The sequence below is a fragment of the Chelon labrosus genome, assembly GCF_963514085.1.
Source record: "Chelon labrosus genome assembly, chromosome: 20".
In the NCBI taxonomy this organism is placed as follows: Eukaryota; Metazoa; Chordata; class Actinopteri; order Mugiliformes; family Mugilidae; genus Chelon; species Chelon labrosus.
Window position 1 is genome coordinate 24,372,416 of NC_140353.1, and position 60,948 is coordinate 24,433,363.

Here is a 60,948-nt window from a genome sequence, read left to right on the forward strand (position 1 = left end):
TACAACATTGTAAACTATACTTAAAATACTGAAAGGACATATTTTATTATAGTATATTAAATTATTAATTTTAACGTTGCAGCTGTTTTAACTACTTGCATCACTGAACAAGTTAGTAGATACATGTCTAATGACTTGGATTTCTAAAATCTGTTGGGTTTCTCCTATTTTGATCAAGTACATACGGAGCAACTGGGAATTTACTCACAAACAACTATGGACCAAAATCCCTGTGAGCATTTCTGTGTGCATTTCTGCAACTCATGAGGAATCATAAAAATAAGGTAAATTAGTTTGAAGGTGTTAAGCTGCTCCTTCATAAAAAATTCTTGCCCAAAACTGTAACCACTATGATAACACTATTATTAAAAGAACTCAAGTAAATGAGTGAGGATTACTACACATAATCTAGTCTATGATGAATGTTTGTCTTGTTATTAGTACCAAATGACATTCTTACCAGGAATCAATATGTGAAAAATATCCTTTAAGGGTCTAAACTTTTCTAAGACAACTTCATTTTTGATGATCATGTCATATGATTGAAAGCAGGGTTTCTGCAGGTTTGAGCAAGTGAAATTTAAGACTTTTTAAGACTTTTTTAAGACCATTATAGGTTAAATTTAAGACCTACTCGAAGTACAAAAAATAAGAAAAATCAGAGACCCAGAATTACAAAATGGATTGTCATTCAACTATGAACTACCCTCTAGATGTGATTTAACGTGCATTGAGACATGTCCCAACTTCTTCCATCCAATGTGCCATGCATTGTTTTGTAATGTATTTCAATGGAATTAAATGGCTTTGAAACACATTGCTGTAGACCGCTATAGAGCTCCGGGCGTCACGTGACATTTCACACCGCCAAGTTGCCAGGAAAACTGAGGAAACTTTTACAGAGCCAGTGGTGATTTCAGGCCGTCAGAATTTACTGCGCACGTTCAACACATTATATATCACGGATCCTTGTCATGCCCCAGGTGTGCTATTTTCGAGCACTGAAACAGTCGGGGGGGGGGGGGGGGGGGGGGGCGAATGAAGCGGTAAATGGATGTAAGGATTTAAGACTTGACAAAATGTAATTTAAGACCAAAACGCAAAATATGCTCGTATTTAAGACTTTTTAAGGCCTTAAATTGGCATTATCAAATTTAAGACTTTTTAAGACTTTTTATGACTCCGCGGAAACCCTGGAAAGGTACTGAACAGAAATTGTTCTTGCCACTGGTGTTTCTAGGTTCAAAAGTAACCAAAAAACCAAAAAGTAAAGTAGCTTTTTAGACATTTGTACAACAGATTGACATTGTATTTTTAAAAAGGTATTGAAAACTTCAGCTTTGATAGATACAGTCTATTATGACTACAGTGGTCATGCCCCCTGTAATGTCGTACCAGTAAGTGATGAGTAAGGTGTGTCTTACCTTTTTGCTGCGCATGTAGCTGAGTCGCCCTTCATGAGCATCAGGGTAGGTACAGAACAGGTATGTTGTAATGGCATGCTTTAGGAAGGAGTCGCCAAGCATTTCCAGACGCTCCAGGTTGAAGCCATCACTGGCATTTGATAGGGTCAAAGCCTGCAGGATGAGGCCTGGGTTAGGTCCTAGGCTCCTGGGGGAGTCTCCTGCTTGGGATCTTTGCTGGAGGCCAGCAGCGAAATCAGAAGAAGGTGCTGTGGGAGTGTTGGGACCCGTGGCTGCCCGGTTGCAGACTGAGGTAGCTTTATTTGTGTGGTCTGAGGTCCTCCCTGGTGTACATTCATCACTAGGCTGTGGAGGACTGGAACTCGACTTCTTCAAGCTGTGAGTGGGCTGCACAGGAACTGAGGTAGTGGTTTGTATTGATTCAGGGTGTTGGCAATTGTCAGGTTGGTGAAGGTGCTTGTCTTGGTGGCTGTCATCGTCAAAGTCAGTAACAATGACAGTGCCATTAGTTATGTTTCTGGTGCAGGAGACATCTCCAGGATCAAGGGCTGTGAATGGCCCCTGCGTGTGCAAGGAAGAGTGATCATTACTGGGATGTGCTCCCGGACGTAGATCAGGGGTTACAGTCTCTTGGTGCTTACAATGACAATCAACATCCTCGCTGCAGGACTCAGGACAGGAGATGAACGTTTTGCTGTCAATAGATCTCTTCCAGCCAAAGTCCAAGTTTGGATATCTGCCACAAACAGGGAATATATATATATTTATAGATATGAGAATTTAGGGAAACTGTTTTGGGTAAGTTTGCACACATTGTCAGAGACACACAAACTCAGAGACAATTACAAATCCTAGAGAAAGGAAATAACTATTTTTTGTGCCAAGGATGTAGCTAGTCTTGACATGTGTTGTATGCTGTGTTTTGTATGCAGCAGAAACCTGAAATTAGGGGGGAGAATTTGGGTTCCCACTCCAGCTTCACTGGCAGTCTGGGCTCTAAGTTCCTCAGCAGTCAGCAGGCAGTGGAGGCGGTAGAGGATGCTGGGTAGACACACTGCTTTCCTCCACAGGGAGGCCGGTATTGGGTGGATGGCACACAGCTCCGGAACCAGGATCTGATGGAATGGATGGAATCAGAACTAAATGGTACATACATTTTGACCAGAGGTACATTTATGGATGATTAACTGAGTAGCTCTCTCCATGTACTTCACAATGGCTGCACTATATTGCCAAACGTATTCGCTCATCTGCCTTTACACACATATGAACTTAGTAATGTCCCACTCTTAATCCATAGGGTTTGGAGCTATAACACCGTCAACTCTTCTGGAAAGCCTTTCCACAAGGTTTAGAAGTGTGTTTACCATTCTTCCAGAAGCGCATTTGTGAGGTCAGACACTGATGTTGGACCTGGCTCACAGTCTTCGCTCTAATTCATCCCAAAGGTGTTCTATCGGGTTGAGGTCAGGACTCATTATTACTTCAGTCAAGTTCTTCCACACCAAACTCGCTCATCCACGTCTTTATGGACCTTGCTTTGTGCACTGGTGCGCAGTCATGTTGGAACAGGAAAGGGCCATGCAAACTGTTCATGCTTGGAGCATGGAATTGTCAAAAAATCTTTTGGTATGCTGAAGCATTCAGAGTTCCTTTCACTAGAACTAAGGGGCCATGCCCAGCTCCTGAAAACCAACCCCACACCATAATGCCCTCTCCACCAAACTTCAGACATGGCACAATGCAGTCAGACAAGTACCGTTCTCCTGGCAACCGCCAAACCCAGATTCGCCCATCAGATTGCCATGTCTCAACTGCTCTAGACAGTGGCGGCATGCTTTACACCACTGCAATCAACACTTTGCATTGCACTTAGTGATGTATGGCTTGGATGCAGCTGGTCGGCCATGGAAACCAATTCCATGAAGATCTCTACACACTGTGCTTGGGCTAATCTGAAGGCCACATGAAGTTTGGAGGTCTGTAGCGACTGACATTGCAGAAAGTTGCCGACCACTGCGCGCCATCTTCTGACCCCGCTCTATCATTTTACGTGGCCTGCCACATTGTGGCTGAGTTGCTGTCATTCCCAATCACTCCCACTTTGTTATAATACCACTGACAGTTGACTGTGGAATATTTAGGAGCGAGGAAATTTCATGACTGGACTTGCTGCACAGGTGGCATCCTATCACAGTCCCATGCTGGAATTCACTGCGCTCCTGAGAGTGACCCATTCTTTCACAAATGTTTGTAGAAGCAGTCTGCATGCCTAGGTACACATTTTATACACCTGTGGCCATGGAAGTGATTGGAATAGCAATAATTGGGTCCAAAAATATCATCAACATCAACACTGGGCTGACCTCAAAAAATTTGCTCAGGCTTTAAAAAAAAAAAAAAAAAAAAAAAAAAAAAAGAAGTGGTGTAACAGTCTCCACACACAAATCCACACACTGTTCAATTGGCCACAGTGTATTAACATGAGTATTAACAGAAAACAAGGACCAGACATTCGCCAACAATCTGAGATAAGGTATCAGAGTACTTATTCTCATTACCTGTTTGTTCTGAAGACTCTCCCATTTGGCCTTCCGCTTCTCTGCACTGCTGAGTGGCAGGGCTTTGCCCTTCTGGTTCAGGTGTCGAGGGGTTAACAAGTTTAGTCTGAGAGAAGACAAGACAAGAAAACCCCACAACTTTAACAATTCAAAAAGTCATGTAGCCTATAAAGTCTGCAGGATTGGAGCACAACAACCAGGTAATATTGGTCGTCACTAGGGCTGCAACAAACAATTATTTTTTCAGCTGATTAATCTATTATTTTCTGAGGTTAAACACTAAATAATAAAAAGAACTTCCCATGTGAAAATTTTTATTTGTGTAATAAAAAAAAAAAAAAAAAGCAAATTCCTATACAGCTACATATAATTATAGTACTTGAGCAACTGACCTGGAGGAGGTGTGGTCTACATCCAGGAGTGGCTGGTTTAGGTTGGACAGGTCCAGGTTGTACTTGGTTTTGTAGTACTCAGCAAATGTCTCATACTCTGGCGATGGAAATTTGCTGAGTGGTGTCAAGTCTGTGTACACATCAGCAACATAGAAGCGATGAGGCTGGTCGAAATTGCGATACCTAGAGAGGAGCAGGACATTTCCATGTCAGTTTGTTCCTGATACATCAGCATAATTCATACACAATAAAGCTGGTCTTGCAGAGTAATTTTCAGTAAAAATCACTCTAGTAAATCTATTTGGTGCAGTGGTACCTTGGAATGATAACAGCATCCTGGTAGTCCTCCAACTTGAAAATGAAGGGGTTCTGCTTTGTGTACTGAGTGGTAGGAATGCCAGTGCGGGCTTCAGACTTCTCGATGTCCTCCATGAACTTAAAGTCCATATCTAGCGTGTCAGAGTCCCCAACTAAACAAGCCAGTTAAGTAGCAGAGAGAGCATAATAAAAAGAGAATGAAAAAAGAATGTTCCATAAATCTGGAAAATAAAACCATCTCAATGGACCAAGTTTGACTTTACTCACCAACATTAAGAGGTAGAACGCAGTAAGCCGAGTCAGCCAGCGTGGGCTTGAACTCCAGTGCAGGTTTTTCCAGGCGGAGGATGTGGGAGAAGATGTACTGGTGCAGGCGGGTGATGAGGTCGAGCTGTGATGCAGTGAGCGTAAACCCTGACTTCTGCAGTTCAATGGAGATGGTCACTTCACCCGAGCGAGTGTACACAGGGAAATGTGGGATCTGGACAGAAGGAAATTACTTTGGTGAAATGTCAGAATTAATAAAAACTTAGTCATCAAACTTGTGCTAGTGAGGTGAGGTCTATAGCAGGTGTCGGCAATCTTTGGCACTCGTGCCTCGGGTGGCACCCCGTGGCATAAGCACCAGCAAGGTGGCACCTCTCAATGTTATGACGATCGTCGCTTTATGTGTAGCCTGATTTCTTGGGTCTGAGTGACACCTTCCGTCCACATTCTCTGCTGCGCTGTAGCCGCGGTCCCACCCACATTCCCAGAGACTCGCACATAACAGATGTTGTCAACAATGGCAACGCCGGCTGCTAAAAAGGCCAAAACTAGGGCATTCCAGTCCTCGTGGACACAAGAGTTTGGTTTGGTTATTTTGAAAGACCATGCTGTGTGCACTTCATGTAGTGAGAATGTTGTGTGCCGAACGTCAAGTGTTAAACGGCATTTTGAGACAAAGCACAAGAAGATTTTCAAACACCAAGCATACAAAGCAGAGTAAATTAAACATGCTGTGTCCTGGTATGATAAACAAGCCAGCTCCCTCAAAGTTCTTACCATTGCTAAAAATCACAGGACAGAAGCAAGCATTGCCGTTTATGGATGGCAAATTTGTTAAGGAGGCTTTTCTCGGTTGCATTAACTGAACATTTTGAGTAAAAAGGGATTAACATTGGGTAAGTGGAGCTGTCAAACTGATTGAAGAAAAAGTTGGCTACCCCATCATGAAACTCCATGGCATAATACATCAAGAAAATCTGTGTGCAAAAATGTGAAATTCGGATCTCAATGAAGTTATGGCCACGGTGGCAAAGATATCCAGAACTGGACGATGAGAAGTGGATTGTGAAACATGTTTCTCGCGGATATTACGGGACACCTGAACGGGCTCAATCTCAGACTGCAAGGTGCAGGACAAACTGTTTTGGACATGGATGGCTTTTGTCGGGAAACTGGCAGTATTCTCAGATGACACTTCCATCTCCACTTTCTGCTACTTCGGACAGCCGAGAGGGCTGTCGTCCCACTGCAACATCAGAACCACTGAAATGACCACGTACATGCGTGACATGGTTCACAATGCGATTTGTGGATTTTAAAGGGTATGGACCAATGTTCTCTTTCTTGATCAAGCCCGACAGATTTGATGGACATGATTTGGATGCTATTCTGATTGACCGGATGGATACAGACAACATAGAAATGCAGCTGATTGAGCTGAAGAGCTCAACACTGTGGGTGACGAAGTTTGCAGAGCTCAGAAAACAGTTAGAAGCCACACCAGTGCAAGATCGTTGGGCATCTGCACCTGAGAAAGTCAGCTGTGAAACACACAACATAACAGAGCACTCTGAGGCATGTTTGCAACTCAGAGTAACTAACTGCAAGCCCCAGATCACAAAGCTCAGCCAAGCAAAGCAGGGCCAGGGATCACACTGACTATTTGGTAGGCATCTGTTAATTTGATGTTGCCTCAGCGCTATTTTGTTATGATATAACACAGATATAGTACTATTATTGGTGTTTTGTTATGATATAACAGATATGGTACTGTTACTGGTGTTTTGTTATGATATAACAGATATGGTACTGTTATGGCCGCTTTGTAATGATATACGGATATAATACAGTTGCACTGTGGTCTCAGTTTTGGCTATGACTGGATGTGCTCTATATGGATGGAATAAATTTCAAGGTATGTTTTTGTGTTTTGTGTCATAATTTAACTTTGATCGTTATTGTTGATAATGGCAATTTCAAACTGGCACTCCATGTCACAAAGGTTGCCGACCCCTGATCTACATCATCAGATTATGAGGCTGGTGAACCGGCTGATCCACAGGGCCCCTAAAATCTTTTGATATTCATAAAAACTGTACTGAACGGCACTTCTGATATGTAACAATGACACAAATAGGATTTTAGATGAACAGAGAAGTCAGATAAAGAGACAACATACTCGAGGTATGGGTTTGGCAGTCAGGATGCCGAAGCACCTGGTGGTGTCCTCTGGCGGGTAGAGCTTCCGTCTCCGGAAGTTGAGTTCATCAGGGAGAGGAGTGGTGAGGACCATCCCAATCACATACAAGTAGTAGGTCTGCTCCAGTACAGCATAACTACCCCGTAGACATTGTGGTATCTGAAGAGGACAGACGACGGGTATGAAAAACATGCACATCGGAACTGAAGTAATTCTGGTGATACACTAGACTCGTGTTGATTGATTACTGATGCTTCAAGAGATTATTTCTATGCCACATTTAAGGATTCAATAAAAATTAATCAAGCCACTGTAAAAATATTTTAAACACTTGAAAAGGACTTTTTGATAGCTCGATCAGACTGCTGCTGAGAGTACACAGTAAGTGACATTTGGTTGTTTGGTCCATAGCATAGATAAAGTAATGTTTTGGTATTAGTTATATTGTGTTATGGACAGAGCCACACCACAGTTGATTTTTTGCACAGTCAAATTAAATCACATTAATTAAATAATTCAGCTGTCAGTATCTCATGCTTTTGCTTTGGGTTCAACCTTGTAAATCAAGTTAAAGTCACTAAAAACTAGGGCTGAACGATTAATTGCATTTGCGATAATATCGCGATATGATAAAACGCGATTTTCTAACCGCAGCTTGCGCGATTACAAGGTGGTCACGTGACGCGAGTGACGCGGATGATAAGCTTCTGACCTGGACGATGTCTCTGAGCGGCACGCGCACCCGCGACGGTCGGCTTGTTTACCTGTAATTTGCTACTGCTAGTTTTTTGCAACATGGCTGAATATTTGTCTGACTCTGAGGTTGTGGACGAACCATAGCAGTAGCAAATTACAGGTAAACAAGCCGACCGTAGCGGGTGCGCGCGCCGCTCGGAGGTCAGAAGACATCATCCGGGGTTTGTAGGTCAATCTACAGACACCGGATGATGTTAACACGTAACTCCGGACCGGACTCAGCGGGGAATAGCACTAGCGTATCATAACAAAGTATTGGCGGAATGAACGAGTTTCACTGCAGATAATGTGTTATTTAGAGGCTGCGTTTCGATGCCCTGACCACTCCCGCTATATGGGTATACGCTGATCTAATTATCTCCTGAACAAGTGAAAATGAAACAAAAGTGATATTGGTGAGTAAACGATGATATTTTATGCTAGAAATAACCCTAACCCTAACCCTAACCCTTTAAATGCACAGTGGCAAAGCCACAGATGTTTCTGTAATGAGCAGTTAAATAAAAATGTCATTTATTTCAAGTCATACATCTTTTAATTTAATTCTAACAAATAGGCCCAGCCTATGGGAAAGAACATTTTACACTAAATGTATCTAATATTGCGTTGTTCATATTGAAATCATTCATTATGTTTTGTTGGGGGGAAAAAAGAGGATAAAATAAAAAAAATATATATATTGCATATTCAATTGCAATATTGGGGAAAAAAAAATCGCAATTAGATTATTTTCCCAAATCGTTCAGCCCTACTAAAAACATTGTAATGTCAACTACAAAATGGTGGAAAAGTGCTCTAAAAGCATCCCTTGGGTGTCACTGAGTTCTAGTTGGAATAATTACAACAAAGACTTACGGCTTTAGGGTAGCATTGCCTCCTCTTGGTAGAGCCAGGCCGACCTGGGACACTGGTCTCCTCCTCATCGTGAAGGTCCAGTTCCTCCTCATACTTTACTGTCTCCTTACCAACAGGCATCAGGTGATCATCCAGCTCACCTGGAAGGAAAGAAAAAAAAATAAACGAATAAAAATACAGACAGGGAAAAGGTCCACACAAACAGACAGGAAGTATTCCTTATGAATCTGCAAAATTTAAATCCTGATTTTACCCATTTTGTGGAGTTTCTCACAGCATACAAGTGCAACAGCTTTTTCTGCCAGTCTGGCACAGTTCATTACAGGACCCTGTATAGACAGTGACATATCACAATGCATTAGGGTATAATGCTGTAGGGTATAAACATAGCCACATCTCTTAAAATGAGAGATGTTGTTCCTCACCTTAACAGGAACTCGCAGAGGGGAGTTTATGGGTAAGTACAGTGTGGCCTGAAAGCATCCATCCCCCATCTCCAAAGTTTTACATTTGGGTGCTAGGTGTGTGAAAGGGTCACTGGGGAGCCGCGCACAATACCTGAGCACAGGAATGAAAATAACTTTTTTTATATGAAAACAAATATTTGTTTTTGTGTGGTTGGTTGTTGCTTTGTGTCTTTATGAAATAAAAGAATTCAAGACAAATATCTGAGCACAGAAATGATGAAGTAGGAAAATTACCTGTTTATGTGTCCAATAGCTGTATTGATGGTGACCCGGGGACCTCCGTCCTCCGATCGAAGAACATAGGGCGGTAGGATGTTGTCATCGTCCAGTACCTGTTCCACTTCAAACTCACTCACCTCCACTGACTTGGAACACTTATTCCTCAAGATCTGTTTAAAATACAAGAGATCTTAATCAGTACCTCTATATAAGGGTATAACACACTTATTATATATAACATAATAAAAAGGGATACGGGATGTATTAATTAATACAAAAAGTAATCCGTCTTTACAGTAAATTATGAAGCACAAGAAGTGTGTGGCAGGGTATTTTTCTACACCAACCATCATATCCAGATGTATTTTATGTAGGGACCAGGTCACATTGATGTGATACATACAGCAACACAACAAGTGGACAAAATTGTGGCACACTCATTTTTTTAGCATGCTCAAAAACTGTTGCTTTCTCATTCAGTGACTGAGCCCGTCACAGATCAGATCAGACATTTAATAAATGTAATCCATTCAATAAATTAAAAGGAGACAACGTTTAGTTTGTTGCTTGTAGCTTGTAGGAATCTCTTAAACAAATTACACACAAACACAAATGTGGAACTTCAAGTTGTGATCTGAAGCTTGAAGCTGACAGCCTCAGTGAAGAAAATTAGGTACTTACCTTCTCTATGGCCTTGTAGGTGGTGAGATCTTCCTCAAAGGCTTTGGTCCTCTCAGTGTCAGACAGCATGATGTAGTTTGAGACAGGCGCCCTAGCCCTCCCCTTGGACTGGACATAGGACCTGTACTCTGTAGGCAGGTCAAAGCGTACCACCAGGTTACACTTTGGAATATCAACACCTTCCTCAACAATGCTGGTGGCGATCAGTAGGTTGGTCTCATGAGCCCGGAATTTGCGGAGGACCTATGAAGAAGATGAGAACAGTGTTGAGTCTTTGATGCCTGAAATATGATATCTGCTTTGACAAATATAACTGAATATTTAGTACGAGATTCATAGAGTTCCGATATACGTTTATTTTCACAATTTCAGCACTGCTGTTTTCTTTTATGTTTAGTATGACTTCTTTTTTAGATATCTTCTTAATGCTAACAAGTTACTGTGTCTGAACAGGTTACCAATCTCAGCATGTTTGGATGGGGTAGTAAATAAAAATTCCAAGTCAAACACACATTTCACATCAACCTTGTAAATGCTGTAAAGAACACATATCAATGTCTTGCAACAACCTTGCTAAAGCACTATTACAATTAACGGCAACTGACATCATTAGCCATTACATTAAGCATAGTTCTGAGCTGCCCCTTCAACAAGCAGAATTATTCTAAATATTTTCATGGACTTAAAATGACGTTAAAGAAGCATTGGTACATGGTTTAAAAGACTTCACACAGAGTCACACATCATCTAGCATCTTGTGTAGACAGTGTATAATGGTGGCAGAATGACAGGCAGCTGTTCAGGGTCTAACATTTCCACATGATGTGTACCTCCTCTTGTTTTCTGAATTCCACCTCCATCTGTTTGTTCCGTGGCTGGTTCTTGCCAATGCTGTGGCCGGTGATGAAGTTGCTGCTGATGTAAGCGAGCTCTTGGTCAGCCTTCCCTGCCTCCTTGATAAGACTGTGGAAGGAACAGAGATGCTGTGTGTCCATAATAACTTTCAACAGCATGTTAGAGTTTCTCTGAGCTCATTATATTCTTAAAAAATACACTCTAAAAAGTAATTACATCCAACAGTGGAAATTCTTGGCTTTGTCGACATATGTTGCATTCGTTAGCATTTCCCATGGATAAAGTTGTTAAACTTAACAACGCAAGCACATTTAGTTTTCAAAGAAAAGAAAGAAAAAAAAAACAACAATAAATGGTCTTGTTTTAAATAGTGCATTTCTACCTATTGGTATTCAAAGCACTTTACAGTCACAGACACATCTACCCATTCGCTCACGCATTCACACGCCAGTGCTCACAACTGGGGCTTCAGTGTCTTGCTTAAAGACACTTCGGCACGTAGCATTTTGCAGGGATTGAACCGCTAGTGTGGACAACCCATTTTACCCACTGAGCCACAGCCGCCCAATGTGAAATGTTGTTCTGTGGAAAATAAAACTACAACTACATGGACCTTTTAAGCAGAAATTGTGGGTGTCTCATGCAACTGTCCACCAGTGGCTTGGTGAATTTTTGACCATTGTCCCATGCACAAATAACTCTCAATTTCTTTTTTTGGCCCATTCCTTGGTGGATTTGCTAGTGTGCTCAGGTCATTATCCAATTGAAAGGTCAACTTCTAGTTCACCTCAGCACTTACCTTCAAGCACTCTTTGACATGCTGATGAACTCATGTTTGAATTAATGACTGCTAGCTACCCAGTTCCCGAGGCAATGAGGCAAGCCCAAACTATAACATTAAAGTACCATACTTCACAGTTAGTAAAGGGTTCTGCTCATAAAAAGCTGGATTTAGTTTGCACCAGATATGACTATGGTTACTACATCCAACCAACAGATTTAGCTGTCCAGAGAAAATTATAAGGTGCTTCAATCAGTTGGCCACCGATACTTATCGGCCAATATCCCACTTAAATAATTTGATCGCCACCTCTATAACAGCTGATCAGATGAGTCAAGAATTAAAAGATGGAGCTCTTATAGAAAATCGGATTATTTCCAGTATGCATAAATAAAGTACAGCATAGGACAAGCAGATATTAAGACAAGTGCCTACCGATTGAGGACAACAGCTGTGTAACGCCTCTCCACAAAGATGATCCCACACAGAATGTTGGTGAAAGGCGAAGGAAAGTTGGCTTCAGGCCTCTCTTTGGCCTCCATTTCCTCATCCTCATCTTCGTCCTCTGAGTCACTCCAGGACACATAGTTGTCCTGGTTCCGGTTGTTGTACCACTCCACGCTCTCAAACTGCTGGCGTTCAAACGGCTTGTATTCGTGCAAGATCTCCAGCAGTCGGAGAACCTTTGGTGTTACAAACTTGAGGTCCAGGGATGCAGGGGAGAAGTGCTCCTCACAGAGGGCATGCACTTTCCGTAAGAAGGTGTCTGTGAAGAGCAGGAACTTGCGACTGAGCTCCTCCTGCTCGTGTTTGATGTACTTCTGCAGCTCACGCACCATGATGCCCGCTGCCTTATCGGCACACCAAGGCCCCAGCACCTGCAGCACAGCCTGGCAGTCGCTTAGGACCTGTAGAGGACAAGGACAACATTCACAGACTGAATTGTTCTACTGGTGTGAATGCTTTTTCACATTCACCTTCAGGAAGCTTTTTTCCTGCCTTCTACAGTGTTCATTTACACAGTAAGCAGGCACTAGGTACCAGCAGTAATTATAAAGAGTCAGTAAAGATAAAGAAGAAAAAGTGGTCGGACAAAGGAGAGTTGGCAAACAGAGCTTACAACTGGCTAACACATGTGGCCAGTTTTGCCTGTTCATGGGAAACTGGTAAACAGCTGCTCAGTCAGCAGTCACAAAGCAACATTAGTCAAACTACAAAGGTCTAAAGTCTTATTGCTTTTTAGAATTTCAACATTATCCATACAATACCTAATTTGCTATACACCCTTGCAGGTTGGAGCTTCACAGCTTTACTATAAATGGGCATTGGTCAATAATGTTTGGATAGTGTGCAATTAGTAATGTACATTTGCACATAGCTCGTCACATACTGTACAGGCCCATAACTCAAGTTCTACTTCAAATATTTTGTCCTAGTGCACAGACTTCACTTTAAAATTCAGATTTTTGGTATTCAGTTTATTCAAACATCCATCATCTATAACTATGTATCCTTGGAGAGGGGGCCTGGAGCTTACCCCAGCTAACATCGTGGCATGTGACATGTACAGGTCAACACTCTATCACAGGGCTATTGATATATATATGAACACAAAATGGCATAAAGAAAAGGGAAACTTTTACATAATCCAATAATAAATAAAAAAACTAAAATGCAAATAACCTGCTTGGAGATGAATGTGGGATCACGGTCCTCTCTCTGAGCAGATATGTTACAGTCGTTCAGGAATTGGAGAGCTTCATCCAGCTCTGCCTGCAAACGCGAGGAGAGGCCACTCTTATCCAGGTAGGGGCCACATTCCAGCACCACTTCTCTTGGCTGAGAGGCATATCTGAAATATAACACATTGTACAGGTGTGTTATATGGATCATTATTACTGGCTTGCCAGTCATTTATCTTTTAGAAACGTTTTTTTTCCCCATCTCAGTTTTAGAGAAACTGCTCCATGTCTTAAACCAAAAATTGGGTTTTAGTACCTGTCCAGAACCACAAGGTCAGTAGCAGTTTCAGCATTGCTCCTCAGAATTCTCTCTAAATTCTGGATCTTCTGCTCAAGTTCAGATGGGTCACATTTCCCATTCAGAATGGAAGCTGTGAGACCGAGAACACGAGGACCGCTTGAGCTGCCCTCAAACAGCTGTACACATAGAGAGGACGCTGTGGTCATTCACAATTTATTTGCAAGACAAGCAAAACTTTATTTTCGAATAAATCAAAATATAATTATATTTTGAGACCGTAATCTCACCTTCATTATCTCACAGTAGGGGTGGTTTGTGATGGCCAAGTGACAATCATCAAACACCACCAAGTTGATTTTAGATAGCGGTAAGATTTTATTCCTCAGAACATGCAGGAATATGTGGCAAGTCATGACCAGTACCTATATGAAAGAAAGTGTAGAATTACAGAAAGGAAGAAAATATTTTCAACAGTGAGTACATTATTATTTAGCCCCATTTTGAAGTGACAATGTTAAAGAAACAGTCACAGGATTGGACCTTGGACCTAGTTTTAACTTATTAGAGAAAACTATAATAACAAATAGTGAGCAGACCTGATTCTCAATTATCTTTTGACTCCATTGATGGTCAGTCCATGCCAGTGTGTCCTCCAAATTTGTGTACTCTCCCACCTGGAGGTCAGAGTGAGTCCTGACTGCAGCTGCTTGCTGAACTACAGATGACACTGGACAACGTAAATCAGAGACACAGACAAATACTTAACTGAATCATGTTAAAGTATTTCATGTACTATAGACTAGAATAGAAATTTGCAGATGCAATAAAAAAAATGAAAGGAAATAAAAGTATACTGAAGGTACCTGTGTCCACCAGAAATACAGTCCGCTTTGCCTTTTCTTGGTAATTTCCACGGATTTGGTGGGAGAGCTCTTTTGTTAGAAGTACTGCAATAAAGGTCTTCCCTGAGCCAGTATTCAAGCAGACAATAGTATTGTGTTCAAGAGCTGCTTCAAGAAGTTCTACCTATAAAGAAAGTTTGGGATTTTTAGAAAGTGGGCTGGTAATACAAAGCATGAACTAAAAATGTTCACTATGCACACTACACACATAAGATATAATAATTCTGCACACCCCTGTATTAAAAAAAAAAATTGATAAAATAGATAAACCACATTAGACTGCCTGGCCTTATACTGTAAAAGTATGTGTTCGCTTTATTTTTAGCTTTTTGGAAATATGTCCCTTTGGCTTCTTTACACTAAAATTGCAAGATATGATTTATCTTTGTTTCATTTTTTTACATCACAAAAATAACATATAAGGTATAAACACATCCTCCTTGCCTGATATTTCCTAGGTGTATATATGTTGTCATGGATAGCCTCCTGCTGCCATGGCAGACCAAAGAAAGGCCCCATAGGTGAAGTGGCAGGGGTGACAAGCTGTAGGCCTGCCATTCTTCAAAGAAGTGGAGGTGAGGGGGCTGGGTTCCTCCAGTTGTTCACTTTATCTCATTTCATTATTCTCCTTGTCAGACATTCACTGGTAGTGGAGATGAGAATATTGTGTTAATGTACTCATGATGACAAATATATCTATTGAAACTGTTCATTCAGAAAGCAAAAAAGAGACCAGCACTGTCAGCAGTGAAAAGTAACTCCTTAGCCACACACAATCACCTGCCACGCATCCACCACCAACAAGACTTTCTAGAGCAGGTAACTGATTGAATTGATGCATGATAAACATACAATGTTGTTTGACTGATGTCATTTTGAGCTATATAATAGGTTGTTTAGAGTGGAAGAGTCACTTGATTAGATCATAAAATTAGTTAGTCGACGTTTAGAACAGCCCATTTGGAGCGTTTTTTGTGGCCTAGATTATTGAAAATGAATTTTATGTAACTTCAGGTTTAATCCTGGATGTCAGTGTCAAAAAGCTGGTTTGCTTCTTACCATCTGCTTATGTTTAAGATAACCAATCCACACATTATAAAAGGACCGCTACTGCCCAATCAATACTCTTGGAAAATGGCATTACAATTCCTGGAAGATCCTCAGTCCCTATGTGGACAAATGTGCTAAGTTCTCTTAGTAGGCAAGAGAACTTAGCACATTTATATTATTCATTATGTAATAATATAGCTACTCTGGCTGGAATTCCTTGTGACCTCCAGTACTACTGTGAGGAACCTTGGAGTTTTATTTGACCAGTACATGCTTTTAAACCATATGTAAAAGAAGTCAAGAAGGACTGCCTTCTTTCACCTGCACAGTACTGTCAAAATTAGGAACATTCTGTCTTAAAGTGAGGCTGAAAAACTAGTTCATGAATTAGGTCGAGATTGGATTACAGTATTTCATTTTAAAAAAAAATCTTAATTCCAATTCGTACATTCTTTAATATTCGGCCTAAGTAGACTCCTGGGGTCGTATTCCTAAAGATTCTGAGAATCCTCTCAGAGAGCTCCTAATTTAGCCTTGCAAGGAGTCTTAGCTTAGGAATGATTCCAGAACATTCTCAGAGAACTCTAGGAATGGACAGAAACTCTTATCTTAGTGAGGAGGTGTGGCTGACCCCGTTGCTAGGTATGAGTCATCATTTCAAAAGGTGAGATTGGTTGATCCTAAAAGCTAGATAAAAATACACTTTTAATAATAATGGGCATAGAATGGACCGTCAAATAAATAGACTTAATCATAGAAACTAATCTCTATGAAGACCGTGTAATTATAAATAATATTTTACCCAAAAAGAAAATCTCTGTTAAATAAATAGTAAGCTATACTTTTAAAATGATCCTACAAAATGTGTGAAAACTCAGGCCCACTTGCACAGTATTCACATGCTGATAGTTCTATTTATTTGCTCACATTCATTTACCATGCTGGTAATTTTTGCACTTCATCCATTTGGTATTAACATGGGTAAAATGGCTCAGCTTTCATCAGTTTCTGTGATTGCTAACCGGCCTATAGGAAGCAGTGTTGGTTGGCATTCAAATCTTCCACAAACCCAACAGCAATGGAGAAGAAAAGAAGTAGGAAACCCAACTGAAGAGGAACAGCATTTGCTTCTGGCTTAATTAGTCACTGAGCATAAATAAGTGTTATGAGAAGTACATTTGGCCCCAATGTTACACTACAAGCAGAGAAGCAGGCATGGGAAAATATAGCAAAACAGATAAATGCCTCCTTTGCGCCATTTTCTCCTCTGCTTAAGAAACCCCTAAACCTCTTAAAAAGTCCTCCTCCTTGCTCTTAACAGATCTCAGCTTCGGAGCACTATTAAAAGGTAAGATTCTTTAGGAATACCTTTTATCTTTACCAGGTTCTACTTTTTACTTTGAGGAGAACTTCATCATGATTCTAAGAATTTTTTTAGAATTTGGCCACTAGGAGCAACTCTTTGCGCTAAGAATCTTTAGGAATACGGCCCTTGGTCCTTAGTTGGTGTGGTGTGACTTTTTGCAGTGTCGTAGCGTAACAGCGTAACTGCTGTTATAGGTCTAGGCTGCAATTGTACAATAGTATCTTTATGAGTACACCGTATAACAACTAACATTTTCTACCATAGATACTTTGACTGCTGGCTTTACCAATTCTGTTATCCATTTTCAATGTACCATGTTTCGCCTAGTATAGTGTATGTTTGTTTGTATTACATTTATATGCTCTATCTGGATGAAATGTATCTGCTGCTCTCTTCTCCTCCTCCTCTTCTATCTTCTACTGTCTCTACCCAACTGGCCTCAAGCAAGTGGGTCCCCCTATATGAACTCTGTTTCTTCCTGTTAAAAATAAATCTTTCCTTGCCACCATCGTATTAGTGCCAGTTTCAGGGTTTGGGTTCTCTAAAGTGTTGTCAGATAAATTACTTTGGTATTGATGCTATATAAATATAACTGAATTTTACTGCATATTTAAGAGAGAGCGATTCTCGGCATAGAATATTGCTAATATTTGTCAGTATCTCAGATTACCAGGGTCTGATGCTATACTTCCTTAACTCATGGGGCAAATCCAAGCACATCTCCTAAGCACCTAAGAACCCCAGTGTAGGATGGCCCTATAGTGTCTTCTTAATCGAATGTTTTTGCCCTGTTGGCTGCAAGCAATGTAATAACCATTTAATTGGGCTTTTGTATAATGATATGTAACAGTACAGACTAACTGAAGCACTAAAGCCTTGTACTAATGATGGAAGTAAAGATTTACTTACTTATAAATACAATAATTGTTTACTATTACAGTATAGTGTAGAGATTTCTGCGCCTGTAATGGTCCATATGATACCAACCAGCTAAAAATGAAACTTACTTAAGAGTAGGATGGAAAAAATGGAAACAGAATTAGTGTCTTAAGAAATGTACTTACAGGTAACAACTGAGGCTTTCTGGATAAGCATGCAATGCTTAGTCTGGGCTTCATGATAAAATATATCCAAATCAATTCCTGATGCTTCCCAACATTTAGCAAGAAGCAGACCTGAGAAATGACATAAAGAGTATATTATTATGACCATGACTGTCAAACACAATATAGACATTCAAATGGGCTTGGCTGTTACAGAGACTGCTTTTGTTGCTCCTGGTACTACATTATAGCATGGAATCTCATTATAAAACAAAACTTCAGGCACATTTTGCTTGTCATGGCAACATATTTATTTCCACAATATGAAATAATATACGAAAATGATAAAGTGTATATAGCACATTTTGTGACTTGTTGCATTACTTTTATGCTGTTGGATGAGACCATGCTTTTTACTGCTACACGGTTACCTTACCTCTAACAAAACGACATATGGCAGGGAATATGAGTGGATCCTCCAGCTCTGCAAGGCAAGAGCAAAATAAGAATGAAAGATGCTGACAGAATGACACGAAGGTCAGAAGGAAAGGATACATCATTAGATAAATAAAACTTTTGAACACAAAAAGTTATTCAGACCACACTCTGCCCTGAAGGCTGCTCTGCCCCATAGCTACAGTGCAGCTAAAAAGTATTTGCGCCCCTCAGAATTTTCTATATTTCTGCATCAAAATGACTCAAAACATCATAGTCCTGAAAGTAAAAAATATTATACTTGTGCATTTATTCATTAAAGAAAATCAATCATTTGTAGATACCTTTGAGTTGCAAAAGTATGTGAACTTGACTTGTTGGTTCTGTATGAGTACTGCCTCAGTGTGTTAAAAGACCAACCTCTCTAGGCACTTCACCAATACAGGCAGTAAGGCCACTGACCTGGAACTGGCACTATGGCCACTCGAAAGCAGGTACTATGGCTGCGTACCAGGCTGTTGACCCAGGCATGTCGACTTTCAGAATGGCCATTACTTAACTGCAGTTAGAGGATGATTCAATAATGTTTAAACCAACCTGCCCTGTATGGCAGAGAGTTTGAAGGCCTCTCCCACCAGGGTTAAAAGCATGGCAAAGGCTAGAGGCAGCCAAGTTTGTCTAGCTAACCCTAATCCTAACCCTGGCATAGGTTCTGGTGGCAGTTCCGGCCGTCTTAATTTTTAAAGAAAAGAAATGTTCCACCTCTGCTTTGTTTCAAACTGTTACCAAGTGACAATATCAGTGTGACAGCAAGTTACATGAAAAAGTATACTATATGACATTCGGACACAAGTAGTCCCATAGGTCATTGAATTAACTAGGTTCTATTTAAAGTCTTTTCAAGTTTCAAAAGACAGGGTAAGGCCTCCATTATACACCAGAACTCCAGACTGCAAACATTTTTTGAGACAGTGCAAGCATTTCTTAGAACTTGTTGGGCATTTGAGAACTGTATATTTGGATGGATTTTTTTGTCGCATTGAAAAACATATAGAGGAGAGTCCAACAATATAGGCCAAGATGTATGAAAAAGCGAGGGTCCGGGGGTTATCAGCCAACTGTACGGGTCACATCATCTACACCTGTCATCACGCCTAACCTAATGCATCTCACCAGAGCCGGAGAAGGACAAAAGATTGAAAAATACATGACAACAATACTTCAGACAAGGATGTCTGAGGGAGTTTACATAGCCTAGATAATGTATAAAAAAAAACACCAACACCCTGAACTGTGTCTTCTGCTCTCTGCGTGTTCTAAAACAGAAAGGGAAAACCAAGGTAACAAGCACTGCACAATTTAAAAATCACAGTCTAGTTAAGCGCAACAATGCTTGATCTTGTAAGTGCAATAAAAAACTTTGCAAGTAAAAGCCAACAATTTAACAGGCAAGCTAAGATGATCACAACCACAGCACTCTTGCTGGATAATATAAATTATAACAAAAACAATGGCTCTCTGAATGTAGACTAATTGCTACCCTGCGTATCAAAGAAATCTGGCAAATACTTGTGAACACAGAGCAAAAGATATATTTACAACTTGACATGGACACGCGCTCGGGTTGTTAAGTAGCAACAACATTTACAAATAGTTTAAGTATCCTGGATCTTAATAGTATCCCCGAATAACAAAATCTTTCACACCTGTAAACTCAAATTCAATCTGCCACTGCACAACGGTGTCTCAAGCAGCTGTCAAGCAGCCCATATACAAAACCATGTTCAGAAGCACACGAGGCAGAATAACGCATTCATGGCTCAAACGCTAGCTGACATAAACTGTATGACCTCGGGGCAGTATGATAACCCTCTAATAGAATTATCTGTAATCCACAGTATCAATTTAAGGTGCTCTCTTCTGCTCAATTTGGCACAATATTAGAGCTTTCTCTCTTAAAATGTAAGCACGCGGTAATCAGAACCTTTTAGCTGGATGGCTGAAACCTTGACCAATGGGTTTAAGTTACTGGCAGAAACCACGCTGTTAACGTTAGCTAGCTAGTTAGCATCTAAACAGCTTCTATTACAGCCTAGCATTTGAAGACAGCTGGTCGAGTCGATGTTCCTGACCTCGCAGCTAAAGGAATTTGATCAAATATGAGAAGATTACTGCTCTAAATGATCTGCACACGAGCGTTTCACGGTCCTTGGCCTGAAAATGAAAATGCGGGCGCTAATGTTACCATATGACAAAATGGCTCATTTTACGTTTACGTGACACTATGATGATAATAAACATGTATGATAAATTAAGAAATGGTAAATGTAGTAACCTATTATCAACGCATAGTGTTAAAAATTGAGCAAAGAGTTGTATAAATGCAATGTAAACCTTCTTGGAGCGTTCAACAGGGTAACTTAACCTAGCATGTTTAGCAGAGCTTGAATCAAATAGATCGTCTGTAAGTGGCTGTTAGCCTGACCATCTTATTGTATGTTTGAGTGTGCTTCCTTTGCCCTGGCAGTGTGATTTATACAGCGAACCTGAATCATAGCGTCACCCGAAATGTACAGCATATAATACATCACGTCTGCACAGTAACTGCAGCCACCATGCACCATCATCATGTCAGGCACTCGGCTAGCAAGCTAATAGCTAGCAAGGCCGACACAGCCCGAAAAAAATAATTCAGAAACACAAATAAGATAAATCCTGTAACACACTCACTTGATGTATGTTTTCCCTATTGATCGTCTCGCCTCAAAGGACTTGAATTCATTCGCTGGATACCCTCGCTACCATTTACTCTTGTCGTCCCGATTTGGTGGCTACTCGTCCACAGGGGACCATTTCCTTTTACCTGGGCCTCTGCTACGCCAAAACATTTACGTAAATGGCGCAACTACCCCTTGCACACACAGCGGCATCTCAGTTCTACTAAAGTGGACGAGAATTCTGGTCTTCGGATAATCTGCCAGAAGGAGGATCGACTCACCGAACACTGGGAACCATGGACGGACTTCACTTGCAGACCTAGAAGCAAAGCAAAATTCTGCTCTCGTATTTATTGAACTTGCCACCAGCATACTGTATAAAAGTTTATTTTTTTACAGTCTATGGAAATTACACCGTTAACTATTTATTTGGGTTTCTTTACACAAAACAGGCTGGTGGTATTTTATCAATTACCCAACATTGAGATGTCTAATAATATAATATAGCCTACAGTACTAGTGATAATTATCATTTATTTGGACACACCTTCTTATTCAGAGTTTTTCTATTTTTTAGATACTGAAGACAATCACAACTATGATGCAACACACTTAGTAGTAGTAGTAAAATAACTACTATATGGGGGAAAATAAGCTTTATATTTTACATGCTTCAAATTTGCTACCTTTTGCTATGATGGCTGCTTGGCACACTTTTGGAATTCTTTCAGTCAGCTTCATGAAGTAGTCACCTGGAGCCCTTGGCCTGGACACTTCAGCTGCTTTGCTTCCTTTCTGCTGTCCAACTCATCCCAAACATCTCGACTGGGTCCTTGTGGAGTTGACTCAGGTGACTGCCCACTGAGCAGTTTAGGAGCTAGGTTGCTGGGTATAGAGGGGATTCAAAACAGTAACCCTAAAGTCGAGAATTCCTCTTCTCTAACCTCCAGTCCACTGCTCCCACATTTAATGACTACCTGCAATACCTGTAAACACATTTAATTAATATGTGGTGGTTTATATAGCAATTAAACTAGTCTTCCTCTGAGCTGCCTTATGTCCCTTTCATTTGTCTGCTATGTTACGGGACGTCCTTCAGATGGCAGCATTACACACAGAGAAATGCTGTTCATTTGGTATGCCCATACTAATACTAATGTTACATTTTCATTTTTTGATAACTTTAAAACAATTTTCCTCCTAAAACAACTCATGCTAAACATCTCTATAAACTGTCACTCCACCTATCTTGTCCAGCAAAGACTTACTAAAGACTTACCTACATAACTAACTCAGTACTGAGCGATGCATTTAACAGGATCTGGAACCTGATTTAAGAGCCGTTTAACAAGAAAGAATGGACAGCAAGCCAGACTTATTTTCTGATTAAATATACTTTACAGCAATATCAAACATGCTGCGACCGTTTAGACACAGAAACCAGATCTAAAAAAAGTACTGTGTCAGAACAAAATATATAAAACTAATGCTACTAGGCTTCTTTGAGTTCATTCAAAATGTTTTACCAATCATCCAAAAGGTTTATTTAGTTCTCAATCACTGGTGGGAAGTTTGGATTTTTATTTGGAACGTCTGTGAGTGGTGCCCACCTGAAACTCGCATGCCTTGAGACTAATGAACCATTAACGTCCAGAAACACAAGGTGTGGATGGGGTGAACTATCTTGGGGAGAGATGTTAACACTGTTATGTGGCTGATAAGTCCTCCTCCCATATTTAGGGTTTTCCAATTTTACATAGATGTCTTCCTTTACTCTTATCTAAAAACCATCTGCACCCACTGAGCACACGCTGCACAGCAAATGAACAACGAGCAATGGCTAAGGTTGTTGACAAACCCTGGTCATGTGAGGTTCAGGTGCACCCTGACCACAAACTGTAAGTTCCAAATAAAACCCTAAAGTCCCCATTAGTCATCATCAGAACTGGAAATCCACTAAAATGAGTGCTGAAACTTCCATTTGCATTTGTTTTACATACCATGCCCTGGATGGCTGAAAACATTCACAAGTCTTGTGAATCTTCAGAATGAAATACTGACTCTTGATATTTCTGACACCATTCATTTTAGTTATTTTTTCCGCCCAATATATCACAATTCTGCTATATAATATTAAAAATAAAAGCATTGCTCAGTGTTGGGTTTGGCTTGTTTTGCATATGGTCAGTATCCATTTGGAGTTATTTGTCTGTGTCTGCTTGATGACGTTTATCTGCTAACAGTTTGTCACCAACAGGTACCTCTTTCACATATTCAGAACAACTGAATATGCACTGATTCATGCAGATTTAATGAGCACAAATAACAATGTATTTCCTGTTGATACATTTCTTTAAAAAAAACAAACAAAAAAAAAACAACAAAGAGACAAAGCGTTTTAAACATATTTATTGGACTCGACTGGTGATGTTGAAATAACTAAAATGACTCTGGGCTCAGCACAAAAGTTAATATGCTTTAAGTAGGTCAGTCCATTCAGTGGTTTGGTGTGGGAAGGGGTTAGTGACTTTTTTGGTCACCTGGCCATGACGTGTCACTGCGACACATGTGCAGTCATACACTCTACTTATATCCTTGCAAAAACCTAAACTGTCTTCCTATTGTAGTTGTTGTTGGAATAGTTGTTTGGAGCAACTGAGTTGGAGGAGTAACTGAGGTATATTCTATTAATTGCTAACATACTCATGGATACTTATGACATACAACATGTTTAAGGAACATGAGCAGAATGTTTGCATTATGGACAGATCAAAAAATAAACCTCTTACTATATAATTCTTCTGGCCATCCATTCATGCTAATTCTAAACCTGAACTAGCCCTTGGTTGACGTGAGGACTGGCAAAAATTTCTTTTCTAAAACTGTGTCCCATTTCATGCTAACTACTAACAGCATTATGTACAGTCAAATAGGTCAGTCATATAATTCACATAATTATAAATGGTAGCACTTCACTTGGGTATTTTAAGCTTATGCCACAACTGTCGATACTGTGTTAAGCAGGTGAAGGTTTTAGCCAGAATAATCCTTCTAAAAGTCTTTGATCCTTTTTTTTTTTTTGTCATCTATGAAAATAGGGTGAAAGATAAATTGCACATGTACATAAATACATACATTCATCACAATCTAATAGTCATAGCATGTACAGCACCAGTCAAAAGTTTGGAAACACCTTCTCGTTCAATGTTTTCTTTATTTTTATTATTTTCTAAATTATAGATAAATACTTATGACATCTAATCCATGAAGGAATATGGAATTATGTAGTAGTAAACAAAAAATGTTAAACCAGAATATGTTTTACATTTTGGCTTCTTCAAAGTTTTTAACCTTTTGCTTTGTTGATGGCTTTGCATTCTTGGCATTCTCTCAATCACCTTCATGAGGTAGTCACCTGGAATTTATTTTCAATTAGCAAAAAACAATGTCTTGCATGAGCGAATTTGTGGAATTTCCTGCCTTCTTAATGTGTTCGACACCATCAGTTGTGTTGTGCACGGGTGGGGTTGGTACACAGTTCTCTACAGTGAATAGCCCTATTCGACGGTGGCTCTAATCCATATTATGACAAGAATCGCTCAACTCAGTGAAGAGATACGACAGTCCATTAGTACTTTATGGCATGAAGGTGAGTCAATCTGCAAAATTTTCAGAACTGAGAGAATACAATCAAGTATTCTCACATATAGTACTGAAAACCATAAAACGTTATATTGAACCTTGCTCTCATGAGACCAAGAGTTACCGCTGCTGTAGAGGATAAATTCATTAGAGTTACCAGGCTCAGAAGCTAATAATTAACCGCACCTCAGAACAGAGCCCACAAGAATGTGTCAGTGAGTTCAAGTGGCACATACACCAACATCAACTGTTAGAGGAGAGTGGGTGAATCAAGCCTTCGTGGTTGAATTTCTGCAAAGAAACTGAGGAAGAAAAAGAAGAGAACTGCTTGGTCTAAGACACACAAGGAATGAACATTAGACCTCTTGAAATCTGTAATTTGGTCTGATGACATTCTCACAAAGACATCCATCAACCTGGATGTCTTTGTGAGAAACTTTAAAGGAACGGATGTTTTCTACATTTATGTTTTCCACTGTGATGCTTAGAAGAGGACGTGTTATGGCGTTCTGGTGCTCTGCTGGTGATACTGTTGGTCATTTATTTAAATTTCAAGGCACACTTAGAAAGATATGGGGTGCTGCTTCAGATTACTGGTCCTCAATTGAGATGGTTTGGGATGAGTTGGGCCACAGAGTGAAGGCAAAGCAGCCAACAAGCGCTCAACACCTCTGGAAACTCCTTCAAGGCTGCTCGAAAACCATTCTAAGTGACTACTTCATGAAGCTGATTAGGAGTATTCCAAGAGTGGGCAAAGCTTCCATCAAATCAAATGGTGGCCATCTTAAAGAGTGTAAAATATATATACAAAAAAAATCTGGTTTGTTTCACACTTTTTTGTTCCTTCATAGCTTTGACATCATTAATACTAATCTGCAATGAAGAAAATAATAAAAAGGAAAAAAAAAATCTTCCACTGACTACTTTTACAAGTAACCGCTAAAACAGTAGACACAGTGTAGACACTCAGACCATACAGTATGCAGTTAGTAAATAAGGTAGAACTGGGACAAAGTCATAGTTCTCACAAGGCTAAATGTATGAAAATGCAACCACACATACCCTTGTGATGTTATTATGATATACCATGCTATAGAGATGATACAGTTTGTACTGGACTGGAAATATGGCTTCTTTCGTGGCCAAAGGACCTGTATTTATATGTAGAGTAAACATAGACTTCATCCACTGGTTGGCTGGTGGAAGCAGGTTTGTGCTGACGACAACAATGTTCAAATGAAGAAAGCATAGTAGGACATGTTATAGTGCTTCATTACAGGCATTGTTCAAAAGTAACATATAGAAATATATTTCAGTGTGAAGCATTTTTTCCATTGACTGGCTTGGACAAGCTCAAGCATAGCTCAACCACATAAAATATTTCTTTATCATAAAACTTTTTAAAAATCCATTCATACATCTTATGAGCCATAAAATATTACAAATATATTCTGCCTCAAATATTATACCTATAGGGCTGTTGTGATGCTTTAGTACTTGAGCTGTACCAGATATTTTATGTGTTAAAAACAAGCTTCCATTATCTGGCTGTTGGTGAGTTGTGTACTTTCTGTATTTGTACATCCAACACTATCTTTGGCAGTTTGTTTTCTCATTCAAAAGTGCAACTATTAAAAATTCCCCTTCATTCAGACTTGACAAGTTTTCGTTAAAACAGTACATATATACATATCTGTATATATATATATAGTCTTTATTTTCCTGCTTCTGCTCCATTAACTCTTAACTAATAACCATTCTTAGCCTGGTATTCACTGTGCATCCATACACTGTGCCCATAGTACAGTATGATTTACTTTATCTACATATTGGAGCATGCTCTACAGTCATATTATATTCTTACAAGATCAGCTTGGTCAGCTTTACACAGCAATTCTTAACATACTACAACTTAGTAAATTCATAATGTATTGATGCTTAATGACTTGTTTCAAACATTTTTTTTTTAAGTTTTGACTTTTTTTCAAATCAGCATAATCTTTGCCCATATCACAATGTGGGTTTATTTTCAAGACAAGGCTTACTTCAAGCCACATTGAAAGCTAAATGCAAAAACAAGTTCCACTAGTGAAATTGATATATAATTTGAAATGTCTTCACTTAATCTTAAATGCTTTATGTGTAATAAAAAGGAGAAAGGAGTGGCAGTTGAACTCTAGGTATGTGTGTCTGTGTGTATATTTAATTAAAATGTAGATATTTGTAATTGACAACATTCACTTTTTACCTGTAAATATGACTGTGCGCATGTGTGTGTTCAGTGGTCAAGGTTCAGAAGCAGGCTAGGCAGTGTCTTTAAGTCCATCTGTGGCAGCAGCCAGAAACAGTAGAGCAGCAGCCACAGCAGCAGCAGCAGGTACAGTTCCCAATTCTCATTCCATCTACATACATCCATACACACACGCCAGAGAGAAAGGTTAGCAGAGACACAAAAGCTGAAGTTTGTTACTATTTCAAGTGCTATTGTGGTCATCATTCAATAGTCAAAACTTTTATGTATACTTTTATGTCTCATTGTATAGCAAACGCACCGATCAGAAACAACACCATGACCACTGACAAGAGAAGTGAATAACATTGACCATCTTGAGATAATGCATATACTGCTGGAAAACATTTGGACCTGGCATTCCTGTGGATGTTACTTAGACATGTACCACCCACCTAGACCAGACCAGGCACCCCCACCCCATAGCAATGACACTCCTTGATGGTAGCAGCCATCCCCAGCAGGATGCAGCCTGACACTGGCGCACACACAAAAATGGTTTAGGAACTACTAAAAAAATGATCCACAGAGGCCCCTCCCTTCAACCCACAGGACTCAAAGGCCCCCACTAACAACATTCTGTTGCCAGACACCACAGGGCACTCTCACTAGGCCCATGTCCATTCTCTGATGAGTCACAGCTGTTCTGGAGGCACAAGGGAGACCTTCTCAATATAAAGGCAGGTGGTCATAATGTTATGCCTGATCCTTGTATATTCTTGATGCATTTACTTTGACTGACCGTACTTTTAACTTGTAAGCTCTGCTAAAATTATTGTCATCAGATTTACTTTAACAAATACAACATAACTGAAGTTACATTGTTTGTGTTACAGTAATGACAATGCACCATACAAATTATTAAGTAGACATCAATATAAAAATATATCTCATTACATTTTTACACTTCTCATTAATTGAATTCATTCAAAACACCACTCAACACAGTGGCCAGCACTGAACACTTCACAGAAAGGCAGGGTTGGCCTTTCGAGCTTCCATCTTTCAGGTGAGGTGAAAAAGGGACCCGGTCACACGCCGATACCATTAACTACCCATGACACACGTCTTTTTTTTAACTCAAAATAAATTAGGTAAAAACTTGCAGAAGTTGAGCAGGCAGTCCATCAATGTGGTCAGAACGAGTCGTGATAAGGGAACCATATAAAGGTCATATAAATCCCAGACCACCTTCAAATGTGGTCTGAGGATTGCATCTCTTTGGTGTCTTTGGTGCATTCACACCTGTATTTAAAGAGATCCCTCAGGACATAGGCAGACTAATATTTTAACACGAGAAGTCTGTTACTTTTTAAAAACCTTGAAAAAACAAATAACTAAAACAAGGAAGGAAATGTTCTCACCCCAAATCAGAGTCATCATTGTCAGCTTTTCTGAAGGCAGCTCTCTGATTGTCCTGTGAATGGTGGAAATGTCAAATGCTTGTTGTCATTATACAGGAGTAATTAGTATAGTAATATCACCCTAGCGGAGAAAATGTCCAACTCACCATGGATTCAGTGAGGTGAGCCCCCTTTCTGTGACGAAGAACTGGAGGGATCTGGTTTTCATCTTGTCTGCTGTAACTTCTCGTGGCAATACTGAAAAAACAAAATCCTTTAGTTTAGGTCTCAAAAGAAGGCACCAAACCAGAGAAACATATTGGTAAAGCCATTATGAATACTCATATCCAAAAAAGGTTTAAAAAAGGCAACTTGACTTGTACAGTTTTTTTGAGAAGACATTTCACCACTCATCCAAGTAGCTTCTTCAGTTCTAGAGGACTGGTGGGAAGGTTTCAGGTTTAAAAAGGAAACTCCCACTGAAACTTGCTTATTGTGTAAACAACCAGAAACTGGTGCAAACTGGTACAAAAGTCTGTTGGATTGACTTCAGTGCATAAAGAGTGTTTCCTTAAAGTCATGAGTTTTACATATGGTTTTTAATATGGCAAAGCTAGTGTCCTGTTTTACATTCAGCTAGAGTAGCATTCACTTCACAGATTGTGCTCATTTGCTAAGATGGCAATACTGATTCGTACAGCTTTAAAATAAAATTTCTAGGTGATTTGGTGACACCTGTAGTGGCATCAGTAAGCTAGTCTTCAATGCGTGCAATAAGTGAAATGCGCGTGTCTACTGCATAAATGTTGGAGAATAATTTCACTTGCCTATAGATAGTTTGTGTAGTTAATAGTCAATCCATCTGTGTCATAGTGACTTTCTGTTAGATTACTGCTGGGGTCAGTTATCTGCCCTATTTTCTCTTTGAGGAACATGCCAAGGCCATGGTCCCTCTTTGGTGTCTTCAGTCTCACTCTCTGGCTGTCTACAGACACAGCTGTAGAGTTAGATGATAACGCCCTCCGTTCCTGGATGACACTTTGTATTTCCTAGCTGGTGTGAATCCTTATCTTCATGTTTATGTACTATAGCCAATTGGATGTTAACACATCTCCCCTTTGCTGCCTCAGCCCACCTTTCTAGTATAAGAATCTGAGCTTTACTGTTTGACCCTTAGAATTGAGGTGGACTCATGCACTTATGTTGTGATGACGAATCTTCTGTTCTCCTCGTACGAGCCTAAATAAACTCCTTCAGCATAAGACATACAGGACTCTGGTACTTCTTCTACTTCATCGGCATCACCACAAATTCCTCCCTAACAATAAATAATATTCTCTGAATCCCCTGTGCATAAGCGAGCAGACTGCATAGAAAAGAACACTGCCAATACACAGAGGCAATTACAGAATGTAAATAAGTCAGCTAATTCTTATGGTTGAATATGGAAAGAATCATGCTCTGTTGTAATATTTAATTCACACCTATTCATATTTTATTATTCATTATTAATCCTTAATCCCTTTCTTTAAGATGCAGTGTTTCAGTCCTCATAAAGCTTGACTTGATGCCCTTTGACAATCTACTTTCAAGTACTTTTAAGGAAATATCTGAGCAAAGTCAAAGAAGCCAGGCCAGACCAGTACCATCCACTGCCATAACATTGGGTTCCCCCTGGGTAAAGAGTGTTTCTCAGTGTATAAGGGAGCCGACTAAGAATAGAAACCCTACCACAAAGACTCATTCTTTTCTCTTGCAGTGAGTGGGTTCTGCTGCTTTGCCTCACAGAGATCACTGCTGTTTGTTAAAACATCACCACTCAAGAGTCCTCCAGACAACAAGCATCGCTCCTGGGATTCAGATGTGTTGTTAGTCTCTTGGTTGGCCTTACTGATCACCTAAAATGAATGAAACAAGTAGTTTATCAACTTAATAATATACAAGAATAATGAATTCACAGTCCAAAATGTCTTTGCTTTTGTCCCACTTGCAGGGAGTATGGTAATAATGTGCAAGACATCCGTCAAAAAATGACTTAATTGTAATGGCAATTATATCCCACTCTCAGGCAGAACTTTTAGTGTAATACACACCAGAAAATATTGCTAATCCCATTCATGATTCAACGCAATTCCCTTTCAGCCTTAAATATTTGAAATGCACATTTTGTAGGCTTTGTTGGACGTATACTAAAAACAAATTTTAGGAAAATTTATAGACATCTAGCCATAGGCTTTATAACAGCAAAAATCCCCTCCATGTATCAGTCTATTTTCCGAGTCCTCTGCAGAAAACATCTCACAACTGTTTTTCTTATGTTTTGTCATCTTCAGACAAATTGCATCTTGTAGTTTTTTTTAACTGCTCAGATGTCCAAATGATTGATAACACAATATTTTATTTTTTGTTACAACTGATCACAGTGGGATATACTTAATAATAGCAAAATTAGCATGAGCAGACTAAAAAACTAGCAAGTCCTATGGTGTCAAAGAACATCAGTGGAACAGAAAAGTGTGAGTGTGGGTCATCTGGTTGTTAGGTGTGATATTATGGAGCAGTACAATGTCACACTGCTTCATGTTCCTGTTTGAACAGTTGGACCACAACAGTTGGACCACACTAAACACACACTAAAAATCGTCTTTGTATGCACAAGTTGATTATTCATTTATTGTTAAATGATAAATGCAAATAGAAATCATCGTAATGACCTTTCAGCAACACAACTCAAAGGAATACTGAATATGGAGCTCCCAGTATAACTTGTGCGCACAAGATTAAAATTTGAAGACCTTGTTGGAGAGGCTTATTTGAATGTCATTAGTTTGCCATGTATTTGGTCAAAGTACTAACAGAAATTTTGATCAAATAGTGGCACAAATTGCAAGTCAGGGGTATCACCAAATATGTACATTTCATATGGAATATGTCTGACAAAATACTACAATACTACCTTATTGCAAATTTTCACTCAAACCAAATATCAAATTCATTAAAATGCTTGAGAAAATTCATTGACATTTATTATGTCTTAGTTTGCTCAGTAAACTGAATGTGACCAGTCAAAACCTAAATAGAAATGGTCAAAAACTACACAGAACGTTAAGATAATTGAAGAAAAACTCACATTTAACTTATCGTGCTCTTGAAGAAAACCTGCTTCATTGCTGGAGTCATCAGCTGGCATGGTGAGTTGTTGGTCATCTGGCAAAGTCTCTGAGGATGGCGCCGGCTGGAGAGCAGACACACTCAAAACAGAAGGCCAACGCTGCATTTCTGTGTCAGGTGGCTCTGTAAACATGGGCTCCTCTTTGTCAGGGTAGAACAGATCCATGGGTTCAATAAGGTCACCAATGAGATCTTCTGTAGGAGAATGTCGACCAAAGTCTGCATGAAACACATTCATGTTTGTAGACACACTAACTGGTTCATTACCCTGAATCCCGATCTTACCATCTAACTTATAGTCGTCTGGATCCAGCGTGTTGTACTGTGTGTCTGCAGTCTCATTTTTAGAAGAGGCGTCCATTCGTATGTCCTGGTGTCCATCAAATAGATGAGTTGAATCCAAGACCTCCTCAGTTTTCACAAGTTCAGTTTCAGTATTTGAGCAAGGCGACTGCACAATCAAATCCTTTCCTCCCTGAGAATCATCATGACATTTATTATTTATTTCCATGTCACATACTGGGTCTGGCCCACATGTGTTTGTTGATCGGCTGATGTGTTCATCCCAATGCTCATTTTCCAAGTCTCGTATTTGTTCTGCAGTTGTTTCTGTAACATTTTCTGATTCAAGACAGGAAGGAATTTCAACAGAAATGTTGTCATCTTCACTATAGACAGAGCTGGATTCATTTGGAGTTTGAGCCCTGTTGACATCTGTGTTAGCTCGCTCACTTCTAAGCACTCTTTGCTGGTCCGGATCTTCATCCTCAGCAGGACCTTGTTCTTCTGGGCCACATATTCCCTCTTCATCCGGCTCTTCTGGCACACTGGAAATGGAAATCAAGGGAATATTCATGCCAGTGATTGGGTCCAGAGTAATTTTTGATGATCTCTCTTGGTTGGTTGAATGTTCGTTTTCTAAACCTTTACACATATATGAACCATTGCTTTCTTGAGAATCTGGGTCATCTCTTTTGTTTTGTAAAGGAGAATCTGTTTTCTGCCATTCAGTTTCTTCTTCAACCTCCTCAGAGTTATTTCTCTTTTTCAGACTTTCTGTTTTACCACTAATTTGTCCATCATGGTCCTTAGCATCCCTGATGAAGTCCACAGACTTCTTTAAACATTCCAGATCCATATTATTGCTATGTTCCACACTATTCTGCTTCATGAGTTGTTCAAAATGTCCAGGCGATGGTTCAGAGGTGGAGCTGAGTTTGCACTGGTTGGGTTCATCAGACTGAAGGAAGTCTTCAGCAACAGAGCTGGCCAGTACATTTTCTCTTTGAAGCAGAGTTGCATCTGTCAGGGCAAAGTCTACTTCTTTTGTAATCTCAGTTTCACTCTGATCAGGTACCTGGTCAACTGCCAGGTTCTGATTGTGGACTGTCTCTTTCTCCTGTACTACTTCTACTAACTTTTTCTCAGAATTCTCTTTGAGTTTGCCCTGGGTGCTCTCTAGTGAGCTCAGTGAATAAATTCCTTCATCGATGGATGACTCAGTCATTGACTGCTCATCAGGGCTTCTGTCCTTTATTAATGGAATGCATCCTTCATCAAAAGTAGTCACCTCCACAGGGGTGGCATGGTATATATCCCAGGCTGCCCCGCTGTCACCCAAAGAACTGTCACTTCGGCTCTCACTAAACCTGTCTGGCATCAAACCAATATCGCTCTCTATCCAGGAGTCTGGTGAGCTAACTGCAGAGTCACCAAGTACTGAGTCAGTGTTTACAGACTCAGGCACTGATGAGCCAGTTAGCGAGTGAGTATCAGACAGATGTGGGGAATTAGAGGTCAAGTTGGGTAAGGCCTTGCTGGCAGGTTTCTTGGGGTTTTCAAGCACACTACTGGAGTCCTTGTGGGGGGAATCTGCTAAATAGTCTTCACTGGACCATGAGCGAGTTGCAGCCACCCTTAAGGGTGGTGACATGATGCTTCTGTCTTCTGATATTGAGGAAATTAAGATTTTGGGTGGGAGTTTGGCACAGTCTCTCTGGAACATGTAGGACCGCTCCTTCACTCTGCTGCGGTGGACACCATTCCTTATATAATCAAAATCACGCTCATATAAGTTGAGTCGGCCCATGGAGATGCTTCGTTCAATCGTCTTGCAGGGCTCCTCTGGCTATGGGAGAAACAAAGAAGTTGGCAGAAATGTATTAGCGGCCACGTTGTGATGTCAAATCTAATATCAGATTTACATCGTCCATGCACTGTAGGGGATTCTTACCTCCTGTATACCAGGGAAGTGCTCCAGGAACTGTGACACATACATCATGATGGATTGCTCATCTGGTGCATTAATAGTCACATCTGAGCAAATAAAAATACAATTATTACCATGCTGCCATTTTATGCAAAAATTTCCATGTTAATCAGTCTGCTCCAAATAAAGCAGACTGATAACAACATAAATATGTGGCAGCATTTCTCAAATGTGATGCGCCTATTAATAGTGATAATATCCATCCATATATACATGTTAGTAAAGAAAAATTACTAACATGTACATTACTAACAATTTATTGTTAGTAATGTACATGTTTGCTATTTATTCGAACACTAAGCCTCAGCATCCTTTGTCATGTATCCTAGGATTAGGGATGGCCCATTATCTAGGAGACACCTATGTGTACTCAAACCATGGCAACTGGAACTGAGTGGCTCATGTTGGGGTTGGGGCTAATAACTGTTGAACAACAGTTGCTTTTACTGAAATCACTGCAATGCACAAAGGAGATAAGATGTCTGAGTAGATAATGTGTAGGAAAAGGAAGGAAGGAGGGACGGCCACTGAGAGATATGAGCAAGAAAATGCATTTTGGATCAATGACAGGTGTTGGAGTTTGCATCACTGTGGCATGTAGTTGCATTTATAGGGAGTTGCATGTCAGAGCTACAGAGCTTCGGGTTGATGTGATGCATGACCATAAATCTGTCTTAAGTTAGACACGGTAGTAACCAGGTTAGATGAAAATGTAGGCATTTTTTGTTACCCTCAGGTTCCAGAAGGCGTGGTATACCCAGGCTGTAGTGGGCTATCCTGAATGCATCCTCCAGATTCTCTCTGGCACTCCGAAGCAGGGCCTTCCTCATGTCTACCAGGCTAGGGTCAATGGACTTAATGACAGCTAGGAAGGCCAGACCACTTGTCCAGCTCTTCCCAAAGTCCTGCACTGCCACACCATATCTAAAACAAGACATATTCATTGGTTGGGGCCAGGCCAGAAAGACAGTGAAACTAACTTTGAGACTGAAAGTACAAACAAATAGACCTTTTTCATGGTTATGGCTCTCAGACTAACCACACTGCATATTCACCAATATCAACAAGATACAAAGAAATGATACACTTTGTCAGACTTCTAAGGTTTAATGGAACAATCATAATTAAGACAGACTAAACTTACTTGCGTGTTCGCTTCTGCACCCACTGCAGCAACTTTTTAATGGCCTTGCCTTGTTCTTGCATGGCTGTAGATGCTGTCTGTCTTTCGTCCGACGGCGTGCTGCAGTAAGACACGTCGGAGTCGGAGCTGGTGGGGATAGATGACAGGCTGGACGTGGAAGGGAACTGGCTTCTGATGTTTCCAGTCAGTTCCTTAATCTGCAAAGAGGCAGACAGTTGGATTACATTCTTCTTCAGTCCTGTTCTACTACTAACTTCAGCAAATTCAATTATGTTTTACCAGCAAAGTATTATGATTATTATGACCAGCTGCTGAGTCTTTGTAACAATACAGCACTCCGTACATTTGTTAAAGAAACCATGAGTGATTAGGCAAACATATTTCTGAAGGGTCAACTTGGCTTTGTCTTTTGGAGAACAGTCATGCTGGAAAGTCCAGGTTGATAAATAACTCTCTGATAACCTTGTGGATTCATCTTGCTATCAGTGTTGACTCAGTTCACAGACACACTTCAACTTCAGTCTGTAAATGGAGTGTTTAGTGGTGAATCTTTGGTTACCGAGAGGATGGGGAACTTTCCTAAAAGTGGCTTTACTCTTTATTACTGAGGGGGGGGAACAAGCAATAAAATCCAGGGCTGGATCAAAAGAACACAAAAATGACATTACCTGGAAAAACAAGATGATGTTCCAGATAAGTCCCAGGATAATAGAGGAGTTTCCATCTGCAACATCAACTGCATCGATACTGACCAACTTTACCTGAGGAGACAAGTTACGTCTGTGTTGACAGTTCAGCTACTCATCAAGCAGTGCAAAAGATGACCAGCTGAGATACTCACGTTTCTCTCCTCCAAGAAAGAGAGGACCTTGGCGATGTTGTTGAGTCTGAAAATCCGATGGGAGGACTTCTTGAACCCATGGAGCTGTAAGGTCATTCAGATCAAGAAAAACAGAATAAAATATTATAAATGCTCCATACACTGCAACAACAACTACTTCTACCACTACTGCACTACACTACAAATTGTGTTTACCGCGTTGACAAGAAAGCGCCACATAGAGCAGCCCTGTTGTCGTATTTATATCTTTGTAAGTGGAGGCAGACACTAAATTCAGGAAATTTGTTTTCTTAATCAGTTTTATAAAATGTCTGAGGAAAATGTTAATATTCCTAACAGCCTTGTTCTTTTATTACACTTCTGTATCTCCATTAAGTACCCTGATCATTAGCTTACTGAACTTCTTCAGTGGCTTCTAGATGCTAACTGTTACCTAGCTAGCTGCGGTGTTCTCACAGCCTCTGGTGTGATGTTACCAACTGAACGCCAACCATTTTGTGTACACAAGGTCCCATGCCGTAACTACAACCTTACAAGTTCAATTTGAAATCAGCATATTATACACAATACTTTACAATTACATGTGTAACAATATCTGGCACTACAATATATTTGACAGCCTGACCAGTTTGCAGCCAGAGAGTTCCTCCAGCAGGGCCATGAGGATGCGTCCATCCTGGATGTCCTGAAAAAGGTCATGGACTTCAATCGGTGGGTCACACTGAGGATTAAAAGAAGAAGGAAGGCAGCAAGAGTGGAGGTGAGACGTGAGAACACAGAACTCTCAAAACTGATACCATGACACAATGTACCTTCAGTGTTTTTCAGTCACTTTGATGGCTTCCTAAAGTTCAACACCCAGTGTATTATAGATGACAAACATGATCCTGCCATTTGAAAAATGTGGAGAACTGTTAACTATTTTGGCTTCTGTCTATTTGCTAATTTTCAATTTAAAAATGGCAACCAACAATTAAATGTCAAAACATTCTTCTATAATAATTATTCTGTCCGTAAACAAGTGAACGACACAATACACAATACAACACAATACTTGTTTTTCCGGACAATAGAGGGGTTTCCAGACTATTGATCACCAGCGGAGCTCATTGTCCAACAGAATGATGCTACAGGACTACTTTCATACCCTTCTCAATCCAGCTGTACAACAACTCACCTTTCTGCAACAGATAACTCCATGTTATTAATGTTAATGCACATTATTCCACCTTTTTAATACTTCCTATGTATATGTATTTACATGCACATCTCTATTTCCTGTACATTTGTTCATATGCTAATTTTGTATTTTGTTTTTTGCTTATAGTATTTTATTTTACTAGATTTTTACTTCTGTTTTATTTTTATTTTATTTTAATCTTATTTTTTTTAGTCTTATTGCATCTTTGTTTTTACTTGTGGTTCTCGAGTTTGTTTTTTATGTGCAACTAAGGTACTATGACCAAGCAATTTCCCTTGTGGATGAATAAAGTTTGTTTAAGTTAAAGTCTAAGTCTAATATTTCATATCCATTTCTGAATGTACTTATGAAATGGATAAAATTCGGTCATTATGCCCCATTTGGTGCATTAGAAATCAAAGCCACGCCCACGTCTCCATCAAACACACCTTGCTGAAAAATACTGACACACTACATGTTTGAGTAAGTCGAAAACAACTCTTGACCAAAACCAGAGTGAACTATGTAAATATATGTTTGAAAATCAGCAGAGATTCACAGCGTAATCAACAGCATGACAGCATGAGATAACATCAGGCATGTGAACTTGTCTGAACATGGCAAATGTGAAAGCTGTAACAGGGGGTGGAGGGTGGGGGTGTAAATGACTGGAACTTTTCAAGATCACGGAAGACAAACGTATGATTGTCAATTAGTGGGTCAGACACATAGCCAAACAATGAGAAGAGAGGCTCATTGTTGGAGAGAAAACAAAAGGCTCGATCAGACGCTCCTGACTCACCCGCTGTCAGGAAACTGCTGCAAACAGAAGCAAAACAAAGGCTCTGGAGTTAAACTACAGAGGTTCCATATATAAATGATAATGAAAATAATAATTAGCTGTAGTCTTTAAGGGACTCTTTATTTTGTACATAATAGGTAAAAATGCGCCCATTTTTGAAGACTTTGCATACTTGCATACTGGCAAATTAAATTTAATCAATTTATTAATTTATTAAAATTTAATTCATAAATTAATCAGGCTTCTCTAGCCACAAGCGAGTTTGCATGGCTAGATACAGAGAATACATGTTAAAAAACAAATAAATGAATGACCAAGGCTGACTAAGATACCTCAGCATTCTTTTAATAGTAATCGAAAATTGAATCATTATTTCTATCTTTTCAGCCTTCATCTATTTCTCTATTTATAATAGCAATGATAGATTTTTCCCATTATGGCTAGAACGATTTCCAGTCTTCTTCATTCCTTAAGAATTTTTACCAAGATATTTTGGGCATGGCTTTTTTCTTTCGTGCAAAAATAAACATTGCTCTCTGGTGGGAACACTTCAAACATGGAAAAGTTGTAGGAGCCAAATACAGAGCCAAACATATCATACATCACGTGGTACAGTTTGGGAAGCATGAGTGCATAAGCAAGGTCACCCCTGGGTTAGACATCTCATCTCTGGATGTCTTAGTAGCAGTAGTAATACATTTAGCTCCTACAACAATGTTTTTAAATGGTCTCCACTATATTATTGACACTTCAATATTGACAATTTCCACATTAACATCCACACAGTGATACCCCCGCTAGGGGTAGTAGAAGGAGTGTTGAGAGGAAAACCACCACCTTGCATAGTTAGACTTGTACCATTGGCATTGTTCTCTCTGATTAACACTTTCACCCCTAATTAAACTTTAATGCAGCACACAGGCAGTTCCACACAGCCGCATGTATAATTCAGACTGCTCAGGCTGCTGTTTATGCACACCACATCATAGCTGTGGTGTCAAAACACATATAGTAAGCATGGTCCTGTTATCTCAGCTTCATGACAGTCTGTGATAAAGCCTGAGCTACCCTTTGGGTTTTTTGGCAATACAAGAAATTGCCTTTTACCATTTATATAGTAAAATGTGAAGCTCAGTAAGCAGCTTTGCAATAGCTGAGCATACAGACAATGATTATGGCAGCAGTGTGAGTGTGCTTGTGTGAACGAGTGGGTAAATGTGTTTACCATTATGGTTTCTTTCTTGTTTCTAGTGATTCAGTGACGTAAACAAGTGGTGGTAAGAAAAGTTGACAAAAGTGACACCATAATATTATAGAATCATTTGACAAGAACCTGACCTATAAGGTTTTTGGGTTTGCTGTCACACATACTGTAGGTTACCTATGCATTAGATGTCCTTCTTCATTTGATTTGGGATATGCTAGGAGTGTGTTAGGAGTGAGATTACCAGCAGGTACCTGCCCCTGCTACATATAATTTTTACTTATGTGTATCCAGCACATCTTTTAGTCAGATTTTTTAACATAAGCTTAACTGGTTTCACCTCAACCGTGGTATCAAGCTCAACCAGTTCCAAATAGCATTGCAGCATGCATCCAGTTATTGCATAAGAAGTGGCCGACTTCAAAGTGTCTCATTCTGAAAATGAGCTCAACGCTTTCAGCACAATAACACAACATCTAACTTCTGCAATTTGTGATGCTATGGACAAACCTTTTCTAAATGTAGGTTCATCCACCGGGTGAAGGTCCTCTTCTGAACCATTTCTCTTTCAACTGCAACACAAAAAAGATGAAAAAATGTTTTCAGTCATCAGGAAACTGAAGCCAGGTACACAATGTTTACCAAAGAAGCAAGCAAGTATGCATCAAAATCATATTCTTATTACCTCTGGACTGAGGCATTTCAAAGATTTACATAATTAAGGTTTCCATGAAAAGCCGAGTTTAAACTATCCAATTGAAACTGAGAAACACTACTAAAACTACTCACAGTCATAACATAAATCATGTTAGATCCAGTAATAAACAGATGGATGAAAGGTCGATATATCAGTAACACACTGAAATAATTTAACCTGTCCTAAGGAATACTGATTAAGAGGCTGCTATATTCAGTTTTGCTGAAATCTATGATGTAAATGTTTTTATGGCAGTCACAAGGAAACACCATTAGTCCATTATTATCACAAATATTAACCAAAGAGTCTCATAAAATACAAATCCCAACAACTTGTCTGCCCTGCTGAAGAGCCTGTGGCTGCACCACAATACAGACTGTGGGTGTATGTGGGGAACAACAACTAAAGGGGGGGAGGGTCTCTGAATGATGGCAGCCAAGTCAGCGGCCCACTGTAAACACTCTGGTTAACTCTGCTTTGCACTCACTACAAATGAGTGCTATGGCTGCTGTGATGAAATGTATGATTTCATCTTCAAGTGGAATCATGAATGCTTCACAGTGGCTGGGTGGCGCAGACACCTTGTCTCACAGTAAATGTCCAAATTGGCCTCAGTCTCATTTTCATGGTAGAGTCATGCATAAGGCACGCCACTGATTTATAAATGTGTGCCATCAGCTTAAACGTCTGTTCTGAAGGGCTTGATCACAAGGAAACACCTCGAAGGCAGAGAATGCAGGAGTTGGGTTGTTATTGAAGAAGCGTGGATGATGCTTTAACACATGAATCTTTGTCAGGGCAGAGATAGGGAGGTGGCAGAGTAGGGAAAGAGGGTGGGAAGTTTGAATAAAGAGAGGATGACACAAAGAAGAAATGAAGGAGTGAACTTTTAAAAAAAGGACGGCGATGTGAGGTTGGAAAATAGAAGTCTAGTACGTTAGGTATTGGTCTTGTTAAATTTACCTTAGCCAGACCAAAGCTGACACTTCTTTTCAGGAGAAACTGATCAAAGTAATGCAATGTTCTTAATACAGGCTACATTCAGTTGTCGATTATTAGATACACATAGCTGAAACGAATGTAGGACAACCCAACATTCTGCAATAAGTTTTACCTTCATAAAGGTTTTAATGATTTGTTTCGGCAAAAATGTTTTGGAGCTGTTAACTCAACTGTATGAGCTGTATGATGTATTTGGGAGGATGTATTTTGGTACCATATAACTGGACACACCGGACAGGAACCAGCTCTCCATCTCTCCCTGTTGTCCGTCAACACTATACTGTTGCTGTCCAATAAAGTCTTAACACTGCTCCCAAAATTTGAAAAACAAGTTCAGGAACTGAATGAGTGACTGAACAGTGAGTTTGTGTCACTTCAATAGCAGAGAATTTTAAGAACCATTGTATTCTGTACACTATACAAGAAATGATTTATATAAGTGTGTTCATTTATATTTAAACTATGACACCAGTGGATAGTGTCTTTAGTAAGAGGATTACTCTACAATCGAGGGAATTTGTGCATGTTTAGAAGGTGTAACTGTGTTCTTTTACATGCATATTTTTTCTACTTGAGACGAACTGGCCTGGCAAACAGAGGCACTGAGGACATAATACAAATTTTAGTTTCATAATCCACAATTCATACTAATCACACACTGAAGTTACTTCCTGAGATACAGGTGCAACTAGACCAGCAACATTACTATCTTCTCACTCACAGTACAGCTAAAGTAAGGCAGCCAAAGGAGCAAATGCAACTGGTTCAAACATTGATGTTGTTTAAAATGTGTGTGAGGGTTTTGAGATGAATATACATCCAAAAGACAATCACAAAAACAATGTGATTTATACATAGTTACCGAACATGAGGTTTATTCTTTTCTTCCTTTTATTCGTGTATTCAAGTTCAGTTTGTCAAGGATAAACCTTTTCGGAACTGGGAGCCAACATCTGAGTGCTCTGGTTGGTCTCATTTGCTTGCCATGCAAACACAGGAGGTTCAGTGTACTGAATCCACTTTTTTTTTTTTTTTTGTTTTGGCTGCAGTGTGTTCTGTATGTAGCCTGAAGTTTTGTGTGGTAATTTAGGTCTGTGCTCGCTCCGTTAGTAAATGTTTTTTTTGGATGGGCTTTGTGTGGTGATGGACTGAAGAGTAACATACACGACATTTGAACGCAGTGGAGTTTAATTTGTTTGCAACTATATGGCTCTGATTGGTTGTAGGACTATTCAATTGTGTGCTGTTTTTTTTGCCTGTATTGGTTGAAATACTTTCCATAATGAAATGCAAATGGTTTATTACCATAACCAAGCTGAGTCTGGCTGGATCATGCTGCTTATACTGCAAATTAATGTATCTATAAAGCTTGACGGTCAGTAAGTGACTCTCTGGAATTTTGTGCCATCAGTGTCCCTTTGTTTTGTGAATCCTGTCCAAAGCACATAAAAACTGTCTCAGAGTGCACACACAACAAGCAGACCAACAAAGTGGCTATGTGACCTTTCTTTCCACATTGTAAAAAACAAAAAAAAAAAAAGAAAGAAAGAAACAGGATGGAGCATTTTCAGAGTAAAGCAAAGCCAGACAAATGCTAGGAAACATAATGGCAGCTATGGTAACCACTACACATAAAACATAACAGCCACTGACTGCCAGAGTTCCTACCCACCATTCAAGACTTTAGAATTTAGAATTAGAATTAAGTGTCTGTGTTACTACACAGCTTCACCTTTGTTAATCACAAGATTGAATTTTAACCACAGACCATCGTGGTAGTTTGAAGGACCTGGGTGGTGGTATCCCTCTTTAAAACTCCACCTAGCCTATGTCTGTGTAGAGTTTCCTACAAATCTTTGTTTGAGTTACTGTATGTCATCTCACATTATGCACACCATCACCGACTATACTGACAGCCACACCTAATTTAACTTAGTTTTCTTTATGTTTTCAATATGCTTTTTGATTATATAAATTAGCCATTTGTTTGGTGATTTATAATAGACAATTCCCCACTACTGGTTACATTTGTGATAAAAGACAGGGATTTAAATGGAACACATTGGAAAACTATTTTAGAATCCTGAAACACCATTCACACTACAAGTGATGAAAGTTACAAAAATGCCAAGAATGACCAGCTACACTGTCAATGAGTTGCTGCTGAAGTGCTGCTCAAATGCCTGTTGACTTTGGTGATATCTGTTTAAAAGTTAACAGGCGAAAGGAACACATGAGGGCGGCCGTGGCTCAGTAGGTAGAGCGGGCTGTCCACAAACCAGAGGGTTAGCGGTTTGATCGCTGGAATGTGCCACATGCCGAATTGTCCTTTAGTATGACACTGAACCCCCAGTTGCTCCCAGTGCTAGTGCGTGGCACTGATGTGTGAATGTGCGTGTGCTTGTATGGGTAGATGCGTCTGTCACTGTAAAGCGCTTTGAGTACCAATCGGTAGAAAAGCGCTATATAAAAACAAGGCCATTTACCGTTTACCGAGTCATTGAAGCACCACAAAAGTGGAAGCCAGTTCAGTTTCAATACATAGCATGTCACTTGTCAGGTGTTTAATGCTTCATATCGCCGGCCTCAATTAAAAACAACTGAACATTGTTGCTCTAAAGTGTCAATGCAGGGTCCATGTTACCTTTTGATCATAGTGTTGTTTAGTCAACTGACCATGAGTCTGAGTGTTACTACCATAAACAGTATAAAGATGGATGGTGGAACAGCTCCTCAAAAGTGAAGCCACAGCAAGTAGAGCTCCTCCTGATGACTGGCTGCAGTATAGGTCCTAAGCACCACGCACTCCATGTTAGTGGATGGGACTTGGGCCAAACTAAAACACTAAAATACACATCAAATATATTTTGGCATTTCAGGTAGTTACTATTTAGGTAGTTAATATAATGCTGATACATACTCAAGTGTCATTTTAGTTAGTTATTTGACACTATAGAAGCAGGATGTGACCTCATGATGACTACAAGTTGCCATGCCAACCACTCTGTGAAGGTCAGAATAGCAAATAATAAATGGATAAATAAGTTCAGTGTATAATCCCCAGGAAACTTGCGTCCGTTTGGCCAATGCAAGAGAGGGTTGGTGTGTTGTTCATATATACAGTCTAAGGTTAAAGCTTCTGCTCAAGCACTTGCAGAAGAACTATCGTTCTTTGACTAACCACACACAAATACATGTCCCTGACTGGTACTCTGGTATGACATATCCCTTACATGGACTACATCCACCATCTTGCTCCTCCTCCCCTTGTTCAGTCATGACCACACATACACATCCTTACACAGACACACACACCCTCACGTGTACAGACCCACAGTTCCACAGTTTGTCACCCAGCCTCACCTCTGACCATCACCTTGTGTCTAATGATCAGACAAGGCACCTCAACCAATACCTGGTAACTAGACTGGGCTGCATTGTCTCCAAAAATTCCACCACTTAGAGCAAACACTTCATTTAGGCTGAGAATGCACACAACACCCTGCCAAGTGGTGCTACTTGTCTGCCATCATTCCAGTGTGTTTATGGGTTTCGGCCACTATTACTTTCCCATCCCTATTATGAATTTACCATTTCCAGTTTGAATCAGTTGTACTCAAGTCTCCTGTCATTTCAGACACTTAACTTCCTGCACTCATGTGTTTCTGTGCCAGATTGTCTTTGTCCTCTGTGTTGCATTCCAGCCGTAGTTTCAAAATGACTATACCAGGGTGTTCATTTGTAACCGTGTTTTGTGGCCTTTTCTACTCCTCTGGGTTTGTTTGCTTGTATTGTATTTTCGTTTTGGACATTAATGTTGTCTCTGAGCGTTCTTTTGGATCATCAATGGTTGTAACATCTCTATGGGCCATAAAGACAACATTTCCCACTGCAGAGCTGCAGTGCATCAGATATTATGTAAAAGCAGCCCAGGGGGCATATCAGGTAGTATTATGTTAACACTGCAAGAAGTAGCCAGAAAGGAACTGTGACTGTCAAAGTAAAGCTTTAATATTTCATAGTAAGTAAGTTCACCTCAAAATCAAGCAAGCTTCTCCCCAAAAACCAAAGGCAGGAGCAGATGAATTAGTGGGTTGGGTGAAATTATTTACTATGACTACACTTCAGATCATATATTCATAATAACAGAAGGTGGGTGTTATTAATGTGTTAATTTTGAGAGCTGGGAATTTTGAGAAAGTTTCCCACATCTCAGTTTTTCAGTTGGTGAGTGAAATATTGTTTTTTTGTTGATCTGTGTTGTATTGACAAATAGATATACATATGAAGGCCATGTTCTGATTGATAGTATTGCAGATACGCATTCATTTCACTGAAGCCACTGTGTTAAAGCATTGCAACATAACACGTGACATAATGTGATGCCACATGCACAATGAGACATATGGGACCATCACGGTAGGTCCATTATGGAGCCGGGCCAACGCATATCAGTTATGTCTTACAAAGCCCTACAGAGGTACTGATACAGACATACCCCTGAAACATTTATAGATGCTCAGCATTAACAGAATATCTCCCTACAGTCTAGTCAGCATGTTTGTGTAATCACAGATCAGTGGCTGGAGAAAAATGGTTGCCCTTGTGTCATTGGCCCCTGGATCAAATTCTGTCTGCTTAGCACAGTGTCACCACTGAAACCGCATGTGCCTTGTTTATGTATTATAACCATTTCGAAAATATCTATAAATAACTAAAGGAGTTATACAGCTACACAACCTTCAGGTAAGTTCCACATACCCTTACACTCCTGCAGCCTTACATGCTTCTGTTTCCTTAGAAACCATTTGTGCTCCCAGACTAGCTAAATTAAAGAGTCAAAAGTCATCAGAGTAGTTATTCATAAAGAGCGTGACAGGTTGCCAGTCCATCGCAGGGCTCAAAATCAAATCATAAGACAGAAATATCCGACCCATGGTTTGTTCCCTCTCATAGATCTAATAGATCGATGTGCTGCTCCCTCGATTTAAAAGCAATGGTTTTGGTTAATTGTGGTTTCGCTGGTCAGGGTGTGCAATTGCAGCATATCAGTTAAATGTGAGGGATGTCGACGAGAAACCATGGCTGGGAAAACTAATAATGATTTAATGTAATACATTAAAGGATAATGATCCAGACATCGCCTTGACATTGAAAAAGGTATCAGTTATTGGGGATCCCCAAGATCATCATTTATTTTACCAACAGATTAAAAAAAAAAAAAAAAAGACCACTGAGCTGCTCCAAACTGCTGTGACGTTCTGTGGAATGACAACACAAAGTAATAATAAGTTTTTAACCGCTCAGCTGAGAATTCAACGCAACACACACTGGCTCACGTCCTCCTGCATCAAACATCTTCCATATCGTGCCAGAAAATACAGACCGGCTGCTTCTCGAAGGAGCCCATATGTATAAATAAACTGATGAGCTCATAAAGATTTCATAGCCAAAAACTAAAGCAATGCGTTCAAACGGGAGATTTTTAGTAGGTGCCTAAAGATAGACTGAACATTTTCTGTGCACATAAGCTATGAAGGCATCAAGGTTTCTGCAAAGGTGGACATAACATGAAATATCAGGTGAAAGCCAGAGCATATCCCTGGCGGGAAAGTGTTTTTCTGGAGAACTTTTCACCTACCTGTTCAGCGAAAGCCCCCAGGGGATACAGGTCAACCCGTGAGCATCGTCTCTTGGAAACACTGAATGGTGAGACGCAGGGCTCTGTCATCATAACACTTTAACCCTTTCGAGGCAGCTCTGCTTCAGTGTGTGTTAATGCCAGGCCATTACTCAGACTCAGTGGAACCACCTGTTCCTCGTAAAAAAACAGGCATTCCAGACCAATCCTAGCTCGCAGACAAAGGTTGAGCTGACATCATCCACTGGACGAGGTTTATTTTACAATAACTAACTGCTGACCTTTTCACAAGAACATTGTTTTGTTTAAGTAGGAAATGGGCACGGCTTTATGAAAGAAACACTGTTCAGACTATGTTTCTAGACACTTACCATGTAATTACTTGGTAAAAGCAGTGGGATTGAGTTAAAGCTGCAGTGGGCGAGAGGTACATATGACAAAATAGTCAACAAATGTCATAGAAAGATGACAATTTGATGGTGAAAAATGATGTCAGGTAAAATCAATATTTATTTTCATTATTTTCTGAGCAGCTGATTATTTAACATTTTTACATCTTTATTAAAATAATAACCATAACTTTCAAACTTTTCTTAAACATTTTATCATATTTTAACACGAAACCTGCCAAACCTAAACATTTACCTAATAATACTACTCATAAACATGCCAAATTTAATTATCTTTCAGTGAAAATGTCTGTGAACTCCTCTGTATCGCTTTGAACATGCTCCTTAATTTCTGAAACAAGCGCTGCAGAATTAAACACACCCAGGCACAAACACATCCTTTTCCTGTTGGGAAAAAAAGTGAACTCAGTCTCCTGACAAGAGTCTCTGCAACATGCACAAACTCAATTATTAACGATGAAAAATAATGAAATCTGAGGCAAAACTAGTTTCCCGTCTTTCAGTTATACCAAGAGTCAAGTGTCATTTAAATCAAGACTACATTTAATGTAGTGAACACAAAATGTGTAGTCAAGTTTCAAACAGATATCTGATGCTTTGCCTCATGAAAAATGGACAGTATGGGAGAAATGCAAAAAAAAAAGAATCAACTAAAAAGAACTTTGTTTTCGTTGAACTGGGAAGGCCAAAGCTCTCTGCCACCCACCTTGGTCCGAAATGTAGGGGGACTGGGCAAAAGCTCAAGAATGCCACATTCTGCTCAGTGTGAGTTCCAGATGATGTTTCTGTCTCACTGTCTTTGCTCTCACTGGTGTGGCTAGATGCTTTAAAACTGAATTTCAACATTTTGTACAGTACAGTATACACAGATCAGCCACAACATTAAAACCACTGACAAGAGAAGTGAATAACATTGACCATCTTATAACAACTCAGTATTCTGCTGGGAAACTTTTGTACGTGGGATTCATGTGGATGTTACTTAGACATGTACCACCCCCCTCAGATCAGGCACCCCCACCCCATAGCAGTCTATTCACCTGATTCAAACACCTCATTCATTTTGGTTCATTTGGTTCATGTCTTGCTGAAGAACATAGAGCTAAACTGCCATTTGCTATATAGTAAACTCTGTTAACAGCACAGCCTTCATCTGGGAAGCCAGTGGCCTTAAACTGCTGTTAATTTAAAAAAAATAAATGAAAAAAAAATTTAAAAAAAGAGAGAGAGAAGAACATCCTGCAATAGAATATTATTTAAACTGTGTCTAGCAGAAGATGAGCTTACACATTCACTCGTTGTCTCTCTTGCTTCTCGTTGATCTGTCCAGTTGCTACAAGTTAATCTACACTATCTAACCAATCAGAAGCATAACTGAAATATTATGATGTCAGCTACAATCTAGAATATCAACTTGATATAATTGTTATATAAAATGCTTCATTCTAGTTCAGTATTAGTGCAGTGCAGTTCTGTGTTAGTGCACCAGTTAAGTGAATTGTACTCAAACAGAAACCTGCATCCCAATGAGGTGGGTGGCAGTGTGTGTGGATGTGCATGTGAGTGAGAGAGAGAGGGCTGTGTGGGATGTTTGATATTAAAATGTTCAGCTCAGGGACTTCAGTGCTGTAATGCACAGAGAACTGCGCTCTCCCTTTTGCTCTTTCTCTCTCTCCTCGTCTCGTCACATGTTATGCAACAGCCTCCAGGCCATTGTTTTAAAGTGCTAGCCGCTCTGCCTGTTTTATGCAAAGAAACAGCCACTCATCAGAAGCTCATTTGTTAGTATTACAGAGAAAAGGGACAAAACCAAAAGCCCCCTTCTACAGGAAAAACTCTGTTTAATGGCAAGGAGGAATGTCGTGGCAACATGTATTGAGAACCTGCAGCCCTTTAATTAGAGCACATTCTCCACTAGAGAGGGCAGAGGTTGCTAGCACTATGAGTTGGGAGCACCATAACACATAGCAACTAGTCCAATCTAGGGCTGCATCTATCTTTTTTTTTTTTCTAACATCTTTTTTGATTAGTTGATTAATCTGTCAATTCCTTTTTCATTAATCTGTCGAAGTAGTCAATTAATCCTTCGTTAAATCAATAATTAATAAACTTAAAAAACTCTAGAACATATGTTATTGTGATCTATGAATAAAGAACCCTCGTCACAGAAGTTCAGATTCATTCTGTGTAATTTGGAAAGATTTTTTTTTTCTTTTACTATATTTTGTCATCACTTAGCATACATAGTATTGAGTATTATTTACTTTCAATGACTGATTGTAATTTTAAATGCACCTGTACTCTCCTGTAGAGGGCCACTGTTCACAACATCCTACGGCTAATTTAGGATCACCCATCAACCCAACATGCTTGTCTATGTGAGTGGAAACACTAGAAGAACAAGGAACTATTCCTCTATGCTCAGTTTTTTCTTCTTAGAATAATAAAAACAAAGGTATGTGACTTGAGTGGGAGGGTAAATGGCCAATGGGTACTTGGAGTTTATAGGAGATTTAAGCCTGTCAGATAACTATTTATATTTCTGGTTGTTTTACCAGAAGAATAAAAAAGTAGAAGCTGCACTTTATGTTGAATTGTTTTTTTACCATTTAAATTCAATACTGCACTGAAAAGTACTTCAAGTATTTAAAATGGCACTTTAGGTCGGTTCAATTTCGGCCAGGGCAGGGATATTTCTTGTTCTGCTGTTTTTAATTTAAATGCAATTAAATGCATTTTTTCCAGACATTAAAAGAGCTTGAGTTTACAATATTCATGTCTGTGTCTATTATTTGATTCAGTTCAATTCAATTAAAAAATGTTGGTTTTGGGGCAACAAAGAGTGATTAAAATGTGATTAATTACAAACCGTCTAATTAATTAGATTAACTTTGTTAAGCGAGCCCCACACTCTTAGCTTGTAGTGGGTTTGGATTTCCCTCACACATGGACTAATCTCGTTGTGCGGTCTCACAAGTCTTGTCATATGAAATCAGGACATTGCAGTGAGATTTCTAACGAGAGGTTGCAGGAAATGGTGTATATTCAGAAAACTTATTCGAAGATTTTATGAGTCAATATCGAGTCTTTCAAAGCAAGATCGATTTGAATCCAAAAGCTGTTTTTTAAACCCAGCCCCATCGATGACAGCTCCGCTTTCTGTTACATGTTAGCATCACACAAGAAGAACTTAGCAAGAACATGAAGAGAGGCATTATGCAACTCCTGCTGTGTGTGCCAGGGAAAGAGGAGTGAGCATCACTTCCTAATTTCCTGTTCCGTTATTGCCATGGGAAGAGAGAGACAGTTCAGCTCTGCTGGTCCCTGCTACGTAGCAGAAGCTGCATCAGATATGTGTGCAGTGACAGCACTGGGGGAATTATGTTCACTGAGGAACATGTAAGGCCATGAGAGGGCCATCAAGAGAAAAGCAAGGTCAGCAAGCCCAGGGGGGTTTCCCAGTGGGTTAGCATACAGCAGGGAATAGAGCCTTATTGCTATTACTAGCACTAAGAAGCTGAGTAACACCATAACACCAAAGTGCAATAAAAAAGCATTTAAAATGGATTCTGTTTTTTTTCTGTTACGCTAGGATTTCCTGTCAGCTACATCCAATCATCCAATCAATATCTGGGTTGTATAGTCAACGAGCAATACACCTCTGCCATCCTCAATTGTTACAGAACATACAAGACATATAAGACATAAAATAACCGAATTTGTTATTAGTGGAATGTTGCAGTAGTTTTTTATGTTTTTTGTTTTGCATCTGACCTCTGAGCCAAGACTGTGTTGCGACTCACATGTATGTGTTTCCAGGGCAACAGTTGCTCACAGGGCGCAATAAGATACACAGTTCAATGCAATCCGCCTCGTGTGAGGAACACGTTCCTATCGTGTTTCATATCTATTATGATGAAGAAAGACTTCATCACATCCTGTCTAGGTTACGGAGTTTAACTCGGATCTTCTATATAAGGTGTACATATTGAAGTGAAAATGAAACTTTTGAAAGCAACAATAACACATTCTTTATCATAACAGATGAAAAGATAAATGCATTAGAGCAATAGATCACAACCTACTTAAACTCACTGCACTAGTGTTTCATTAACAGCAACGTAAACAAACATTTACTCTAGCTATTTCTGTGACTTATGCTTCTGTTAAATTTGTTACAGTATCAGAATCAGAATCAGCTTTAATGACCAAGTATGTGCACATACAGGGAATTTGACTCCAGTAGCTTTACTCTCTTGTACATAAACACACAAACTTAAATAAGTGAAGAAAATTTAAAAATAAGATAAAATAAACTAAATCTCAATCTATAAACATAAAATATAGAATAAGAGCAGATATACCTATCTTGATATAGATATATATATCTTGTAGCATTTACCATTAAACCATCATTTGCTTCTGTCTGCTGTTCATCAAGTTACATATTCATACATTAAAGTATCTGGCTTTTACTTCACCAACTTTGAAAAACAATGAAATTAACAAAAGTTTAATACTTAAAGTTGCTCTAGTGCATGGGGAGAAAATCAACCAACCCTGCAGTTCTGTTCAGTTCAATAGACTTCTTGAGCTTTATATTATATTATGTTTCATGCTGATGACCACTGAGCATTAAGCAACATATTTAAAAAAATAAATAAATAAATAAAAAATCTCAAGCAGAGAATCTATGAGACTTATGTTCTCCAGTTAGACTGTAAATAAATGCAACTTTTGCTCTGTCTTTTCTGGATGTGTAAATAGGCCTTTCTTGTAGTTTTAAGTTATAAGATTTAAGATTTTTGAGTGGGTGTTCTGACACCAAAAATACGTTTCAACCCAATCCAATGCCATTATGTAGGCAATTTGCAATTTGCATATGATATTCCTCTGACACCAAGGTGAAGTTTCAACTGGTGGTAGTGAGTCTTACCATGATCAGTGACTAGCAGGAATGATACTTCCATCTCAGCATGATGTTCTAGTATTCTGTGCCAGCATATAACATGTAGTGACGGTTTGAATGAATCAGAAGAGGTCAAGTTCTTGTCCGTTTCAGACAGAAGGGTGAAGAGCGTTAGAGCCAAACAAAGCTTTCTTTCTCACCTCACTCATTACATTAATTACTTCCAATTGCTGTTAGTCTAGAGCACAGAGGTAGACTTATGTAATACAATGAGACCAATGAAAGACCACACAGGGATATTTTGTGTTATAACTTTAGTGTCTTGGTCATTAATTAATGGTCATTTCAAATGTAAACATACATAAAAATACTTTATAAAATTGCTTTAATTAATACCACCATCCTTGGACTTGTGCCACATTCACTGTACTAACATGTGGCAGAAGTACTTCCTAAGTACACCGTCAATAAGTAAACTCCGACACAAGCTTTCTGTAAATGTCTAGAAAAATGTTGTGAGATATTGTTAAAGGAACACAGATCAGCTGAGAAGTGAACCTTGAGTTTAGAATATTTTTTTACTACAGATGGATGTAAAGTAATAAAAACCCTATGTTCAAGTGTCGTAACTCACTTTTCTGGGTTCACTTTGTTGTTGCAGGCTCCTATCCTTGTAAATGTACAACGGTCAGAGATTTCCAGCAGCAGTGAAATTTAATAACTGAAAATGTTTGGTTATGTCACTGACCTCTATGAATGCTTAAAACTACAAGTTACTTCTCGGCCTCTTGTTATTGTGTCCTAATGCAATCTGCCACTGCAGAACAGGCAGAGACTGATTTTCACACCCACAGATGTAAAACATAGACCAGAACGTAATGCTGCAATAGGAGGGTTGTGTGTAAAGATCCTATCACTGACCATCACCAACTAGCTAGTTAGATCAGCGCATAACTGTAGGATAACTGTTTGGGAATAACACAAGAAACTATCCAGAGTAAACTAAACCACTGTACACAGAGCTATTCAGTAGCCTGTTTCTCCTTTACCACTGCCATGACGATTTTTTTTAACAGCAGGTTTCCTTTTGGATGGAATCCAATTAAACCAGAATTCCACTACAAATATTTTGTTTTAAAAAGCTGTTACGGATATATCAGTCAATATTTTTGTTCTGGCAAATATATCAGATATATCAAATATATCACCAATCGAGTATATGTTGTGGGGGGAGTCAATTATCTTGAGTTTTTGAAGCCTCACCCATACCAGGGAAAAATGGTCAAGATCCCTTATCCTCTGCTGCTTACATTCTTACCATTCATACATGAACTAGCTCGACAACTTTATAGAGGTTAAACGCACTGAAGGCTGAGGTCTGCATGAAAACATCAGGGTATTAAGGCTGATACCAGCCTTTGGGATCAGAATGCAAAGTTGTCTGACAACCCAGCTATGTGCTGGAAGATACATAACTGGCATCTTCAGCCGTTTTTGAAAGATTCAGAAGCCAAATGTAGCTTAAGCCTGTGGTATTTCCATTCTGCTGTTGACACAAACAGAAAACGCAGTTCCATTTATTTGTCCAAATGAAACTACACGCATTGCTTATGCATGTGTTAAATTATAAATGATCAACTAATCAATGAAACAAATTGACCGAGCAATCATGAGTCTGTGAGCTTTAACAAGTGCTTTCAGATTCACAGCTACTATTAAAAACCAAAGCAGGTGTTGCGTAGGACTGCCCTACTCTCACTGCGTTTTACTAAATCAAATAAATAAGTGCACCCCACACCACAGCCCAGGCAGAGTGTGTCCTGTGCGCTACGACCACAGTGAGCCGAGTGCAGACTATGTGGAGGAAAGTGAGATGAAAGTAGACTGTGGACCTGTTTGAGCGAATATACTACTAATCTTAAGTTTCCCGGACGAACGATCCTCACTGCATAACACGCAGTTTGCACGGAGGTGGTGAGTGCGTGGCCAGGCCACTCACCCCGCTCTCCGCTCCCCGTGTTACCAAACACCAGTCAGATCTGTTTAGCCCACCAGGATGCTCCTACCTTGCAGGTTCTGCACTCTGATGTCGCTGATCTGTCCTATAAATTCCTCCCGCTCGAACCAATCTTCCCACTCGTGTCCAGCCATCTGGAGACGCGGAGAGTGCCGCAGGGATCAACACCAAGAAAGCTGCAGCGGGGACCCTGCCTGTCTATTGTCCAGCCGGTCGAAAGGGATCCATGCTAGCCGAGCCGCTCAGATGGAAACAACAGGAGGTTTTCACTCACTGAACGGACATTGCTGGTGGTTTACTGCGGTTTAATTTGATTTTTTTATTTTTATTTTTTTCACGCCACGGTACAGGGCTGATAGCGATGGTGTTCTGTGCGAGGATCCCAAAGAGATGAGTGGGAAGGAGAGGGGCAAAAGCTGCAGCACCTGGTTGGTATTTCCGAGGTGGGACGTAGCTGATCCAATGCCCGCCCCCTCTCTCTCTCTCTCTCTCTCTCTCTCTCTCTCTCTCTCTCTCTCTCTCTCACACACACATACACACACACACACACTCCCTTTTTCTATCCCACACACATACAGTTTGACCTAACTGCAAGGAAAATGCTGAGGTATTCGTACTCGCATCTTCTGCTAATCTAAACCGACTCTCTATTTCAATACATAGGCTATAATACTTTTGGTTATTTACAGATAATGCAAAACGAAGAAATTGATGTGAAGACGAGACCTGAATTAATCACTTCAAGAAAGTCTGACAGATGGGTGCTGATATATATTTAAAAAAAAAAAAACATCACACAACACCTTGCAACAGTATCAGAGGTCGTTGTGCCTCCGTTTGCTTTCCAGCAGCCTCAGTTGATTCTTCACCACATCTTTTCTACTGATTTCCCAGCTGTATATGCATGCTGCCAATTTCTACCACATCTCAAACCTGGATTCAGATCTGGAGACCCTGGAGGCCACTGAAGTCCGCTGAACTTGCTGTCATATTCATGAAACCAGTTTTTAACTCATTTTCTTTGAGACTTGGTGCACTATTATGCTGAAAGCAGTGGGCTGGACTGCACATGGTCAGCAGAAATACAGCCATTCCCTGTACCATTACAGTCACTTTAAAAAGTATTCACTCTCTTGGATGCTTTGTGTTGCTTTTAGAAATTATGGAATTATGGTCATATGATTTTTTGAACAAATAAAAACCTTTTTACTGTAAAACATTTCCACAAAGTGATAAAGTCCATTAATATCACACAATACAATATAAATTAAGTTGTTGCATAAGTATTCAACTGCTTCAAGTCAGTATGTGCATGCACTTTTTGGTGCAATCAATCATCTGTTGGGATAGGTCTCAAATAGACTACACTACAATTTGACTCCATTCTTCTCTACAAAACTGTTCATGGGAATCCGGCAGGAACTCTTTTTAAGTCCAGCCACGAATTCTCTATTGGATTGAGGTCTGGGTTTTGACATTCACCTTCTTTAAACCATGTCTGAATAGATTTTGCTGCATGTTTTGGGCCAATGTCTTGCTGGAAAATAAATCTTTTCCCAAGTTCCCAAGATTGGCCTCTAGGAGTTCCCTATATTTTGCTACATGTATTTTACCCTCTACTTTTACAAGGCATCCGGGGCCTGCTGCTAAGAAACATCACCATAGCAAGAGGCTACCACTACAATTCGGCACAAAAATTCTAGTCTGATGGACCAAAAGCTCCATTTTGGTCTGGACTTTATTCCAGCTGACCTTAAGCAAACTCTGAAGACATTTTATTTTTCTTTGCCGTTCCCCCTAAAGCTTTGACTGGTAAATGACACCTGCATCAGTTCTTCTATGCAGAGCCTCTCCCATCTCTGAAGCCAAATCTTGTAATTCCTTCAGATTAGTCATATGTGTCTTGGTGGCCTCCTTCTATGCAGATTTACTTATTTGCCATGTTACCTCCAGTTCTTAATTATGGGTTAACTGAACTCCAGGATACGTTCAGTGACTTTTGTATTCATCTCCTGACTTTTCAGGATGCTTTTCAGTAAACGTTTCTCACTTTGCTTCGAGTGTTCTTTTGTCTTTATGGTGTAATTGTTACCAGAAGTATTGATTGATCAGTAGCTGGACTTTCCAGACACAGACGACTTTAAACACTTAACATTATGACCACTGACAGGAGCAGTAAATGATATTGACCGTCTTGGGACAATTCAGTGTTCTGCTGGGAAGCTTTTGGACCTCATGTGGGTGTTGCGGCACAGTGGCGAGGTGGTTAGCACTGATGCCTCACAGCGAAAAGGTCCCGGGTTCTGGGCGACTGGGCCTTTCTGTGTGGAGTTTGCATCTCCCTGTGTCTGCGTGGGTTCTCTCCGGGTACTCCGGCTTCCTCCCACTGTCCAAAGACTGTCCATTGGTGATTCTAAGTTGGCCGTAGGTGTGAATGTGAGTGTGAATGGTTGTCTGTCTCTTAGCCCTGCCATAGACTGGCGACCTGCCCAGGGTGTACCGCACCTCTCGCCCGATGACAGCTGGGATAGGCTCCAGCAGACCCCACGACCCTTCACAGAAGATGAATGAATGAATGAATTCATGTGGATGTTGCTTAGACATGTAGCACCCACCTAAACCAGACCAGGCACCCCACCCCATAGCAATGACACTCCGTGGTGACAGTAGCCATCCCCAGCACAGGCTGTCACAGGCACACACACGAAAACGGCTTAGGAACAACTCAAAAAATATACAAGTTGTTGACCAAGTATCTATTGGATGCACTGGAACAAGCCTGATCCACAGAGGCCCCTCCCCACAACACACAGGACCCAAAGGCCCCAGTGTACTACGGCCACTCCAGACACATTCACTGCATTCATGTAATCACCACTTCACTAACTGTGAGACTGATAGCATAAACTGGCTGGACATCCAGTGAATTAGGTTAATTTTACAGACACTATACTATGTATACAGACACTATACAGACACTGTTCTATGGATTTATGCTGTTGATGCCAAGTTGTCACCATCCTGCCAGAGAAGAAATGGAGGTGTTAAATAGTCTGTGTCCAGGATGAGAGGGATCAGCCACAATCTTAGTTTGACGCTTCAGAGTCCTGGAAGCATACAGCTCGTTGGGAGACTTCAGACTGCAGCAGATCACCTTCTCTGCAGAGCACCCTATCACCCTAAACTCAAGACTAACGTGACACTGTTTTGGTTATGGTGGTTTGGTGACACTGGATTGCTAATTCTTCTCTTTCCATTGTGCACGACCAGCTGCTGAATGAGGCTTCAAAGTAAATGTGCAGCTGAACAATTTTATGCTGCTCTTCCTGATGCTGCCCTTCCTGTTCCGTACTCATTAAGTAGCTGGACTGTATCTGTGTCTGGTCTCTGTCCACTGTCATCACACGGGAAATGAGGATCATTTTAGTGAAGCAAGTTTATACAGCTCAGGCAGACAGTCGTGTTTCAGATTACAGACTAATAAACTACATGATTCGGGATGTGGAGGTGTAGACATATTTGCACTGAACTGGAAATAAAATGAAAAAAAAAATGCAGAACTGCAAAGTGTGGTTAGTGTGGTTAGTCATACAGTTGCAATCTAATTGTTTTACATAAGTTGTAAAGGAATAGTCTACACTTTGTTCAACCGACATGCAGAAAGAAACCCAAACAAGCTAAAAGACAAACTGGGTTTTCTATTAATAAACACAGTTGAGAGAGAGGGAATCTTTCGAAAAGGGAGCACATTTGCATGCCGACCCACATTAGGAGGTCATCTTCTTCTTGGCTGCTGTCTTTTAAACAGCTGGGTCAGTTCACCCAAGCCCATCACAGTGGGATGTTATGTAGTTGCTTCACAGTGCCAGTATCTACATGCTTTGGACAAGATTTTGATGTTGCTCAGGCAAAAAGCACTGAAGTGAATGTATCAACCTCAAAGTTTATCACTAATCTTTACTGGGCTAAATTCAGCAAACTGCCGACTGCTGTCATCTGGATTAATCTCTTTAAAAGCCATCTGGCACATTTCACTGTTCCCAGTTGTCCTCAACAAATAATCAAATTAGACAGCAATATTTCTACCAGAACATTCTGTTTCTTTATGATTACCAGCCGAGATGTTGTGGCTGATATTGTATTCACTTTGTGAGTCTGTGCATGTGTCATCGTGGCAAACTGTTGTCTTGAAGACAGTACTGTAGCGAAACAACTCAAAGATACCGCAACGCATGTCTGCAGTCATAAATCTTCACAGATGTGTAGCTGAGATCAAAATGAAGGGCGTGTTCTGAGTGCTGCCTGGGCACACGTGGGCTGGAACATCAACATGACATTGAAGGACATTGTGGCTGACGTTATCCCATCTCAAGATGATCTCTTGTATTTGTCATACAATCAGCAAACAATATACACTATATTACCAAAAGTATTCGCTCACCCATTCAAATGATCAGAATCAGGTGTTCTAATCACTTGGCCTGGCCCCAGGTGTATAAATTCAAGCACTCAGGCATGCAGACTGTGAAACAAGACATTTGTGAAAGAATGGGCCGCTCTCAGGAGCTCAGTGAATTCCAGCGTGGAACTGTCATAGGATGCCACTTGTGCAACAAATCCAGTCGTGAAATTTCCTCGCTCCTAAATATTCCACAGTCAACTGTCAGCTCTATTATAACAAAATGGAAGCGTTTGGGAAAAACAGCAACTCAGCCACGAAGTGGTAGGCCACGTAAAGTGACGGAGAGGGGTCAGCGGATGCTGAAGCGCATAGTGCAAAGAGGTCGCCGACTTTCTGCACAGTCAATTGCTACAGAGCTACAAACTTCATGTGACCTTCAGATTAGCCCAAGTACAGTACGCAGAGAGCTTCATGGAATGGGTTTCCATGGCCGAGCAGCTGCAGCCAAGCCACACATCACCAAGTGCAATGCAAGGCGTCGGATGCAATGGTGTAAAGCACGCCGCCACTGGCCTCTAGAGCAGTGGAGACGCGTTCTCTGGAGTGATGAATCACGCTTTACCATCTGGCAATCTGATGGACGAGTCTGGGTTTGGAGGTTGCCAGGAGAACGGTACATTTCAGATTGCATTGTGCCAACTGTGAAATTTGGTGGAGGAGGAATTATGGTATGGGGTTGTTTTTCAGGAGCTGGGCTTGGCCCCTTAGTTCCAGTGAAAGGAACATTGAATGCTTCAGGATACCAAAACATTTTGGACAATTCCATGCTCCCAACCTTGTGGGAACAGTTTGGAGCGGGCCCCTTCCTCTTCCAACATGACTGTGCACCAGTGCACAAAGCAAGGTCCATAAAGACGTGGATGACAGAGTCTGGTGTGGATGAACTTGACTGGCCTGCACAGAGTCCTGACCTGAACCCGATAGAACACCTTTGGGATGAATTAGAGCGGAGACTGAGAGCCAGGCCTTCTCGACCAACATCAGTGTGTGACCTCACCAATGCGCTTTTGGAAGAATGGTCAAAAATTCCTATAAACACTCTCCTCAACCTTGTGGACAGTCTTCCCAGAAGAGTTGAAGCTGTAATAGCTGCAAAAGGTGGACCGACATCATATTGAATTCTATGAGTTAGGAATGGGATGGCACTTCAGTTCATGGAATGAGTAAAGGCAGGTGAGCGAATACTTTTGGTAATATAGTGTATGTCATTCAGTCCCAATGATAAAAATGCTTCAGCCTATTTTTCTATAATTACATGCATTTTTATGGGGCTCATTCTCATACGTAACTAGAACTGTAACATTACAGCACTGTTTGTGGTAGCTCCTACTAAGTAGGTGCCTCCAGGACCATATTTAGTTGGGATCACTCACTATTGCATCTGGCAGTCATTTTGTCATGTTGGTTTTGTTGGAATATGCCGCTTATATCTGTGTTTGTGCGTCAATGTAATGTAATTACTTGTGAGGGTTGCAGAAGATGCTGAAGATGAGAAAATTTGTACACAAACATCAGACCAATCATAGGTCAGAAAAGTTGCTAACTGCATTGTGAATCGTGACTGTGAATCAGAATGAATGCAGTATGTATGTATGTATAGTATGTACATATGTATGTATGTACATTTGTATGTATGTACAGTATGAGTAGAAAAGCATTATAAATACAAACCATTTACCATTTACAGACAAGCTCATTGGGATTAAATTAACCACATTTTGCTTTTATGAATCTTATTTCAGATATATCTTTTTTCAGATATATTCCAATTTGCCCTTGCCAACAATTTTTCTGTATTCACAAAAAAATTGTCTTTTCAATTTGAACACACTTTATACAGAATACAGAATATTATTAGAAACACTGTACAATCTTCCAGTGCTATGCGAATGACATCCAGCTATGTTTATCTATGCTCCCAGATGAAACTCCAGGCATGCTTTGCACTGTCACATATAAAGACCTAGATGACTTCTTCTCAGACAAAACCAGTCATTGTATTTAACCCCATGCACTTCAAAACTCACTAACCTTATGATTACCTTGGATAACCTTGCCTTGGTCTCCAGTACGAAGGTGAGGAAGAATCTTATGGTATGTGTGTATGAATTTATCTTCCGATTGTCTCTTCTCTTCTGTCCCACCATCCTATTTTTTCTGCATCTTTATCCACATGGCTTTGAGAAAATAAGATAAGATAATAAGATAATCCTTTATTTAAGCTGGATTCTGCACATTTTTTTAAAGGGGAATTTTTTTCTTGGCAATGTTGCTATAGTGCTTGCTCTGGGTGTTTTAGGATCTGGGTTCTGTAAAATGTGTTGAGACAGCTTTGACTGTTACTGGCACTAAATAAAACTAAACTGAATCATTCCAAGATCACATTAATAAATGTTTATGCAAAAAACTAGCGAGCACAGACTGTACATTATTTAGTGCAGTAGTTCTCAAACTTTTTCTGGTATGCCCTTTGAAGCTGTCTGAACATTTTGGTCAATGAGACTTTTATTAATACATTTGTAAGTAAGTCTAAAAAGCCATTTTCACTTTGTCATTGTGTTATGTGTTTATATGAGTACACTGATGGGCAATTTATTTTCTATATCTAAACTTTAATTTACAACACAGTAAGCTGAGCAAAAAGTCAACACA

General features: G+C 40.0%; 2 protein-coding genes across 2 annotated transcripts in view; both read right to left on the bottom strand.

The window, feature by feature from the left end:
* Positions 1 to 17,009, bottom strand: part of dicer1 (dicer 1, ribonuclease type III) — a 24,630-nt gene extending 7,621 nt beyond the window's left edge. The window contains exons 1-20 of the mRNA XM_084569537.1: positions 15,106 to 17,009; positions 14,623 to 14,785; positions 14,356 to 14,486; positions 14,047 to 14,181; positions 13,775 to 13,935; positions 13,460 to 13,628; positions 12,212 to 12,684; positions 10,971 to 11,103; positions 10,141 to 10,383; positions 9,475 to 9,629; positions 9,199 to 9,331; positions 9,027 to 9,102; positions 8,774 to 8,913; positions 7,142 to 7,321; positions 4,963 to 5,176; positions 4,694 to 4,847; positions 4,378 to 4,560; positions 3,986 to 4,091; positions 2,364 to 2,539; positions 1,425 to 2,160 (exon numbers count right to left, since the gene is read on the bottom strand). Of these exons, the coding sequence (XP_084425663.1) occupies positions 1,425 to 2,160; positions 2,364 to 2,539; positions 3,986 to 4,091; positions 4,378 to 4,560; positions 4,694 to 4,847; positions 4,963 to 5,176; positions 7,142 to 7,321; positions 8,774 to 8,913; positions 9,027 to 9,102; positions 9,199 to 9,331; positions 9,475 to 9,629; positions 10,141 to 10,383; positions 10,971 to 11,103; positions 12,212 to 12,684; positions 13,460 to 13,628; positions 13,775 to 13,935; positions 14,047 to 14,181; positions 14,356 to 14,486; positions 14,623 to 14,785; positions 15,106 to 15,219 (3,975 nt within the window). The 5' untranslated portion in view covers positions 15,220 to 17,009. The remainder of the gene's footprint in view (positions 1 to 1,424; positions 2,161 to 2,363; positions 2,540 to 3,985; positions 4,092 to 4,377; positions 4,561 to 4,693; positions 4,848 to 4,962; positions 5,177 to 7,141; positions 7,322 to 8,773; positions 8,914 to 9,026; positions 9,103 to 9,198; positions 9,332 to 9,474; positions 9,630 to 10,140; positions 10,384 to 10,970; positions 11,104 to 12,211; positions 12,685 to 13,459; positions 13,629 to 13,774; positions 13,936 to 14,046; positions 14,182 to 14,355; positions 14,487 to 14,622; positions 14,786 to 15,105) is intronic.
* A 6,424-nt stretch (positions 17,010 to 23,433) lies between these two features.
* Positions 23,434 to 54,575, bottom strand: clmna (calmin a). The gene is made up of 13 exons (XM_084569273.1): positions 53,884 to 54,575; positions 39,669 to 39,730; positions 36,598 to 36,693; positions 35,973 to 36,056; positions 35,800 to 35,892; positions 35,132 to 35,328; positions 34,718 to 34,911; positions 33,952 to 34,034; positions 31,678 to 33,846; positions 30,279 to 30,445; positions 28,715 to 28,805; positions 28,569 to 28,621; positions 23,434 to 27,316 (listed from the first exon to the last, which is right to left on the bottom strand). Exons 1-13 carry the CDS (start codon positions 53,966 to 53,968, stop codon positions 27,193 to 27,195), a joined length of 3,498 nt encoding a protein of 1,165 aa, XP_084425399.1. The 5' UTR covers positions 53,969 to 54,575; the 3' UTR covers positions 23,434 to 27,192.
* Between the last annotated feature and the right edge of the window lie 6,373 nt (positions 54,576 to 60,948).

Coding starts and splice junctions, on each gene's coding strand:
- clmna (XM_084569273.1), bottom strand. CDS start 53,968: ATGGCTGGACACGAGTGGGAAGATTGGTTCGAGCGGGAGGAATTTATA. Junction 28,806..30,278: donor GAAAAGAATGAGTCTTTGTG/GTAGGGTTTCTA, acceptor TTGTTTTTTCAG/TATTGCCACGAGAAGTTACA. Junction 27,317..28,568: donor AATGATGACTCTGATTTGGG/GTGAGAACATTT, acceptor GGATGTATGTAG/ATGGAATGAGAATTGGGAAC.